The sequence below is a fragment of the Nicotiana tabacum genome, chromosome 4 (assembly GCF_000715075.1).
Source record: "Nicotiana tabacum cultivar K326 chromosome 4, ASM71507v2, whole genome shotgun sequence".
In the NCBI taxonomy this organism is placed as follows: Eukaryota; Viridiplantae; Streptophyta; class Magnoliopsida; order Solanales; family Solanaceae; genus Nicotiana; species Nicotiana tabacum.
Window position 1 is genome coordinate 129,563,137 of NC_134083.1, and position 72,089 is coordinate 129,635,225.

General features: G+C 38.2%; 2 protein-coding genes across 5 annotated transcripts; both read left to right on the forward strand.

Annotated features, from left to right (window-relative positions):
- Positions 1 to 5,589: 5,589 nt before the first annotated feature.
- On the forward strand, positions 5,590 to 49,986 carry LOC107805182 (protein PHOTOPERIOD-INDEPENDENT EARLY FLOWERING 1). Of its 4 annotated transcripts, XM_075252429.1 has the most exons (22): positions 5,590 to 5,758; positions 10,564 to 10,721; positions 13,110 to 13,203; positions 14,991 to 15,071; positions 15,161 to 15,268; positions 15,401 to 15,481; positions 15,582 to 15,670; positions 15,887 to 16,032; positions 16,122 to 16,183; positions 17,661 to 17,796; positions 18,008 to 18,079; positions 18,161 to 18,228; positions 18,317 to 18,451; positions 18,963 to 19,013; positions 19,216 to 19,284; positions 19,435 to 19,497; positions 19,572 to 22,914; positions 23,226 to 23,290; positions 23,410 to 23,474; positions 44,796 to 45,576; positions 46,853 to 47,370; positions 49,133 to 49,986. In XM_075252429.1, the coding sequence occupies exons 3-22, from the start codon at positions 13,144 to 13,146 to the stop codon at positions 49,551 to 49,553; spliced, it is 6,414 nt and encodes a 2,137-aa protein (XP_075108530.1). In that variant the 5' UTR covers positions 5,590 to 5,758; positions 10,564 to 10,721; positions 13,110 to 13,143; the 3' UTR covers positions 49,554 to 49,986. The 4 variants fall into 4 exon arrangements, with proteins under 4 accessions (XP_075108530.1, XP_075108529.1, XP_075108531.1 ...); XM_075252428.1 differs by lacking the exon at positions 10,564 to 10,721; XM_075252430.1 differs by lacking the exons at positions 5,590 to 5,758; positions 10,564 to 10,721; positions 13,110 to 13,203; ... (3 more) ...; positions 15,582 to 15,670; positions 15,887 to 16,032 and having other exon boundaries at positions 17,665 to 17,796.
- Positions 39,557 to 41,835, forward strand: LOC107815398 (uncharacterized). The gene is made up of 3 exons (XM_075252432.1): positions 39,557 to 40,273; positions 40,354 to 41,264; positions 41,350 to 41,835. Exons 1-2 carry the CDS (start codon positions 39,745 to 39,747, stop codon positions 41,064 to 41,066), a joined length of 1,242 nt encoding a protein of 413 aa, XP_075108533.1. The 5' UTR covers positions 39,557 to 39,744; the 3' UTR covers positions 41,067 to 41,264; positions 41,350 to 41,835.
- Positions 49,987 to 72,089: the final 22,103 nt, after the last annotated feature.

Below are 72,089 nucleotides of genomic sequence, written 5' to 3' on the forward strand. Positions count from 1 at the left end.
TTAACTGCATCTACACTAATGTTTAGTTGTAACTATATTTTTGTCTAATAATAATTATTTGATCGAAAGATAGAAAAATCGGTTTGCGGTTCACTTGAAATTTTTTAGGTTATTTTAAAGTCCTGATATTAGAATAGTAATTAAATTATATTCTTTCAATGTAATCTATTTTAAACCATAAAAAATCAACCAACATTTACGTATATTAAATTCTAAAATTTAGTTATTTCTTTAACCATTTTATTAGAGTGATAAGAATAATACAACGAAAAATAGAAAAACTTGAGTCACAATGTCAACATTTATATACGTTTGGAAAACTTTAATTGGAGTGTGATAATAATCCTAAATATTAGGACCTCTTACCTAATTTAATAAGAAAACATTTAATAACAAAATTTTTAATTGATTTTAAAGTTTTAAATATTAGGAAAGTAATGAAATTACAATTATATCTAATGTGAAATATATTTTTAAGGGGTAAAAAAGCCGAACGACATTTCGCTAAGGTGATTCGTACTTTTAATATAGTACTAGCTTAGTGTACGTGCGTTACACGTGTGACTCGCGTCAAGTAAATATATGTGCAAGAACAATGTGTTTGACTACATACGTTTCATCCCGATTTTTTTTGCAATAAATTATCCTTTTATTAAATACACAAGAACCTAAGATATTATATTTTCTCCCATTTGGCGAAAACCCCAATATCTCTTCTCATGGGTGGAGTTGGTCTCACTAATACCCAAAGATAAAACTCTTTTTCTAGTTAAGAACCTCCACCACTAATGTAGATTTATCAAGGATAATTTTCACATGGTACATTAAGCAGATTTTAATGACTCAAATAAATAGACCATTTTATGGATCCTACTTGTTAATCATAATGCTCAATCATTGGATAGACATAATTTCACATGTATAAATTTATTAAGAATTTTTTATGAGTTCAAATAAACAAACCACTTTAATGGTAACTATTTATTTCTCACAAAATTCTCAATTTATGAGTGAAGAAACATATAGCTCATAAAATTATTTTATGGCAGATCATGGACCACAACTTAAAAGCCATGCCAATAATATAAAACTCATACAAAATACCATCATATTTCACTTAATTACAACCTCCAACCAGAGAACAAAATTTTTCATCATTTTTCCTTATCAATTTAGCATTGATATATTTGTAATAATTTCCATATATACTAACATTAGCTTGTATTACATTTTCAATTGTTGTAATTTAAAGGGGACAAAAATTTAGAAAACAATCTGAAAATTTATAGTTTTTGAATAAGAAAAATGAACATAGGGGAAAAAAATTTAGGTTTATTCTCACCATTTTAATCCCATTTTATTCTCTTTTTTTGAGTCGTCATCTCAAAAAAGTTTATCCAACTAAAACTGGCATGAGAACAATATGTAAATAAATATCAAATATGTGAATAAAGTTACAGACGAACATAAAAAATACTAAGCAGCATGAAGTTTAAATCAATAATTAAAGCTTAGATCATAAATTAGGATTATGTCATCATGCCAATAAAAAATTTACAAGAGCTATGAAATACATGGCACGTTAAAAACAATCTACAACAACAATAACAAAAAACTCAGTATAATCCCACAAGTCTGCGAAGGGTAGTGTGTACGCAATTCTTACTCCTACCTAAAAAATAAAGAGCTTGTTTTCGATAGACCATCGACTCAAGAAATGATGAAAAGAAAGTAAAAAAAACAAATATATTCATGAGATAAATAAATATCAACTATAAAAATATAATAGAAGAAAATCGAACTTTTCTATAAAAACCTATCCGAAAGAGAAATGAATAACTTTCAAAAGCCTATCCAACAATTAATAACATGAAATCTTACGAACAAATAAAATATTATAAATAGCAATACATGTGTAGAAATAAAAATTTTAAACCCGAAAAAAGGAAAAAGAGATTTTTGAACATGAAATTAATAGGTAATTTGTCCCGGTGACTTTATATTGTTGTCCTATGGGCAGTCAAATATGTACTTATTGTATTTTTTTTCTCTAACTTTTCTGTAAAATAAAATTTACTACACTCGAATGTTAGAAATTACAATTACACCAACATATTTTCATAAGGAAATCAATTCAAATCATTAGATTTTGATAAATAGTGGATTGAATTTAAATTCAGTTTTCCTTCTTTGGCCATGAATTAGAGCTTTATGTAGTTGCTATTTATGTATTTCCGATAAGAATATCTTTTAAAAAGATTTACCACTTGAATTGTGAATGAATAGAAAAGAAAAAAAAGTAGACTTACCATGAATATTAAATATTTTTGTGAAAGGATAGCCGTTCAAATGCCTACCAGAAAGTGTTAAGGAGTTTATATCTAATGTATAAATCAAAACTTATTTTAAATTAATTTACATTAAAAAAGAATATATTAGTAAAATTTTAGTTGATTTTAAGTTTTTTAAATATTTAGAATTCGTAGATAGTTTAAATAAGGAAAGATTTATAGCCAAAAATTTAGTTGACTTTAAAGTCCTAAAATATTAGGGAAATAACTTAATTACAGTTTTGTTTAGTGTGAACTCTATTTCTAAAGGGTGAAAAAGACGAACGACATTTCGTTAAAGACCATCATGCTTTTAATATAGTAAATAGATATAGATTATATGTCCAAGGCACATTTATGACTGGAAATTAAAGTATTTAAGTTTTTATGTTCATGCATGAAAGGTTAGATTGTTGCAAAGCTACATCAAAGGTGAAAACCACTTCGTCCTGGTTCTTTTTTCTCTCGTACTTGAACTCATATTGAATGTTAAAATTCTCTCCCTCCCTCCTATTTATTTTCTTTTGCCAAACATCTTTGTTATTACAATAATTATGAGGACAAAGTTTGTGAATTTTAATTTAATAGAAACAAAGATTAAAAAGAAGAACAACAACAACATCAGTTTATCTACTATAGCTGTTGGTAATTACCTTTAAGCAAACATGATGAATATTATTTGGTTATTCCCGTTACACACTTACTTGAAGGTGTATAACTCTAAGACTCAAAATGAAGAAGATTGTTATTCTCCACTAAGATAGGCAACATTATTTCTGAAAGAAAATTTATGTAATCAATTAAACGAATTAAAATACTTCTAAAAAGACTGTTTATATTCTCGTGCGGCAATGATTGTGAAAGCTTATTATTAAATAATGCAATAATATCAGAGTATGAAGAAGGATAAATAATACAACAAAAGCAATAAGGCATACTAAATTTATCTCATAGTTTGTTCTTGATTGAAAAAGAAATATGCAGTTAATTTTTTAGAGCGAATTCATGTAATAAAGAAAATAAAATTACCAGTAGAACGTGATCCTTCATATAGAGAGCAAACATTATGGTCGCACTAAAATAAAAGAAGAAAGTACTGCTTAAAAAATATTAACATGATTAGAGAAAAATTACTATCTAAAATTCTAAATTAATCAACCTTCAGAAAAAATCTGCTATCAATTATTCTTTCATGAGATACTACTAACCTGTTGTGCCAAAACGTGAATATGCAACTTATTAACAATTGCGGCGTTAATCGGGAACTCATGGATATGTTTTATTTATAGTTTGTGAAATTATTAGAGTTGAGTAGGTTTCATTTATTACAGGGGAACAAAGACTCCTATAAACCTAAAAGGAAAGGAAGGAAGTCCTAAAAATTAGGTAAATAATTAAATGTATATTCTTATATATTAGAAGACTAACTTAAATTAGTTAAAAAGACGAACGATATTTCGCTAAAGATTTTCGTATTTTTAATATAATATATATATATAGAGAGAGATTAAATATAATTTTTAGTATTGAGTAGGATATTTAGTTTTCTAGAAAAATGAAAAATGGCTTCTTTAAATCGCAAATGGATTCTTGATTTAAAATCTTCTTTACACAAAATAATTTCAAAATTCATGTCATCATCTTCTTCAGACTTTACCATTTTTTTAAGACAAACAGTAATAGCAGTATGATACCTTCGTCTTAGTTACCGCCATATTCCTTATCTTTTAGAATCCACCATTTAAATTAACTTTATACCGAAAGTTCTATCCTATAGCAATTTTACTTTATAAGGGGTTTATGGTTTGATTTTGAGAATAGACGATGATGACAACAACAACAAAAAATTTAAGTGGGGTCTGGGAGGGTAGAGTGTACGCAGACTTTACCGTTATATTTAAAAAGACAGAGAGACTGTTTCCGGTAGATCCTTGGCTCATGAAGGAAAACGGGGAGGGAAAATAATAACCAAAACCAATCTGACAACCGAAGCGAAAATACAAACTAGCACTAAGTAATGCAATCAGAAAACCAAAACTAAGGCAGCAACAAGTAATAACAAAAATCTAAGGAGATGAAAATACACGAAAGACACTAAGTGATGTATCAAAACTATTGTTACAAACAACGACAACACTCAACTACCTAACCCTTTACCTTTAATCTCAACCTCCACACCTTCTTATCCATGGTCATGTACTCGGTCAGTTGGAGCAACGCCATATCCTGCCTAATCACCTCTCTCCAATACTTTTTCGACCTGCCTCTACCTCTTCGTAGGCACTTCAACGCCAGCCTTTCACACCTCCTCACCGGAGCATCAATGCCTCTCCTCTTCACATACCCGAACAATCTAAGTCTCACCTCCCGCACGTTGTCCTCCAGACAGGCCACACCCATATTATCCCGGATAACTTCATTTCTAATTCTATCTAACCTGGTATGTCCGCACATCCGTCTCAGCATCCTCATTTCAGCCACCTTCATCTTCTGTACATGGGAGTTCTTGGCTGGCCAATATCCCGCCCCATACAACATAGTCGGTCTCACCACAGCTCTATAGAACTTATCTTTAAGTTTTTGTAGCACATTCTTATCACACAGAACACCGTACGTGAGCCTCCATTTCATCCATCCCGCCCCAATACGGTGTGACATCCTCGTCGATCTCCCCATTCATTTGTATAACAGATCCAAAGTACTTGAAGCTTTCTCTTCTAGGGATGATTTGTGAATCAAGCTCCACGTATTCGTTCACTTCCTGAGTCACGCTGAACTTGCACTCCAAGTATTTTTTGAGAATAGATATAACCCTTATACAACCTCTCTACCTTCACCGGTAAGGGCAAGATCTGCGAACATATTACCCTCCTCAAATCTCACTTGCGGGAATATACTAGGTCTATGTCATTGTTGTTATCGTAGACATAACCCTTATATTTGGGGTAAGGTTTCAACTATCTAGGAAGTTTATTAACAAGAGATGTATTTATAACATATATAAATATTACAAGGGTACTTTAGGTGATTCACTTTGAAATTAATCCATATATTAGTATCATCGTTACTTTACTTTTTTAAAGATATAAATAAAAATAAAAGATGAGCAGTATTACTCTGTTATTCCGTACAGAAGCATCACGTTATACCGAACCATCTCATTAGTTCGGCTTTGTGAAAAGGGAGTCGGGGAGTCCACCTATAAACTTATCCAAATGACACTTTTGCCCCACATATAAATACCCTAAAAGGGGTAAATCTGGTTTCATCAGTCCCATTCCAAACTTTCCCTTTAATCGAAGCTCCGTCGCGAAATTTTCATCCTCCGCCACTGCTAGTACCGTCGCCGCCGTTGCTGCCGAGGTTTTTTCCGCCGGCGTTTTTCACTCGCCTTTCTCCGGCGGTTTCGTCTTCTTTTTCCGATAAAGGTTAGTCGGATAACTTCATTACCTCTTCTCCCCTAACCCTTCGCTCCCCGTCCGCCTGTAAAGTCTTATTTTTGCTATTTTTTCGTTTTATAAAATTTCTACTTTGCATGTACACGTTAGATTCGAAATTTCGGACTTTTATCTTTTTCTTTTTTCGCGATTATTTAATTTCTTACGCTTTTTTCTGGAACTTTTATCCTTGCATTTGAGCTCCTGTACGAAAAAGTCAAAGATCCTTCTTTCAAGTGTGAAGAAGGACTCTTATTTAGTGAAAACTTTGATATCCGCTGAGAGAAGGGGTAGTGGGTAAAGGTCATGCAAGTAAAATCTTTGAGTTGTCACAAGTTTTTGGCACTTTTTTTTTTTTTTTTGACAATGAGGGTGTCTGAGGCCAGCTTGAATGCACTGGTTGTGTGCTACCTCCAGCTAGCACAAGTACTCCCTCCGTCCCAGTTTAGAGTGGCAGTGTTTGACTGGTTACCGATTTTAAGAAATGCAGCTTGTGGTCTAAAAAAGTCATAAACATTTGTACGGCTTTAAATCATCTCATTAAGGGTAAAATATGAAGTTTAAAGTTAAACTATTTCTTAAAAAGTATGACATTCTTTTCGGAGCAGACTAAAAGAAAAATATGCCACAAAATTTGGACGGAGGGAGTACACTTTAATTCTCTAGTCAACAATGCTTAGGCATATGAGAAGAATTAACCTAGTGTAATCTCTGCTGTGATTGGAACCTTGATTCTCAAGTTGTTAGTTCAGCTATTCAATCACTAGGTCACCCCCGTTCGAGGTATTGGCACTCCTTTGTAGAAGGTCGCTTTGGGCAGAGTAGAATGCATAGTATCTTGGGCAATCCTAAGATAGGGTTTCCCCACAATGAAGCTGCCTAGGTATTAGGATTTCTTTTGAGCATGTAATATCCTGGAGTACCATAAGAAAGCTCCCCCACCCCAAGCTGACATAGAGTTTCTATTGGACAAATTAGAGGAATAGGGTCCGCTTATCAGCTGCATGAATCTCAAGATGAAGAACACTTGCCTTCTTCAAGAAAAAAATGATGGATGAGGCTATATATGGGCCCCTCCTCACTATGAAGAAGCAAGAAGGGTGTTGCTCTTTTACTTGGGGGCAGAAAGTAGTATAAAGGTCTAATCTTTTAATGCAACAAGAAGGCTTATCATGTAGTAAGATATATGGACATTCCTCTTGGTGGAAATAACTTCCAATCTGGAATTCTGAAGCTAAAATCAGTAGAAGAGCCGAACAACATAGCAGTCTACTTCTTCCTCTCAATCATGACTGATAAACAAATGTCTAGATGCACGCTGTTAAAGCATACCCTCTTCTGTTAAAAGCGCTAGTTGAATATTTGGATCTATGGTAAGCACCGCTCGATGTAAATTTCCCCACAGATCGAGCATGGGCATTTGGAACATCTGATCTATTAGATTCAGTAACAACCTGGGGATACTCAAGTTCCTTCCATGTCGAATTGCTTATCTCCATGCCATTTCAGTTATTCCCTTTATGCCATTTCCATATAGCTCCCATATTGTCTGTTACATCTTCAGGAAAAAGAGGAAAATAGGCCTACCAGGGCCACCTGAGATGAACTTATTGTAGCAGAGGGAAATAAGGACACATTTCAAACCAGTAAAAAACAGTGATATTGCTAGACCTGTAACAGTCTTTGGTGATTGATAGAGACCAGAAAGTCCTCTCCTTAGGCCTGCGTTCAATAACCCAACCTAGCAACAATGACCATATATCTCTAAGTCAAGCAGAATGTTCCTTTCAATTTGATGGGATTTGCTAAAACCAATCTGTTTTCATGGTCTGTAGACGGATTCCTTGTTCAAAGGTGCAAATTTGCAGATCTTTAAGCATAGATTTTTGATGTGTGCCCTTTTTATATTTACCTTTGGATGGTCAGAGCATCGCCCATAATTTGTTATGTGAGGTTAATTACTTGGTTTGGTCTCCTTTCTGATTTCAGACTAATTGTGCTACTTTGTGTGTTCATTTTATTTCCTGGTGGCTGTTATTTGGTGTATCAATTCACTTCTCAGAATAGCATAATGGCCATTAAATATTTCTTATTGTCACACTGAAAACATACAAGAATCAGAAATTTTTAAGGATACACATAAAAGACATGGTCATTTTTAGTATAAATTAGATCTATTGCGATCCAAATACTGATATTTTAACTTTAAGTGTCTAAAGAACGTCATAAAATCTGGCATTTGGTACCCTCTAAGTCGGGGGATTGTGATCATTCCGTCCGCTTCATTAATAAAATCACTTCTGAAGCAGTACTATCATTACAAATAAACCTAGAAACCACAATAGAAGGGAGGAAATCATGACCCTCTTGCATTTGACTCTGCTAAGCTTCTATCACTTGAGTTAAAAAAGAAATAACTTTTTAACTAAAAGTCTAAAACATAAGATATCCTTATCTTGAAAAAAAATGAACATAAATATTGCAATAAAAGAGTGATGTTATGAGTGGCCAACAATTTTAGAACTTAAAGATTTATGTACTTATTGATTTTTGATAGGTTTCAAGCTTAATAAGACACACATTGTATGACCGCATACGTATTTGGTTTTATGATCTTAAATATTACGGCTCCATAAACACCATATACTTCCAGGCTGATGGCTATCTGATTTACTATTTTAGTGTTTTGGCAGCTAGACATTTGTTTACACTGGATACTAATTCTACCAAGAAAAACAAAATAAATTTAATAATTTAAGCTGATCTTCCTATTTTTGATAGTTTAACTGATAAAAAAAGCAAGGCGCTTCATAAGCTCTATGTGTGCATGTTCTATAGCAGGCCCTGTACTCCCTCCATCGATTTAATGCCATGGTGGTTTACTAGACATGGGGTTTAAGATTTTAATTTGGCCTACTGTTTTTAGTAAAAGAAAGTATTAAAGTAGCTGGACCAAAAAACGTGTTAAAGTAGAAACTAATGCTCGGAAAGTAGATACGTAAGTTTAAAATTTAGATAATTAAATGAATTTGAATTCTTGAAAGTTGCAAGAACTATATAGAATAATATTATTATTGATATGGTGTCAAATATTTTGTAACATCCCACAATAGAAAGTGTCATGCAACTCGGAACAGAGAGTACAATTTGTTCTGCGTGAACTGGAGACTGGAGTTTACACGATTGAGATTCTTTTTCCTTCTTGGTTAGCTAGTGTTAGATAGTTATGTGTAAATAATCCTAGTCCCATATGTAGTAGGAGTAGAATATATCCTAATCCCTTATGTAGTAGGAGTAGAATATGTCCTGTCCCATATGTAGTAAGAGTAGAATATGTAATATATATGGGGCAAATTGTATCATTGTTAAAATAAAAAGATTTTTCTCCCGTGTATTCTCGCATGGTATCAGAGCTTCAGTGAGAAAATTATCGTTGTGCGTCATTCCAGTGACATCCGGGAAGAAAGATCTCATCGCAGTGCAATTTTCCGGCAACTTCGTCTTGTTCCCAGGGTTCATCACTGCTACAATGGTATTGTGCATATACCAATACATCCATCAGATCCGAAACCCTTGTGCGACCAAACCCCAGAAATCCAGACCCATCGGAACAGAAAAGTCGGTCACCGTGTGTCTTTCTGGTTGACGACTCAAGATTGATTTGCGTTATCTCCTCATCGGTAAATGTTGTGCAAAAACCAACAATACCATCTTGTTCGGAAAAGTTAGGCGACAAAACCCCAGTCAATCGCTCCGGCCGAAAGTCACTCGCTCCCCTCCACGCGCCGCCAGAACTAGGGTTCCGACGAGCTACAGTTCCTTTTCCGGTGTGTGTGAGCCATTCCGGCCACTTTTTGACAAAACGTCTTCTAGACAACTTACTCGTCCAGTGATTCTGAGCCTACCCATATAAATTACATCAAATTCTGACAACTTCTATTTTTTCCAGCGTGAACAATGCACTTTCTGTTTATCAGCAACCACCTGGTTTTGTTGCTCAGGGGGAATCTAGTGGCCTTGTATGTCGCTTGCTCCGGTCACTTTATTGTCTAGAGCAGTCTCCTCGAGTCTGGTTTGGTAAGTTCAACATAGTTATCCAGGAGTTTGGCATGACTCGTAGTGAAGTCGAATGATCAGCTTGCAGATATTTTCACCAAGTCCCTCGCTGGACGCTGGTCATCGCATTAGTTACATATGTAACAAGCTCGGTACATATGATTTGTATGAACTGGCTTGAGGGGAGTGTTAGATAGTTATGTGTAAATAATCCTAGTTCCATATGTAGTAGGAGTAGAATATTTCTTAGTCCTATATGTAGTAGGAGTAGAATATGTCCTAGTCCCATATGTAGTAAGAGTAGAATATGTAATATTTATAGGGCTCATTGTATCATTGTTAAAATAAAAGATTTTTCTCCCGTGTATTCTCACAGCTAGCGTAGGATAATAAAGATTGATTCACATCTTTATCTCTTCACATGTGTTTTCTGCTATTATTTGTTTAATTTTTGCTCCACCTCTTGAAATACTGGAACTGTAGACTGCTTCATGTGTATCTGAATGCTTAGGGACTTGATCTTACTTCCTAGTTCCTAAGTCTTTGGGTTTCGTGGCGCTGTGAGAATTCAGTGAAGGAAAATACTTCATCAATAAATTGTTTCTTGTAGGTTGAAGGAGCCATGTACTTTTCAAAATTTCTTTTGCTTTTTGTTTTTTCTTTCCATTTTAGCACATTCTATTTAGATGCAGGATGAGGGTGAAGTAAGTAAAATAAGTGTCTTTTTATTCACTGTACAGTCAAACACTACCATGAGATGCAGAGATATTGAGATTCATGCGGGAAGATTACCTGAACCAAAAAAAAGTAGGAGCATTGTACTGTAGCTAAATTACTGGCTTAGACACATAATATGGAGCTCTTGGAAGAGCTTGACGTTGGTATTCCGGTTGAGCAGGTGATTTAGTTATTTAAGAATATGATAGAGATTTTATTGAGATTTCCATTATCCATAGTTAACACAATGAATAATACTGCTGTCATAACACAAAGCATGGGGTCTTGACTTGCGTGTCGATTTGTTTCTTTGGGATTCTTTGGGCATACATATGTCATTTTTGAAGTTCTATACATTGTGTGTACAAGTTGGGTCTTTCTTGGTTGCTATCTCTTTGCTTATAAAATATACTCCCTCCATTTCAATTTATGTGAATCTATTTCCTTTTCGGTCAGTGCCAAAAAAAGACCCTTTTCCATATTTGGAAACAATTTACCTTTATGCAATGATTTAATGCTACACATAATATATGTGCTTCATTTTACACCATAAGTTCAAAAGTCTTCTCTCTTTTTTAAACTCCGTGCCCAATCAAATAGGTTCACATAAATTGAAACGGAGGGAGTATAAAGTAATGTAATAGCTTTCCTGTACATACTGCACAGCATACAATTATTGTTGGTAATTAATAAAAACTCTCTCTTACTGATACCAATATATAAAGTAATTTGTTAAGTGAGGTAGCTGTGGGAAAAGAGGAACCTAGAAGCACAGGTATTCAAGATTAGGGGTTTGTATGCATCCTGAGAGCGAGATATTTATAAGGAACCGTTAACAGAAGATGCAATACGGTAGCAGCTGGTTTTCTGTCTATCGGCATCATCCACCAGTACATTTCAATCAGTGCATTGGAAAAGTACAATATATAGAAGGTTGTTCAATTAATGATCTTCATTGTTTTATGTTGTAAAATGTTCTACTGGAGAGAACTTTTTTCTGTTTGTTTGTGTAAATAAACTTGCTGTGCTCAGTTGATAGTTCCTATATATGGTTCAGAAATGAATAACTTCTTAAAATGAGAAGAGTGATAGCATCCTTCTCACCTAGCTAGTTAGTTTTAAAAAGACCCAGAACATTCCCTAGTTTTCTTCCTTTTGATAGGCAAAGTAAGGGGTGTAAAATAGCATAAGGAGAACACTGATAAAGATACACACAAAATGTAAGGACATTATAAAATGTATAGTGAACTAAGAAAGTTAATCATGATTGGGCTCTAACAGATTTGCCACAGCCATGTTGCACGAAAAACTAAGCAAGGATATACAGTTGAATTTAAGTTGAACTACAATGTCTTTCTCGTCTTCAAAAACTCGTGCATTCCTTTCCTTCCAAATACCCGCCATACAGTTGCGACGATGGAATTCCATGTTTTAGAAGAGTCATTAGTCAAGCCTTTTTATGCAGGAGGAAGTCCAAAGTAGATCTTGGCATCCACCATAAGATTTCGAGAATAATAAAAACAAAATTCCAGATTTGGGAAGAAATCCTGCAGCGAAGGAATGAATAGTTATCTTCTTCCCCCTCCTCGCAAAGTGAGCACCTATTGCATAATATGAAGCCCCTCTTTTGTAGATTATCCAATGTGAGGCATTTGCCTTTTGCAACAATCCAAGAGACACATTTGACCTTGTAAGGGGCATTTTGCTCGAATTGTTTCCAAGGCCAGGGAACCAAACCAAAGGGTGAGATAGTGAGGGTGTTGTAGCAGCTTTTTACAGAGAAGTTTACTTTAGTGTGGGGTTTCCAGAAGATGTACTCAGAAGTTTTGTGGCAAGGAATTATTGAGGAGAAGGATCAACTGCATGTTGTCCTTGAATTCCGAATCGTTGAGATTTCTTCTGAGTGGTATGGACCATCCCTTTTCTTGTGTGCCAATCACTGCATTCTGAGAGATGGAACAACGGTAGAGAATAGGGGAAGTGTCTGGTATAGTGTCCGAGCCATGAATCATGCAAAACCTGTTTTTTCTTCTGTCGCCCACCACAATGGATAACGTGAAAGCATCCATGTAATCTTCCCTAGCTTTGCTCATCTGGAGAAAACAACTAGCCTCGCTTATCCTTGATAAGATCATAATCTGGTGCCTCCTGAAGGGTCCAAGTGAGGATTGCTTCATAAGCCTTGCAATGTCATTTACCATCTTACTGGCCAGGACTTGATCTATTAATTAGGATCTGAATGTGTTCCAGACAATTGACAGTCCCTTCACTTATGTTGAAAAATGCTTGGGATCTTTACTTCTCACTGGGGAAACAAAATAATGATAACAAATTCGTATGCAGTGGGTCCTTTTTGCGTATTTTTCGTTCTTGAACATTTGTTGTTGGGTAGATAGCGCTAGTTAGACATTCCTCTTTGGTAGTTGTTTATAAACTATACCTACATACTGTGTTTGATCTAGTTAAGCTTGGTGTTTCCATGTTCTTGAATTCATTTTCGTTTCCTATATTCTTCCTTGTTATGGAGATAAGTTTGTGCTTGTAGCTAATTTCCCTTTTACATGTGTAGAAGCCGGAATCATGGTGTACGTATCTTGAGATATATGGCTTCTAAAGGGTATAAGTCTAAGCCGGACCATGAAATACGTGTTCGACGTCCAAAGGTATGAATTGGATCTTAGTTGCAATCATTCTTATATTTAGAAGCTATCGTCTGAAGTCTGAATTTTTCAATTGTGTTAATCCTGTTTCTTATTGATCCAGTTTCTTTTATATCTGCATTCTCAAAGTGGATGGGGTTGTTTCTCTCTCTCTTTTTTTTTTTCCCCCTCTTTTTTGGGCAAGCAAGAAGACTCTTTTTGATTTGTGCACTATTCCTTTTTTGGTGCTTAGGCTGAGCAAGTATCCATGATGTTAGCAACTTAGCATAGCAGTATGCATATAATGTGAATGGATTGGACTGCTGAACCTAGGAAAATCTAAGCATTGTGGTTGGTGGGTGATAGTCCAAACCCTGGCAGTGGTTTTTCAGCCATGTAATTTGGAGTTTTCTTGGTTGAATGTGCCTATTTTAAAGGCATTCTAGTACAGCTGCAAATGGCACTTAGGCACTATAGTGAAATCATCTAGTGGGTGGAATACGCTATTGTGCAACAGTACGTTGACGAAATTCCACCATGTAAATCAGTCATGTGCAGAAGATGTTTTCAATTCTTTATTCCTGAAGGGTATCTTAATTTAAAGTTCACACAAGGGAATCAAGTATACTTTTAACTATTATCAATTTAGGCCAGAAGGTCTTATCCAGAATGGAGGCTGTTCATAATTTTGTTTGGACTGAGCCCTTGGAAGTATCAGCAGTCGATGTGAAAGAGTTAATAAGTAGAGCAATTAGCTGCTGCTATGATGTCTATTAATGTCTGGATGCTTCTTTGTTTGAAAGCAAACTGGATACCATCCTAGAAGATGCCCAAATGCTCTAATTATTGGAGAATGACAAAGATAACTGTGAAGAGCAGTATATTACCGTTCAGGTCCATGCATTTCATTAATGTTTTTTTTTGGACTTCTCACTTGATTGATCCAAGGGTGCAAATTGCTCCTTTTAGTGCATTAGTTCATTAAACTTAATATCACTTTTGTTTTCTCTTTTCTTGTTCTCTAATACTCTTGACTGGAACATGCTGATGTATTACACACTTGGACTCTGGCATCTTTTTAATGATTACAACTTGCCATATGGCCTATTAGTGTTGTGATTGATTGTTCTGCACATGCTTTTGTCACGTGACTAACCAATTGCGATTATTGCTATGCAATGTAATCTTAGTGATACTCGACAAAGAAATAGGCAAAAAAACACTCTTTGAAATAACGAGAACGAAAAAAAGAATAAAGAACTATCTAACCTTGCCTTCCTATGAGCTCCTAGGAAAGAGACCCTACACCCAAGAAAAGTAGCTTAAGAATATTCTATAAGAGAGGAGGTTCTTTCTTGACCTAGTTAATAAGGATGGGGGAATATGGAAAGATAAAATGTGAAACATAATACAAACCACTAGTTTTAGTGGAACATTTAAAAAAAATATGGGAAGATAAAATGTGGAACATAATACAAATCACTAGTGTTAGAATCTATTGAACCCAATTTTTTCCCCAAGCAATTGTGTGATATAGGTCATGTTCTTTCTTGCTCTTGAGAGATATAATTGAAACGGATCTACCTAATCAGTAAGTTAGATGTTCAGATATCCTCATAAAAGATCTACCGAGTTAGTAGGTTAGATGTATGGATGTACTGATGGAATTTGTTCAGTCATAAGTAGGTCATAATTGTCCTATCATAGTCTTATAGGATAAGCTCTGGTAGCTACATGAATGAATAATCAGGGGGTACCTTGTTACTTGTGTTCTACAGTTTCCGTTGCTTATTTTCTTGATTTGTATTTAGGGTCTTGAAGCACCTAAAGAACCTCGACGACCTAAAACACACTGGGATCATGTTCTGGAAGAGATGGTCTGGTTGTCAAAGGTATAGAAAGTCCCTAGTTCGGGAGCAATTGTCTAAGCTCTTAGATTAATTTCAATGAAGTTATTCTAAGGAACATATCTTATTTACAGGACTTTGAATCAGAGAGAAAGTGGAAGTTGGCTCAGGCAAAGAAGGTTGCTATACGAGCTAGCAAGGGAATGCTTGATCAGGCGACACGGGGAGAAAAGCGAGTTAAGGTTGATGTTTTATTCTCTTCTCCCTGCACGTGAATATTGTCATATTTAGTGACCAAAACTTCAGTATTTTTACATTCTTTGCTAATTACATTGCTAAATTTTACTTATTTCTCTTCTATAATATGCCACCAGGAAGAAGAGCAACGTTTGCGAAAAGTTGCACTCAATATCTCAAAGGACATCAAAAAGTTCTGGTTAAAAATAGAGAAGCTGGTAATTCATTATCTGCAGAATTTTCTGACGCAGTTGTTTTCTCCACTCCAAGTAATCTTGAGATTTGACAGAGATTGTTCCCATGTTTTTCATATTTCAGGTTCTTTACAAGCATCAATTGGAGCTGGATGAGAAGAAGAAGAAAGCACTTGACAAGCAGCTAGAGTTCCTTCTTGGACAAACAGAAAGGTTCAGTCCTTTTCCATTTTTCTATCCTGCTTTACTGACGCCATTTATATTGCTAGGAAGACCCTTTTATTTGCTAAGAAAAGATGTACTAATTGTATACACAATGAACAACATGATCATCCCTGATAGCTATGAATTGAGGTTTAGTTTGTTGATTGAGTGATCGATTGACCTAATGAATAACATGATTAGGCATTCTTCTTGTGTTTATCGCAGGTACTCAACAATGCTTGCAGAGAACCTTGTAAGTTCACCAACTACCAGCAAACGAATCAATTCTTTGTCTGCACCAGAAGCCTTGAGAACTCAATGTAAAGAAGGGAGTGAAGGGGATGTAAAGAATCGTGTTGGAGAAAATCTTCGTAAGTACATTCACTAGATTTCTGACCAATATTGACAAGCGTTTTGGCAATATTCTCCCCTCAGTTTCTTCCTTAAACTGAAATTTCAGAATCTCATTCGACTGGTAGTGATATTGATGACGATTTTGATGTGCAGTCTGAAGACGAAATGGTAAGCTTTCAAATAGCAATAGTGGAGTTTGATACTGTGCTTATTTATGATAGTAGGATCTTGAAGCCTTACAAGTCGCTCATTGTTATCATTTGAAAGGTGTTTGATTTGACATGTATTCATGAAATACTTGAATGCGAGGAGCAGAATGAAATATTTATACTTGAGCTAGAAACCAAAGTAGTGATCATAGCACTTTGTGTGGCTTGAATATTAAGCTAATTTTAGGAAACTAGCTTTGAGGCCAATTTTCTGATGATACAAGTTTTGGAGAATTTTCTTCCTCTCTGCCCCCTCTCTTTGTTCCGAAGGGTGGTGTTTGTACTGCGCAATTGATATCAAAGCCCTGAATAGAGCTTGATTTTGTTTGCAAATAAGACCAAATCAATATGTTGATCTTTATGGCGAATTAAAATGTACTTAGATGACCTTGCAGAGTATAACATTATTAATACATGTTAATGCAATCATCTAATCCAAATGGCAGGCAATAACTTTATGGGGGCGCCAGTCGTTTCAGACCTTTAATTTCTTGAAGCAGTTGTGTGGATTCTCATAACCAAGGTCATAACATATAATGTTGAATTTTTTGAGCACTCATTATTTTCATCATGGACGATCTTTTTTCGTGAAGAATGTCAAGGATGAAGCCTTCTTATACTAGAGTCGTCTTTTTGTTCCAGAACTCAAGTGTCAGGAACTTACCTCCAGCTACTTCAAATAGTGTGCAAAATTTAAATTTTAGCATCTTTTAGCCTTAAACATCCAAAGCAAGAAACAATAATTTGGTATTTAGAAAGTTCAAGTACCTTGTATAAAGGAATTCAAGGAGTATGAAAACATACAACGTCTGTGCACACATAACGGGGAGATGATTTGAAATTGACTGTTGTTTTCTATTTCTGTGTGGCTTCACTCTTGTTCTGGCATTTTTTAGGTTGAGAATCGAACAGGGATCTGACTGCAACCATTTTTTTGGGATAAAGATTTGACTGCAATCATCTGATTTCTATGAAAACATTGGTAGTCGTTGTTGGTAGGATATCATTCTGCTCTGGAGCTGATGTACCAGAGATTTTGTGTTATGGTATATTATCTATTGCATTGGTCAAGTCAAAAACCATGTTGGTTTGATTTCTGTACTTGCAAGTCGTCTGTAGACTATAGAAGTCTCTGATGAGTTACCGATCTTTGTAGTGATTAATCGAATTGAGTTCCCACGTCCTTTCTGGGTTGGGTTTGAGAAGGGCGCTCTTATCAACACCGTTTATTCATTTGATTAATCTGAAGTATTTATGTGGTCCTTTATCTGTTCCTATGGCTTAATTGATTGTTTTTTTCCTTATTAACTTCTCTGGTTTTGAGTTATAGCCATGTGAACCATTATTGTTAGAGGGGGGATATTACAAAGTCTGTTGCGGTTCTGCTAATTTTGTTCTACAAAACAATATTGTCATGTATGTCGATACTGCTTTAGGAAGATGACGAGCATACCATTGAAGAAGATGAGGCTGTTATAACTAAAGAAGAAAGGGAAGAAGAGTTAGCTGCTTTACAAAATGAAATGGATCTACCTCTTGAGGAGCTTCTTAAGCATTATGCAGTTGGGGAAGGTACAATATGGCTGATTGAGTTATGCTAAAGCATTTCACATTCATGCCTCTTCCATCTTTCTAATTTGACAAGTTTCTGTATCATCTGACTGTTGGGAGGAAAATGAGCTATCTTGTCTTATGTCTCCTTGTTTTAGGATAATCCCATGTTTTTTGTGAAGTATCATCAAAAGTATGTGTTTGATTTAGTTTAATCGATCTGAACTTTCAGCTAGCAGAGATTGTAGCCCAGAGAAGAGTGGTACAGATATTACAGTCAGTTCTGGCGAGGACAGTGATAAATGTGAGTGGATCTGCCACTTTGTGTATTGCTAATTATAAAGTCATGGAACTCTCCATGAATTCAAATAATGATGTTGTACAGGTAGAGATGATGATATTGCTATTGAAACCAACGGGGGCTGCTTGCCTGCAATTTCTGGTCGTCGTTCTGTAAGTTGTATGTGTTTATGGTTACTGCTTTGACTTCTATATCGAGGTAAGTGGTCAAGGTGATGTATATGCTTTCTGGTACTTGCAGGTTGAAAGTAATGGCGTCTTATCAGTACCAAATAACCAGTATCCTGACCTAGGGCAAAACAAGCTAAAAAATCCTCCGAAGAAGTATCAAGAGTTAGATAAAGTTAATTTGTTAGGTGTCTTTAATGAAGAACAGGTGAAGATGCTTATCTAATTCTTCTTAGTAAACCTCTCAGTATCAATTATCAATATTGCAACGCTGGTTCAAGAAGTACTCTGCAGAAATTTTTCTTTAGCTAACATCCAAGAAAACTTAGTTCAACTTAATTTACCGCTTGCATTACTTATCATTAAAAAACTATGCTTTGCAATATGGATGTTTGTGTATATTCGTTTTTGGAATTTTAATGTGATGCTTGACCATCAATTACGATTTATTGCTTTGTCATAGAGAAGCTGCACTTCTGTGGTCCTCCTTCAATGCGGGCTCAATTGATGATAGCATTGAGTATTGAATATCAAGATTTTTGAGGGAGCTTCGAGTGTGAATTACTTATGAAGAAAAAAATTAAAACTTTCATCTTGCATTTTCATGGAATGCAGTGTTTTTATATCAGAAGCTGGTTTGGTTGGTCTCCTTAGTATGCATCATGATGAGTATCTTCAGTTTTTCATACCCTTCTCCGATTTTTCTCCATTTTATGTAGGATGATGATGATTATGTCCTTGCTGTTGGTGAAGATAAAGAATATAATATGGTAAGGCAATAACTGCTATATTGTTCAGTTGGTTGGAGAGCTTCAACTTGTCTGAGACAAAGTTTCATCATTTTAATTTTTACAGTTCATTTTTTATAGTGTTCTCTAATTTCTGAGACGAATTTGTGGCTAATAGCTTCTGTTGCCTTATCTAGACTTTGAGATTGCTTAAATATTTAATTACTTTGCGTGGTATTGATAGGATGATGAAACAACTATGTCAGAGGAGGAAGAATTGGCAAAGGCAGAGCCAAATGATTCTGCAGATGAGGTAAAAACTCACTATTTTGACCTTCATAACTGAAATTCTGATGCATTCCATTAAACATAGACCTGGTCCAGTTTTCCCCTCACGTGTAATGGAGCTTCAAAATTGTTGAACATCTCGTTTGATTTCTTGCGCTAAATTCTCAATTTTCAGATTGCACTGTTGCAGAAGGAGAGCGAACTTCCTTTAGATGAGCTCCTTGCTAGGTATAAAGAGGTATGTGGTGCTCTCCTCTTCTGTAGGACTTGGTTTACATTTTATTCTTACCACTATCACCTTTCGCTTGTTAGGATTATGATACTGATGAAAATGTGGGGGACGATTCTGAATCATATGCGTCTGCTTCAACAGCACAAAATGAATCTGAACTGAGTCAAGTAAATGATGGACCGAGCGATGTACTGCCCACTACAGTCACTGAGACAGAAGAAAGGGAAGTTGAAAGCATGGATAAAACAGGGGAAGAAAGGCAGAGTGAGGATTTTTCGGGATCGCCAGCAAAAAATGAATCTGAACCCAATCAAGTAAATGATGGACCGAGCGATTTACTGCCCACTACAGTCACTGAGACAGAAGAAAGGGAAGTTGGAAGCATGGCTAAAACAGGGGAAGAAAGGAAGAGTGAGGATTTTTCAGAATCGCCAGCAAAAAATGAATCTGAACCCAGTCAAGTAAATGATGGACCAAGCGATGTACTGCCCACTACAGTCACTGAGATAGAAGAAAAGGAAGTTGGAAGCATGGATAAAACAGGGGAAGAAAGGCAGAGTGATGATATAATTGCTGATGCAGCAGCTGCTGCCAGATCAGCACAACCAACGGGTAACACCTTCTCAACAACCAAAGTGCGGACTAAGTTTCCCTTCCTTCTAAAATTTCCCCTTCGTGAGTATCAACATATTGGTTTGGACTGGCTTGTAACCATGTATGAGAAGAAACTTAATGGGATCCTAGCAGATGAAATGGGTTTGGGGAAGACTATCATGACAATTGCTCTTCTTGCTCACCTAGCATGTGAAAAAGGAATATGGGGCCCCCATCTTATTGTTGTCCCAACTAGTGTCATGCTAAACTGGGAGACTGAGTTTCTTAGATGGTGTCCTGCTTTCAAAATTTTGACATATTTTGGCAGTGCAAAAGAGCGAAAGATTAAAAGGCAAGGTTGGTTGAAGCCAAACTCGTTTCATATGTGTATCACAACTTACAGACTTGTTATACAGGACTCCAAAGTTTTCAAGCGTAAGAAGTGGAAGTACTTGATTTTAGATGAAGCTCATCTAATAAAGAATTGGAAATCGCAAAGATGGCAAACGCTTCTCAATTTTAACTCAAAACGGCGTATTCTTTTGACTGGTACACCATTGCAGAATGATCTCATGGAGCTGTGGTCTCTAATGCATTTCTTGATGCCACATATTTTTCAATCTCATCAGGAATTCAAAGATTGGTTCTGTAATCCTATATCTGGAATGGTTGAGGGACAAGAAAAGGTTAATAAGGAAGTTGTTGATCGCTTGCATAATGTCCTTCGTCCCTTTATTCTCCGCCGGTTGAAGAGGGATGTGGAGAAGCAGCTTCCTTCAAAACATGAGCACGTCATTTATTGTAAGCTATCAAGGAGGCAGCGTAACTTGTATGAAGATTTTATTGCCAGTTCGGAGACACAAGCTACTCTTGCTAGTACAAATTTTTTTGGCATGATAAGTGTTATAATGCAACTTCGCAAAGTGTGCAATCACCCTGATTTATTTGAAGGGCGTCCAATAGTGAGCTCCTTTGATATGAGTGGTATTGATATGCACTTGAGCTCTTCCATTTGCTCGATGCTGTCTCATGGTGTCTTTTCAACTGTCAACCTTGGGGCTTTGGGGTTGTTGTTTACACATCTTGATTTTTCAATGACCTCTTGGGAGAGTCATGATGTTCAATCCATTGCGACCCCTTCAAGCTTGATTGAGGGTCGTGTGTCTCAAATTTATGGTGAAGAAACTTCACTAGTACTTAGACGGAATAAGAAGTTTCATGGGACAAACATATTTGAAGAGATCCAAAAGGCACTTGCTGAGGAGAGGCTAAGAGAAGCAAAGGAGAGAGCGGCATCTATTGCATGGTGGAATTCCATCAAGTGTAAGCGGAAACCTGTATATTCAACAAGTCTTCGGGAGATTGTCACTGTGAAACATCCTGTTCACGGTATTTACTGTCAGAAAAGTAATCCCTTGTCATACCTGTACTCCTCTAGGCTTGCAGAATTGATACTGTCGCCAGTTGAGAGATTCCAAAAAATGGTTGATCAGGTTGAAACTTTCATGTTTGCAATCCCTGCTGCACGTTCCCCAGCACCTGCTTGCTGGTGCAGTAAACCAGGTACTTCCGTATTTTTCAGTCCAACCTTTAAGGAGAGATCTTCTAAGGTTCTCTCTCCGCTTCTCACTCCTTTTCGCCCAGCCATTGTTAGAAGGCAAGTCTACTTTCCAGATAGGCGGCTCATACAATTTGACTGTGGAAAGCTGCAGGAGCTTGCAGGTTTGTTGAGACGACTAAAATCAGAAGGTCACCGTGCACTAATTTTCACCCAAATGACAAAGATGCTTGATGTTTTAGAAGCTTTCATTAATTTGTATGGTTACACTTACATGCGTCTGGATGGTTCTACTCTGCCCGAACAGAGACAAACTTTGATGCAACGGTTCAACACAAATCCAAAGATTTTCCTTTTTATTTTATCAACCCGTAGTGGTGGAGTTGGCATCAACTTGGTGGGGGCAGACACAGTCATCTTTTATGATAGCGACTGGAATCCAGCTATGGATCAACAAGCTCAAGATCGCTGTCATAGAATAGGCCAGACTCGTGAAGTACATATTTATCGATTGATAAGTGAGAGCACCATTGAAGAGAATATTTTGAAAAAAGCAAACCAGAAGCGAGCTCTGGATGATTTGGTTATACAGGGTGGAAGTTACAACACTGAATTCTTCAAGAAACTGGATCCAATGGAATTGTTCTCGGGCCACAGAGCACTTTCCTTAAAGAACATTGAAGGACAGAAGAATAGCAATGATACTGAGGTTCAGCTCTCTAATGCTGATGTGGAGGCTGCTCTGCAAAATGTAGAAGATGAAGCGGATTACATGGCTCTGAAGAAAGTTGAACAGGAAGAGGCAGTAGACAATCAGGAGTTCACTGAAGAAGCAATTGGTAGGTTGGAAGATGATGAACTTGGTAATGATGATGAGATGAAGGCTGATGAGCCTGCTGATCATGAAGTCCCGGTTACAACATCAAGCAAAGAACTTGTGGTTATGTCAAATGCTAGTAATTTATTAAAAGAACAAGCAATTACTTTTGCTGGTAAAGACGATGACATTGACATGTTGGCCGATGTCAAACAGATGGCAGCAGCTGCTGCTGCTGCAGGACAAGCTATCTTGTCTTTTGAGAGTCAGTTATGTCCAATTGATTGGTATGCTGTACGTTTTCTGGAGTTATGGGACCCTATCATAGACAAGACAGCTATTGAGTCACAAGGTCATTTTGAAGAAACTGAATGGGAATTGGATAGAATTGAGAAATTGAAGGAAGATATGGAAGCAGAGATTGATGATGATGAAGAACCTTTAGTTTACGAAAGTAAGCTTATCTTAACCCCTTCATAACTGTTTGTCTTATTATTTGTTTCGAGAAAATATTTGACCTAGCAATCTATATAAGAAAATTTTCAGACCAAAATAGTTTGTAGTCTTACATGCGAGGAATATGATCAAATTTGGCCTTCGATGCTGGTCATTAATTGGATCAATACTATGATTTGAAACAAAAATGTTTTACTGGTAGTTATACCAAAAATTATCTTAGATATTTGAGGTTGCAAGCATTTTAATTTGCTGAATATATGCTTTTAAGAATGAACTTCAAATGAATAACGTTCCTGTTAATGTCAGGATGGGATGCTGATTTTGCAACTGAGGTATACAGACAGCAGGTTGAGGCTTTGGCTCAACATCAGGTCAGTAATTTTGTGATACTTTGGGTCATTTCTCCTGTCACCCTTCTCCTTTTGTCCTTTATAAAATCTGAAGGTTTCACATCTGTTCTTTTGGAATAACTTACCTTATAATACGACAGTTGATGGAGGAACTGGAAGCTGAAGCTAAAGAGAAGGAGCTTGCAGAATATGAGAACTTGATGGGGTAAGTGATTCCTGTAATAATAAGTAGTGTTTCCTATAGTTCTTTCATTTCTTTTGTGTTTTCTTTCTGAGATAATTAAGAGTCTGCACGTCTTTCTTCTTCTATTCTGAATCTTTACTATTCCTTATCTTTTCTTTTGGAATCTTGATTGTCAATTATCTTACTTGACTTTATCTAGCTTTTATCCCTTTGTTGTAGGATGTCATTTGTGCCTCCATGTATCAATATTTTTGTGTCATTAGTAGTTAAGGCATACATAGTGAGATTCGCTGTTTCTTCTTTCCTCGTGCTTTGCGAGATTTCTTCCGGAGCTTTTGTGTTATATATAGTGACTTAATTCAATGGATTATTGTGGTTTGATGGAGTGAACTTTGGATGAGGGCTTTGTCCTGTATATATCTGTTCCTTTATGTAATTTTCTGTACCATCTTGGTACTTTTATCAATAAAACTTTACCTTATCAAAAAAATTAGTGCTCCAATAACAGTGTTCTTTCCCATGATCATTACTCACTTTGCTGTTAAGCAAATGTTTTCCTCTTTGGAAATGTATTATTGTCTTCTTGTACGGTTTTGTACAATCCTCACCTTACAAGCTAGTATTTAAGGTTGAGTTATGCCCAAGATGATATTAGAGCTAAATCCATCCCTATTCTTGATTTATCCAACGTTAGGTCCGCATATTGTGTTGTCGAGACACATGATGCCTGGTCCTGAACTTACAGGCGGGTTTGGGGATTAAGTGTCTTACATTGGCCGAGGGAATGAGTTGTTTTTCTTATATACTCTTGGACAATCCTCACTTCATGAGTTAGTTTTTTGTGGTCGAGTTAGGCCCAGGGTCCATTTTAGCAGTACCATGCTACAATGATAGTGGTTGTACCCACCAGAGACAGAACAATCGAAGTTCTGGTGTATGTGCTTTCATACCCATTGTTGGTTGGTGGAAAAATGGCAAAAGGTCTAAAACTAAATCTGGAGTATCGGAATTGGTACACAAATGCCGTCCCTCCACCTATTTGAATAAATGCCCCCACCCTCATTTTTTGGCTCAGCCTTACCCTTACTACTAACGGCCCTTTCAGAAAAAAAAAACTTATTTCATATCCACGTGTCTTAAATCCATTGGTCTAACTTAAACCTCAACCCAAATATTCAAACCCGCTCGTAACCCGCCCACACCCCCAATTTTAAACCCTATTAATTCAAAATTTTAAACTCCATTCGATCACCTCACCTCCTCTAGAACATCGCTAGAACATCACCAGAAGAATCACATCCAACCAAAAAAAGATGAGAAAGAATAAAAGAGAACTTAAGAGAGGAGATTAGAACAAAAAAAGTTTCATTTATCAATTTTTCCGGGAAAATTACTTCAACATCTTTAACACCAATAAAATAGTGATCTAGGGTGGAACTCTAAAAAATCTGCACAAAAATATCAAATTATTGGATTCCAAATCATCAAAAATTTTCGCAGAACCAGAAAAAACTATTCCGAGAATGTGATTGTACTTAAATGGAAAAACCCAAATGATGATCCCATTGATTGATTATAACCGGAAAAAAGTACCTTCTCCAACTTTAAGGAGCTTCAATCTTTAAGAATGAAAAAATCATCATTGGACCCATTTGACAAAAATGAAATAATACCCATCTACAATGTTAGTTGAGAAATGAATCCCAACAATTAAAACTAAAAAACGGAAAAGAAGATGAGAGAGAGAGAGAGAGAGAGAAACAGTGAAAAGTAGGTAGACTTTTACATAGAAATGCTCTGAACATATGAAATTGACACGGTTTTTTTGGGGGGGGGGGGGTGACAGATGGAAATGGTGATTGGTGGGGTAGGGTGGATGGAGAAGACAAGGGTTTAAAATTGGGACGGGTCAATTATTGGGCGTGTTACAGGTGGGTTTGTATTTGGGTTGGGGTTTAAGTTAGGCCAATGGGTTTAGGACACATCGATATTAAATAAGTTTTTTTCCCTTCAAAAAGGACTAGTAGTAGCAAGTGTAAGGCCGACCCAAAAAACTAATGGTGGGGGCATTTTTATTCAAATAGGTGGACAAGGAAATTTTGTACCAATTCCGATACTCTAGGGTAGTTTTGGCCCTTTTTCGTTCATGATATTTGGGATCATATACAATTAATTTAATAAGTTTAATTATAAATAATTTAAGTAAAATTTTGGTTTTTTTTATCTTTTTTATTTTTCAGCTTTATACTTTTCCCTATCTATATAATTGAAGTAGATTCAGAATTAAGGTAAGGAATTAGAAATATGAAAATAAGAGCTTCTCTTCATAAAATTTGTGAGAAAAGTTGACTAATCCATAACCGTAGGTGAGCTGAAAGAGCTCTCACAAATAGAATTTTAGTACGGTGGAAAAAGCTAGCTGGCTCATGAAGTGGACGTGTAGGTGAGGCTGGATACACAAGTCATCCCCAAGAGAGGAAGTTATAGTTATCTTGGGTTAGTTATCCAAGGTAGTGGGGAGATTGACGAGGATGTTACCTATTGTTTTGGGGGGAGTGGATGAAATGGAGGCTCACATCCGGTATTTTGTGTGATAAGAATGTGCCACCTAAACTTAAGGGTAAATTCTATAGAGTGGTGGTTAGACCGACCATGATGTGATGTGGAGTGTTGGCTAGTCAACATGTCTAGAAAATAGGTCTTCTCTTTTTTCTTAAACTATAGGTTCACATAAATTGAAACAGAGGGAGTATATCAGTAGATAGATAAAATAAATATAGATATGTAATAACAAGGAAATATAGGCACCCAAAAATAGTAAGGAAATATATGTCTAACATAGCAAAACATATTGATTTCCTAATACCTAAATTACGAACCTAACTAACATTATTTGTACTAAAAATAACAAATAAATGGTAGAATGAAAGCTTATTATTACGTATAAAAAGAAATATATAGGAAGTTATAAAATATTAACAACCGATAATAAGGTCAAGAACAACAAAAAGGAACATACATCAATATCTCCTTGTAGAAAATCGTCTTACAGAGCAGTTAAAGCCTAAGTTAAAGCCTAAGTTGCTTGGACTCTTCACTTTGGGTGCCGCACCAGTGTTGACACGATGTGGGTGTGGGTTACATACCAGATCAGGTCAACCGATTTTGGGTACTTTGACCAAAATCGACGGAGGTATTCAGGACATACACAATGATTTTAGAAATCAAAACAAAAGTTAGGGTGAAATTAAAGAAAATTATTTTGCCAATATTTTGAAGTTTTTTAGCTTTTGAAATGCTCTCAGGCACTCTTTTCGAGACTCTTCTCTCTCCTCCCCTCTAGGAGGGAGAATCTCTCCTTCTCCGGTTTTCTCCCATCGGAGATACCTCTCTCTCTTTCTTCCCCTCCCTCTGTTATCTCTTTTCAAGGAATCACCTTCTGTGGTTGTTTTCTCCATTCTTATCCCTATCCAAGGTTTTGGAATGGGCGAGAACAGGATTTACTTTAATACTGGGTTCAAATCTTTTGATATTACCAGGTGGTCTGCTAGCAACTCAGAGTGTTACGAATGGGTTGAGAGAAGTCGCACGATGATGAGGAGATCGACCATGAGCAAAAAGATCGTGGAATGGATTTGCTTCTCACTTCAAGAGGCCTCAAAGGACCAAAATAGAGTGGTCACGAGATGGAAAATTTCAGAGCAGGACTCGGAGCACTTTTGCACCAGGAAATTTAACGAGCATGGGAGATACATGAGTATTCTGTCATTAAATGGTGGAGGGAGATCAGTACTTATTATTCCTGAACCAGTCTTTAATGCAGGTTGGAATGAGGTAGCATTTAAGATCAACAACTTCATTAAATACTCAAAAAAGTAGCAGTAGTTGCTCCCCCAAGATTAACTGAGGCCAACTATCCTTATAAGAAGGCTGTACAAGATAGTAAATGGCAGACTAGGAGTCTTCGAGAAGCAGAAGTGACTTGCAACAGTGGAAATATTGACATCTCTGAATCTGCTAATGAACAAGAGAATGGGCCTTTGAAGAGATGTTTAGTGGGGAGTTTTGGAGAAGAGGTGAAGGAAAAACCCACACTTGCTGACATAAGAAGGTGGTCAACTTCAACTTGGAAAAATGTTTTTGGGGTGAACATCTATGAGATGTACGGGGATTTGTTCTTATTCGAATTCCCTAATAGATACATGGTTGAGAGGACCATTCTAGGGCAATGGTTCTGGAAAAAGCTCAGGTTGCAATTAGAATGGTGGAACCCCATGGCAGGGTATATTTCAAATGCTATTGAAATCAAAGAAACCTGGATTAAAGTAGTAGGAATTCCACTTCATCTCTGGTCGCAGAGAAGTTTTCAAGAAATAGGCGAATTCTGTGGAGGATGGGTGGCTACTGAAGAAGAAACAGAGCTAAAAAATCATCTGAAGTGGGCCAAAATTTTGGTAAGGAACAATGGGAGGAATCTACCAAGAGAGGTATCCATAACTTGTAAAGGAATCACTCATCACATTCCAATCTGGCCGGAAAGCAAGACAAGATATGAAGTCTCACTGGAATTAGCAGAGGGAGGCATTAGAGAAGAAGATACAGTGCAAGAACCAGGTATTGCCTTTACCCAGAGGGAAAATAAGGTTACCAACTGTGCTATAGTACAAAAATACCCTTCTTACATGGATTTCGAAGACAGAAAACATGTGGGTGGTACTTCTTTGACAGCTGGAAGATATGTGAAAAAAAATGCATGTGAGAAGCAGGTGGCAGGGTTTAATGAAGCAACTAAAATGGGCCAGCAAGCTAAGCCCAATAAGGAGGCTGCTTTTAATAATTCTTTTGGGCCAGACTTTGCAGGCCAAGTCATTTTTAATGACTTAAAAAGTCCCACTTCACAAGATTTACCCAACAATCATAGCTATAGAAAATTGGGAAGTGGAAGAGGCTGAACCTCTTCTCATTCAGCAACAACAAGTCATTCAAGTCACAGCAAGGGAGACATCACTATGGGTCCAAAAGAATTTGATCAAGCCGGGCAAATTACTTGGGATAGATTTCCATGGGCATGAAGAGGAGGCCTTGGAATTGTTGTTACAAGTAGATAGTTGCAGACATGCTAGAAAGATGAAGTCTGACAGTGTATGTAAGAAGACAAGATTCAAAGGGGAACAAGAATTAAAAGGTCTAGTTAATTTCGATGTTAAATTCAAGAGCGAGGGGGAAAGGAGTAGGGGGAGGAAGATGCTTACCTTGGATCCATGCAGTTCAAAATAGTTTCATGGAATGTAAGGGGATTGAATGACAAGGATAAAAGGAGAATTGTGCAGAGTTTGGTAGTTGACTGAAGGCATATATCATATGCTTCCAAGAGACTAAACTAGAGGGGGACATTAGAGAGATTGTCAAAGAAGTGTGGGGAGGAAGATGGATCAGATTTGCTCACTTGGAGGCTAGTGGCACTAGAGAGGGTATCATGATGATGTGGGATTGTAGAAGCTGGGAGGGGGAAGTTCTGGAAACGGGTTGCTACACTTTGACTTGCAAGTTTGTGGCACATTTTCAGAATTTTTCATGTCATATAACTGGGGTATTTGCTCCAAATAACTACATTGAGAGAAGGATAGTGTGGGATGAGATAAGTGCAGTAAGGGGATTGATGGAAGGGCCTTGGGCTGTGTGTGGAGACTTTAATGTCACCAGATTCATTTCAGAAAAAAAGAATTGTAGGAGGAGAACAAGGGGTATGGTGGAATTTTCTGATTTCATTGAAGACATGAACTTAATTGATCTACGATTAGAAGATAGTAGCTTCACTTGGTTTAAAGGGGATAATCAAGACATGGCTTCCAGAATCGATAAGTTCCTGATTTTTGAGGAGTGGGATGATAGTTTTAGTAATATAAAACAGATTCCACTGCAAAGACTAACATCTGATCACATTCCAGTAGCTCTACAGGGGGGCACTTGGAACAGGAACAAAAACTATGTTAAATTTGAGAATTGGTGGCTAGGAACAGCTGGTTTCAAGGACAAAGTCAAAGAATGGTGGAGTTCTTTCAATTTTCAGGCAAGCCTGACTTTATATTGTCCTGTAAATTAAAAGCTCTCAAATCAAAACTCAAGGAGTGGAGCAGAAGTGAGACGAGGAATCTGGGATATCAAAGGAAGAAATTGTTAAGTCAAATGGCAGAACTGGATGAGGTGCTTGGAGACAGAATTTTAACAGAGGAAGAAACTATCAAGAAGACAGCATTATTCATGGAGTATGAAGAGTTGATAAAAAATGAGGAAATCTCATGGAGACAAAAAGAAGGTGACAAGAACACTAAGTTTTTTCACAAAGTAGCAAATGCACATAAAAGATTTAACAATATTGACCAACTGATGATACATGGAGAATTAACAGAGGAGCCATCTAGAATAGAAGAGGAAATTATTGATTATTATCAGTAGTTGTACAAAGAAACTACTCAATGGAGACATGCATGCCACTATGACAATTTCCCAGTTTTAACTGAGGAGGATAAGGAAGCTCTACAGGGTAACTTTGAAGATAATGAAGTGCTAAGTTGCTTGAAGCTATGTGCAATAGATAAAGTTCCTGGCCCAGATGGTTTTACTATGAGGTTCTTCATCAAATGCTGGGAGATAGTGAAGTATGACATCATGAATGCTTTTCAAAACTTATGACAAAGAAGTTTTTGACTAAGTTGCTCGGACACGGGTGTGGATCTAGAGGTCGGATCTTTCGAGATGTAAATTCTAAGATTCGGGGATACGGATCCTAGTACCAATACGGGTGCGGGGATCTGGCTAAAAATAATTCAAAAAAATAAAAATATAAAAATATCTCTAAATTATGAGAAATTTTGTGGAATACTTATGTATAGCTTGTAAAGTGTAGATTTCTTTTTTATTCTCAAGTTGTAGATAAGTAAATGATTGATTTCCTAGATAAGGTATGCTATTTTCTTCAAATTTACCCTAATTTTGGTTTAGATTTCGGGAATTAAATTGTATATTGTCTCGAATTTTTTCGTTCGTCCCAAAATTGTTTGACCAGATCCGGTACGGATCCCATACCCATACCCATACTAGTGTCGTGTCGACACGGGTACGGCATCTAAACTGCCATGTCAGAGCAACTTAGGTTTTTGAAAGAAGCTTCAATGCAACATTTATTGCTCTTATTCCAAAGAAGAAAGGTGCTAAGGAACTAAGGGATTTCAGGCCTATCAGCTTGATAGGTAGCATTTTACAAATTGTTTTCCAAAGTTTTGGCACAGAGACTAAAAAGGGTAATTTCACAATTGGTGGACTATCAACAAATGGCTTTCATTAAAGGTAGACAGATCATGGATGCTGTAATGGTAGCCAATGAAGCAATTGATTCTAGGTTGAAACAAAAGAAGCCTGGTATCTTGTGCAAACTTGATATTGAAAAGGCCATGTCAATTGGAATTTCCTCCTGAGCCTGCTAGAAAGAATGGGTTTTGGCCAGAAATGGATAAATTGGATTAAATTCTGCATGTCAACAGCCAGATTTTCAGTTCTTATAAATGGATCCCCAATAGGTTTTTTCAAAGCAGAAAGGGGACTAAGGCAAGGTGATCCTTTATCACCTTTTTTGTTTGTGATTGCTGTTGCGACCAAACACACTCACGCAAGTATACGCGGTCGTCAAGTAATAAAGTGACTAAAAGTCGGATGTCGAACCCACGAGGACTTATGATTAACTATTAACTAAATTAGACTATCCCAATTATCTAAACAAGAATTAAATCCAAAAATATTTTATTCTAAACTAATTAAATAAGAAAAATATAAATAATAAACTTTGAACAGAGAAAGAGCAGATTTTAATGATATCAATGTAATGAAAACGATCTAGGGTTATGGGCTATCTAACAATCCTATTGTATTCTTCAATTGAATTGACCGACTAATTTATCTAGCTTATTGGTTGACAGGGTTAATGCTCATAAGAATCTGTCGAGTTCTTACTCGCCTATTCAAGCTAACCTAACGCCTATATGTCTATGGAGTTAGAATCAACAAGAACGCATTTATAATTCCTGTAAATCAACCAAGCAAGGCAATTAGGTATATGTCTATCCTAACTACGAATCCGTTCCCCGATGCCCGAGTTCAAGAACTTGCCCTACTCAATCCTGTATGCAATTTAGGATTCCCACTTTCGCGTTCAATTCTAGATTCGTAGATAATATTCAATTGGTGATCAAGCAATTAAATAATTAAGTGCAAGATTGAATAAATAAACTAATATGATAAATCAAGAAGTCAAAATCAATATCCGAATAACAATATTCATGAAAGAACCACAACCTTAGAACGTGAAGTTTAGCTCCACATAGACATGGTAGCCAAACAACAAATCATATAAAGAAACATAAAAATTACTAAGTTTGGTGGGAGAAAGAAGAAACTTGATGAATTCCGGCCTCCACAGCTTTGTCGTGGCTTTTTCCCTCTTCCCAATATGTTAGATGACCTAAAAGAGGCGTTTTTGGCTTATATATTGCGTACCAAAGTCGTGGGCCAAAGTTCTCCTATTTCTAATCCAAATCAGCTTCAGGGATTGATGCTAGGGTGGATGCGTCGCATCCACCTCGTCCTCCACTTCTCAGCTTCGGATGCTACGGTGGATGCTTCGCATCCACCTCGTCCTCCACTTCTCAGCTTCGGATGCTACGGTGGACGCTATGGGCCGACTTCACTGCTAAGGGTGCACGAAATCTGATCTTTTTCTAGATTGGATGCGACGCATCCAATCTCTCTTCCTCTACCTAGAGCACCTTTTATTCATATTTTTGCACTCCAAACACCCTAATTCACCACACACAACTCAATTAGTCATAAAACCAATAATTAAACCATGTTGGGCATTTTAAAGATCAAATAACATCAAGAAGCGGTTAAAACATGGGTAAAGTAACATCAACACATATCGAAATATGCCAAACATCACTACCCCACACTTAAACCTTTGTTCGTCCTCGAACAAACCATCATATAGTAGACGAAACAAAATTAAGCTCTTATCATTCAAAGCACACTGCACCTATGACCATGGTTATTTGCAACAATTAGGCTCTAGACTATGCATCACATACACTTCCCTTTACTTATGCCCTTCTTTAAACATATTCGAACAAAGACAACATGCTCACAACAACCCTAACCTCAAAAACCGACTCAATGTCACTATGTACTCATGGCTTGAACACCCAACATCATAGAGAAGTCTAATAACGTTACCTATCCCTCGTGAAACCATGTGCCCTCACAACAAGAACAAGAGAGCGAGTTCAATCCACACATTCGAATCTCATGATCAAATATATTTTAATGACTCACATATATCAAAGAAAATCGCTCACTCTCACAGAGAAGTCACATGCATGCAATTGGTACCATAGGCTTGCCCTTAATGTAAATCTCTACTAATGTAAGCTCGCTCGATCTAAAATCAATTAGGACTTTTTCATGGTTGTAATGTGGGCTAAGGTACGGGTAGGATATATTTAAGGAATAGTGACTCACCCTCCTAAGCACTTTAATACATCACAAAATTACTTTAAGCATTTTTTTTTTCAACCCCACTTCAATTTCACAAACAATATCACCCCCAAAACAGTCCCTTTTTCTTTAAGCACTACTTTAGTTCATACCCACTAGCAAGAACAAGATAACAATTTATTCATTTATATTTTTCTTTCTTTTTTTTTTCCAGATTTTTCTCTTTTTTTTTTTCTTTCAATTTCCGCTAGTGGTGTATTATTTTACAAAATAAGTGCATCCTTCTTTCTTTCATTGGTTCCACTCAAAAGTCACCCCACACTTAGTCCCTTCTTACTTCTTTTAGCGCTCATCTAACAATTAAAGTGCTTTAAGAGGTAAAAGGATCAAAACAATGTCAATTAAGAATAAAAAGGGTATAGACTTGTAATGTGGGTACCAAATAAAAGGTCTACAGGCTCAAAAGGGTTAACTAGGGATAGATTTTATTTGTGATAAGCAATAAGCTCAAAAAGATCAAAGAAAGCCTAAAATCATTTTTCAAACCGAGCATCACCTAAAATTTCGCTTCAACTCACATACCGGGCAAGTTCTAGACACAAGTACAATACATGGACTACACAAAAACCTCACCACACATGGCACATGACTCATTAAGGACGGTTACATTCCGACTCTCAAGTAATGCAAGTATTCACGGAGCCACGAGATATTAAGCATTAAGCGCAAAGTGAACACAAGTCAAGAAAATGAGAAATAGGCGCCACAAAACATGCTATCCATTTTAACAAGGCATCATCAATAATTTCAAATCATACAGAAGATACTACACATGCGAAAGTATAAATATGTTACTATCAAACAAGTCAAGGGCGCCTAGGTTCATCATTCTTGCTCCTTTTATTCCCTAAATTCCTAATCTACTCGGAAAGAAAAAAACTACCCGGTTCAAACTACATCCCATGGAAAAGAACCGAGGCACAAAGAAAAACCACAGGGGATTATTACTACCTAAAGAAAGCTAAAAGATATATTTTGGATTTTTGTTTAGACTTTAATCCCTCAAGAAAACTGTCTAGGAGATCAATCGTCGGGAAAAGTCCAATTTTTCTAATTTTTCATTTTTTTTTCCTTCACAAAAGCTACTACACTTAAGAATGAGTACTACAACTAAGCTAAAATAGCACAGAAACTTATCCAAACGATCTCCTCACCCCACACTTAAAATTTTGCAATGTCCTCAATGCACATTATAAATAATAAGAGGGTAAACGAGACTCCCTGGTAGGCCAAAGGCCGAAGCAATAGCGGCTCACGAGGTACTCAGACTTCCCCCAGGCATCGTCCTTTGTGTGGGCACCCCACACTTAGTCCTCACCATCTAGCTCGCTTTTGCACTCTTCTAATGGCTTTGTTTCCTATGCTCATAATCCTACAAAACAAAAATAAATACTACAAAATAATAAAAATAAAATAAAATAAAAAGTAAACAAAAATAAAAGAAAGCAGTAACGCTGGGTTGCCTCCCAACAAGCGCCTGATTTAACGTAGCGGCACGACGTGAACCACTTTTTGCCTCCACCTCGAACTTATGAATTGAGCCCCTAACATGGCATCCAGTTTGCGGCTATGCTCCAGTGGTGGGGCTACAAAGATAACCGGGCCAAGTAATAAATTTTTCACTCTACACTTCTCGGCCTTTAGATGAGGAATGTATTTTTTGCTTTTTGGCATGACAAATTCAAAAATATAGGCATCATGTTCCTCTTCCATTGACTCCTCCAAAGGCTTAGATGACTCGATTTCCATGTCATCATCCAAATACAATGTCGAAAAATGTTTAGAATGAGGACCAACACGCCCCAACTTTAGAATTGTATTACTATTTATATCCTCATATGTGCACACATTAGAGTCTTCAAATATAACATTATCTGCTACCTCGCATGGCTCTAGTGTACTTTTCTCAACATGGGCATCATCAACAGAAATATGCTCGAATGATTGGCTCTCCACTTTTAGCTCCTCAATTTGGCGTATAAGCTCCTTTTCAGCTTCTGACAACTCATTACTATTTTGTTGGGCGATAGACGCAACAACCTTTGCATTTAATTTATCTTGCAAGTCGTGAATAGTAGTGACAAATTTATAGATCCCTTGTCCCAGTTTAGATCTTCCCTCTATAAAGTGTCTCATCCCATCAGTAAGTTCCTCATGTTGAGCTTCATATATTTCTAACTTTTCAGCCTGTTCTGCCAGCCAAGTTTGGCTCAAAATCTCCTCTTTTTCAAAAATTTTCTCTTGCTGGTACTCGCTCTCTTCATTCAATTCTTCCATATTGGCCTTCATTCTTGTGATTGCTGCCCTCATTCTTTTCATATCTTTTTTGAGTTCATCCTGTTGCTCTGCTACTTGCCTCAGAATATCCCTAATATATGCATCAGGCTCCATATCCTGCACTTCATTGCCCCTATCAAACTCAGAAATATCATTAGAAAGATCATAATAAGGGCTCAGAGAAGGATGAACAAAATTAGGACAACCATCCCAATGGCCATCTTGACCACCACACATATTACAAATATTCCACTCAAAGGATTGAGATTGTGCGCACAACTCGCTCCTGGGAACATTCTGACAATTTTTCCACCAGTGGGGTCCTCCACAATATGGACAAGGATCATCAAAATAAGAATAACCATCGTTCGAATAATTTTTATTCCAAGATGCCATGCTAAAATAAATAAAAAATACTAACTAAAATAAAATAATAAAAAACATGAATAGATAAAAAAATGTCTAATCTAGAAAAATAGCAAATTTCTAAGTCCCCGGCAACGGCGCCAAAAACTTGTTGCGACCAAACACACTCACGCAAGTATACGCGGTCGTCAAGTAATAAAGTGACTAAAAGTCGGATGTCGAACCCACGAGGACTTATGATTAACTATTAACTAAATTAGACTATCCCAATTATCTAAACAAGAATTAAATCCAAAAATATTTTATTCTAAACTAATTAAATAAGAAAAATATAAATAATAAACTTTGAACAGAGAAAGAGCAGATTTTAATGATATCAATGTAATGAAAACGATCTAGGGTTATGGGCTATCTAACAATCCTATTGTATTCTTCAATTGAATTGACCGACTAATTTATCTAGCTTATTGGTTGACAGGGTTAATGCTCATAAGAATCTGTCGAGTTCTTACTCGCCTATTCAAGCTAACCTAACGCCTATATGTCTATGGAGTTAGAATCAACAAGAACGCATTTATAATTCCTGTAAATCAACCAAGCAAGGCAATTAGGTATATGTCTATCCTAACTACGAATCCGTTCCCCGATGCCCGAGTTCAAGAACTTGCCCTACTCAATCCTGTATGCAATTTAGGATTCCCACTTTCGCGTTCAATTCTAGATTCGTAGATAATATTCAATTGGTGATCAAGCAATTAAATAATTAAGTGCAAGATTGAATAAATAAACTAATATGATAAATCAAGAAGTCAAAATCAATATCCGAATAACAATATTCATGAAAGAACCACAACCCTAGAACGTGAAGTTTAGCTCCACATAGACATGGTAGCCAAACAACAAATCATATAAAGAAACATAAAAATTACTAAGTTTGGTGGGAGAAAGAAGAAACTTGATGAATTCCGGCCTCCACAGCTTTGTCGTGGCTTTTTCCCTCTTCCCAATATGTTAGATGACCTAAAAGAGGCGTGTTTGGCTTATATATTGCGTACCAAAGTCGTGGGCCAAAGTTCTCCTATTTCTAATCCAAATCAACTTCAGGGATTGATGCTACGGTGGATGCGTCGCATCCACCTCGTCCTCCACTTCTCAGCTTCGGATGCTACGGTGGATGCTTCGCATCCACCTCGTCCTCCACTTCTCAGCTTCGGATGCTACGGTGGATGCTTCGCATCCACCTCGTCCTCCACTTCTCAGCTTCGGATGCTACGGTGGACGCTATGGGCCGACTTCACTGCTAAGGGTGCACGAAATCTGATCTTTTTCTAGATTGGATGCGACGCATCCAATCTCTCTTCCTCTACCTAGAGCACCTTTTATTCATATTTTTGCACTCCAAACACCCTAATTCACCACACACAACTCAATTAGTTATAAAACCAATAATTAAACCATGTTGGACATTTTAAAGATCAAATAACATCAAGAAGCGGTTAAAACATGGGTAAAGTAACATCAACACATATCGAAATATGCCAAACATCACTTGCTATGGAAGGTCTTAACAATATGATTAAAACAACCAATCAGTATGGGTGGATTAAAGGTTTTGATGTAGCTAGAAGGGGCAATGATAGTTTAGAAGTGACTCATTTACAATATGCTGATTATACCCTCATATTCTGTGATGCTGAAGAAGATCAACTGAAATATCTCAGGGTGATTTTTGTTCTTTTCGAAGGAATCTCTGGTTTGCATATCAACCGGAGGAAGAGTTTTCTTTACCCTATCAATGAAGTCACAAACATGGATATGTTAGTTGTTGTTCTGGGTGGTGAAGTAGGGGCTTTACCAACAATATATCTTGGAATGCCTTTGGGAGTTAAATCTAAGTCAATAGGGATTTGGAACAATGTTATAGAGAAGTGTGAAAAGAAATTGGCCAGGTGGAAAACCCAGTATCTATCTCTAGGTGGCAGAGTGACTCTTATCAACTTAGTTCTTAATGCACTTCCAACATATATGATGTCCTTGTTCCCCATTCCAGCAGGGGTCATCAATAGGTTGGATAGCATCAGGAGGAATTTTTTATGGAGTGGGAATAAAGAAAGGAAGGGCTACCACTTGGTGAAATGGGAAGCACTCACGTTTGGCAAGAACCTCGGAGGGTTAGGGATCAAGAACTTGAAGATTCATAGTAAAACTCTTAGAATGAAATGGTTGTGGAGGCTCAACAAGGAAAATCAACTCCTTTGGGGAAACATTATTAAAGTAAAATATGGACAGGAAGACAAATGGATGACTAAGGAGGTCACTACACCATATGGGGTTAGTCTATGGAGATCCATTAGATCACTGTGGAGTAAGTTGAGGGATTCCGAGATCAAAGTGTATAATGGGAATAAGACTAGCTTTTGGAAGGACAATTGGCATGAAGTTGGCAGATTGGATGTGGCTTTTCCAGAAGTCTTCAGTTTAGCTCTACATTAGCATAGGACTATAACAGAGATGTGGACACCTCAAGGATGGAACATCATTTTTAGAAGACATATCAACGATTGGGAAGCACCAGTGTTATAAATAGCGCTCGCCTCAGCGCTAATAGCGTGAGGCGAGACAGTGTCGCCACCGAGCCTCTGTTGCGTTGCGTTTCGAAATAGCGCTCGCCTCTGCCTGCGTGGCGAGAGGCGACAGTGTCGCGAGAAGCGACCATAGCGTCGCCTTTTGTTTTTTTTAAAAAAAAAGAAGAAAAAAAGCAAAGACTCAACAAAAAGGGTCGTGATTAGGGCTTGACAACATATCTTCTTCAACTTGAACAAAACAACAGAGCTTCTTTGAGACTTTGACGTTCTGAACTCGCGAGCCATCGTCTTCTTCTTTCAGAAGCTTGAGGTTCCAGCCATTGAAAGTCCAGGTATGCTTCTTCTCCTTTCTTCTTTTTTCTTTCTTCTTTCTTCTTCTTCTTCTTCTTTCTATTTTTTTTCCTCTGTTTTTTGTCGAAAAGAACAGAAACAGAGGTCTGTTTTCTGCTCTATTTTTCGAGCAAAATACAGAGGTTTCTTCTTCTCCTTTCTTCTTTCTTCTTTTTTCTTTCTTCTTTCTTCTTTCTCCTTTCTCTTTCTTCTTCTTCTTCTTCTTCCTTCTTCTTCTTCTTCTTTCTATTTTTTTTCCTGTGTTTTTTGTCGAAAAGAACAGAAACAGAGTTCTGTTTTCTGCTCTATTTTTCGAGCAAAATACAGAGGTTTTTTCTTCTCTTAACAGAAAGAGAGGTCTGTTTTTGTGCTCTATTTTTTTTGGTTCTGTTTTGGCAAAATAACAGAGGTTTTGAAGCTCTGTTTTTGCAAAATTACAGAGGTTGTTTCGAAGCCCTGTTTTTGCAAAATAACAGAGGTTGCTTCTTCTCTTAACAAACTTTCTGTTTCTTTCAGGCCCCGTTTTTTTTTTCAATTATTGACTTATAGTCTCTTATAGAGTAGAATTAATTGCATATTGACTTGATAATTTTTTTTTCAATAAAACAGCGTTGAAATGTCATCCGATAGTAATAAACGAAATGATATAGCTTGGAATTATGCTATACAAGGCTCATCAAGATCCGCAATTAAATGTGTGTTTTGTGAAAAAACATATAATGGTGGGATAACTCGTCACAAGCAACATTTGATAGGTGGATTTAAAAATGTAGTACAATGTCCCCTTTGTCCGCCCGAGGTTAGGGAGGAAGTAAAAGCGTTTGTTGATAAGAAAAATGTGACAAGAACTCAAATGAATTTTGAAGCATCGGTGAATCTAATTGATGAAGATGATGAAATGGATGAAGATGGTGAAATGAGACCTCCCCCCCCCCCAAAAAAAAAAAACTCATAAGATATCTTCAAATAGTTCTAGTGGGTCATCCACGACGGCACGTACAGTGACAAAAGGTCCTCTCAATCTTTATTTCTCGACAAAACAACAAGAAAAGGGAAAAGGTGAAGAAGGTCTAGGTTTAGAAGCCAAGAAGATTTTGAGAGACCGCGCCGTAAGTGCCTTTGCAGCATGGATGTATGATGCAGGGCTTCCTTTCAACTGTGTTAACTACAAAAATTTTGATAAATTCATTGAAGCTGTAGGACAATATGGCCAAGGAATGAAGCCTCCTAGCTATCATGAAGTTAGAGTAACTCATCTTAAAAAAGAGGTGAAGAAGATAGACCAAATTATTGAGGAGCATAAAGTGGAATGGAACAAGTTTGGATGTTCCATTATGATGGATAAATGGACAGCACGGAATGGAAAAATGATCATAAATGTGTTGGTGAACTCTCCAAGAGGGAGTGTTTTTCTTGAATCTCACGATGCTAGCAACTCTTCTACGGATGGAAGCAAAATGTACAGCTTGTTTAGAAAGACTATTGATAAAATTGGAAAGGAAAATGTTGTACAAATTGTTACAGATAATGCTAGTGAGAATGTTAGTGCGGGTAGGATGATGGAAGCTATGTATCCACACATTTATTGGACTCCATGTGCTGCCCATTGTATCAACTTGATGTTTGGTGACATATTCAAGGAAAACCCATATGCTTCAGGTAACTTTAATATAGTTATTTATACTTATGTCCTATCCTATTAAGTATTAACTATAAAATTGTTATTGTTACTTTTACAGTTTTCACTAAGGCCGTCAGGGTATATTCTTACATCAGTCAGAGGCCGTTGTTGTTGAATTTGATGAGGAAATTCACAAATGAAAGAAATTTGGTGAGACCGGCCAAGACTAGATTTGCAACGGCTTTCTTAACTTTGCATAGTTTTTACTTGCAAAAGAAAAAATTGAGAAAGCTAGTTCTTTCAAATGAATGGAAAGATAATAGATATGCTAAGGAAGTTGCGGGAAAAGAAACTGCCAAAGTTCTTATTTCTCCATCATTCTGGAATGACGTCGTTCGGGCTCTTAAAGTTGGTGGTCCTTTGATTAAGGTACTTCGTATGGTGGATGGGGAGAGAAAACCACCAATGGGCTATCTTTATGAGGCTATGGATAGAGCCAAAGAGACTATTGCAGCGTCATTTGAGGGAGATGTTAGAAAATATGAGAAAGTTTTTGAGATAATGGATATCAGGTGGGAGAATCAACTCCATCGACCTTTGCATGCAGCAGGCCATCTTCTGAACCCGGGATTATTTTGCAAGAACACTAGAGATGAAACTTTGGCTTCAGAGGTGTGGATTGGATACCATGCATGTCTTGAGAAGTTGGTCCCTAATTCAGCGACGATAGATCAAATAGGGGAGGAGTTTGGTAGGTACTCACAAGCAGAGGGCCTATTTGGTTTACAAGCGGCCATTAGAGCCAGAGACATAAGGTCGCTAGGTAGCTAACTTTAATATAGATATCCTTATAACTTTAAATTAATTTATTTGATTTATACTTATTAACTTTTAAAATATTTTTCTATAGTTGAATGGTGGAAGCAATTTGGACATCAAACTCCAAACTTGCAAAAGTTTGCCATCAAAGTACTAAGCCTAACTTGTAGTGCATCTGGATGCGAGAGAAATTGGAGCGTATTTGAGCATGTAAGAAGTAGATTTATTATATTAATATATTTTAGATTGTATTATTATGAGTATCGATTAATTAATCTAAACAACTTATGCGCAGATTCACTCCAAGAAAAGGAATAGGCTTGAGCTATCGCGTCTCAATGATCTAGTGTATATTAAATACAATAGAACATTGAGGCGACGTTATGAAGCTCGCGATACCATTGATCCAATTTTGTTGGACAACATTGACGAGGCAAATGAATGGTTAACTGGAGCCCCCAAAATCATGAAGATGAACAAGTGTATGAAGGAGATGATCTTGATTGGGGTACTGTTTCTATGGCGGTTGGAGTTGAGGAGAATATCTATGGTCTTAGAGGGAGTTCTTCAAGTTACAAGGGAAAGGGAGTAGCAAGTTCAAGCCGGTCCCTAATTGATGAAAACTCCGAGGATGAAGAAGATGATAGCCAATATAATGCTAACATTCATGAAGTTGTAGAATTTGAAAATCTTGAAGAAGAATAGACGTTGCTTGTTTTAGACTATTAGACTTTAGTTTATGAATCTACTATGAGTCTATGACTATCTATTGAGTCTTTAATTTTTGAATGATATATTTATTAATATATTATTGTTATTGAGTTTTTAGTTATATGTATATAATATTTTATGTTTTTGTATAAATTGTCGCTTCACATCAAAAAGGCGAGCGCTTCGCTGCGCGCCTCTCGCCTCAGTGAAACGGGCCCTCGTCGCTATTTGTCGCCGCACGCTATCCAAAACACTGGGAAGCACAAAGAGTGGTTGAATTCTTGTGTGCACTAGAGCAGTTTAGTGGATTACAAGCAGGTGAAGATGCACTATGGTGACAAGGCAGCGGTAAGGGTTTATTCAGAGTTAATGCAGCTTACAAGAGGATGAATTACTCCAATCAGCAGATAGCCAATTGGCCTTGGAAACACATCTGGAAAACAAAAATTCCTCACAAAGTTGCTTGTTTTGTGTGGCTACTGGCTAAGGAAGCAGTCCTTACACAAGATAATTTGATGAAAAGGGGTTTCAGTTTATGTTCTAGATGCTTTTTGTGTGGGAAAACAACAGAGACAATTAACCCTCTCTTCCTTCACTGTATGATAACATCTCATCTATGGAGAATTATTCTTAACCTCAAAGGCATTTCCTGGACCATGCCTGGGAAGGTTATAGATACTCTTAAAAGTTGGGAGGAAACATGACTACATGCAAAGGACAGGACCAGATGGAGAATTATGCATGCTTGCATTTGGTGGACAATTTGGAAAGAGAGAAACTCCAGATGTTTTGAGAACGTGGAGAATGGGGTGCAGAAGATCAAGTTAAACTTTATTTTGCTGTTGTGTTTTTGGTGTAATCAGATCTACACAAATGATACTGACACCATTATTGATGTTTTAGAGTCAATATAGAGAATGGTAGTGATAGTTAGACTCTTGTATATATGGTTTCAGTACTACCTACGTACTGTTTTGCTACATATGAAATTTAATATGTCAGACGTTTTTCGTTTATCTCAAAAAAATTAAAGAAAATTTAATATGAAATTTCTATGTCAGACGTTTTTCGTTTATCTCATTCTCGGATTCTCCTCTTGATCAATATTCTCTCCTTGGTTTGTAAGTTTTCCACCTAATGTCTCATAATTTAGACATATTTTTATAACTTTACTTTTAGATATTTGAATTATTTTTAGGTGAATTCTCGCATCGTACATACCTGGATCCATACTCCCGAATCTTAAAATTTAGATCATAAAGGAAATTTAGATCATAAAGGATTCGACCTCTAGATCCGCACCCGTATCTCACACCCACACCGAGTCCTAGGAACTATGGTTATAATAACATACCTAGTATAATCCCACAAGTGGGGTCTGGGGAGGGTAATGTGTACGCAGACCTTACCCCTATCTGGAGAGGTAGAAAGGCTATTTCCGATAGACCCGCGGCTCAAGATAAGGTGTTAAGGAAAAAGGAATAAAAAGGAATATGCACCAAGAACATCGTCTACAAAGAGAAGTCAACTTACCATATCGTTATCTCGTACAATAAACTATCTATTGTTCCAAATACTATCTAACTCTCCTAATATCTTCGACATTGCAGGTTTCGAAGATATACAATTACTTTAAATTCAACAATTGTGTCAATGTAATAATATTTATTCTCCCGTTTAAATTAATTTTGCATCTATCTCGACGTCAATTGTTATTACCCATAATTCATTCTTATTCTATATTCTATCCTCTCTTTTATTGATAGGCGCATAATGCATGTGCATTGCACGTACTAAAACTAGTATATCAAGATGGACAACCGAACCTATTTCTCAATTCCTAAGTTGCTCCGACATGACAGTTTAGGTGCCGTACCCGTGTCGACACGACACTAGTATGGGTGTGGGTATGGGATCCGTACCGGATCTGGTCAAACGATTTTGGATACTTTGAGCACGACAGACGAAAAAATTCGAGACGATATACAATTTACTTCCCGAAATCAAAACCAAAATTAGGATAAATTTGAATAAAATAGCATACTTTATCTAGGAAAATTAATCATTTTCTTATCTACAACTTGAGAATAAAAGAGAAATTCACACTTTACAAGCTATACATAAGTATTTTCCAAAATTTATCATAATTTAGAAATATTTTTTATATTTTTATTTTTTTAATTATTTTTAGCCGGATCCTTGCACCCGTATCCGTACTAAGATCCGTATCCACGGATCATAGAATTTGCATCTCGAAGGATCCGACCTCTAGATCCGCACCCATGTCGTACACCTGCACCCTAGTCCGAGCAACTTAGCTCAATTCACTCTAAGATGTGAACATGGTCCCAATAGAGATGCAAAAAGTAGGCGATCACGTGTATTCCCAGTCCTAAATGAAGCAGAGCACCTGGGGGAAGTTTTTTTTTTTAATAACTGATAAATCCCCGAGTTGATACTCGGTGGATAATGGGCTCGCTCGTCTACCTGGAAAAACTCTTAAGGGAATTTTCATCTGAGGATTGGATTCTTTTACTGCAAACTTGTGAAAAGTTGCATGAGATATGTCGAAGTTTCTTAAAGTTGGAACAACATTAAATACTCCTAAAATGGTGTAGATGTGATTAAGTAGATTACTGATGGTCCTTATTCTCTGTTGTACAGCTACCTTCAAATTGAAAATGGCTGCTTTAGGTTATTGTGCTGTTGGTGACACCATTGATGCCAGTTAGCCCTGCCTGGGTTATATGTGATTGTGTTTCCATGTGCTGGGATTGTTACGCTTTGTGCCAAAACAAGTTTTCTAGTTGGTTGCTGTCACTTAATTAAAATATGAGTAAATGGTATATATTTGGAGGTGCTGTCTATCACTCCACCTCAACTGCTTTTCCATTCTTTTTTTAATCCTTTGTTGTGTTGGAATGGTGGTTAAAACCTTCCGTTCCATTTCAGTTGTTTTACTCCTTTGGAAGTAAGCTATCTAACTTTGGCTTCTTTTTTGCTGATTTTCAATGGCTATATGCTTTGCAGGCATGCTACAGCTTCTGTTCCAAAATCCAAGTCAAAGAAGAAGGCAAAGAAAACAAAGTTCAAATCTTTGAAGAAAGGAGGTCTAGCTTCTGAACCTCAAGCTTTAAAGGACGGGTCTTCAATAGAGTTGATGACCATAGATGATGATGTTCTATCTAGTGATCCAGTTACAACGCCTGATTCTGCTCAAGAGAGAAAGCGTAAACTAGCAACGGGTGATGAGGATGTGAAAAGCGCGAAGAAGTCTAAAAAATTGAAGAGGTCCTCTGAGGTATCTTCTCTGGTAATGCATTCATCTTATCATGGCAAGCATTCATCTTATCATGGCAAGCGGCCGGTTGAATCTAAAGAATTGAAGCGGTATGATGGTGGCACCGTGGATGTCGAACTCAGACCAATAAGCAGAAGCAGGATGGGAGGGAAAATCTCAATCAGTTCAATGCCTGTAAAGCGAGTTCTTACTATTAAATCAGAAAAGCCGATTAGGAAAGGTAAACTATGGTATAAAGATTATTTTCCATCCGCTGATTCATGGTTGCCACAAGAGGATGCTGTACTTTGTGCTTCTGTTCATGAGTATGGTCCTCACTGGAGCTTGGTGAGTGATATCTTGTATGGAATGACTGCTGGCGGAGTTTATAGAGGAAGATATCGTCACCCTGTTCTTTGTTGTGAAAGGTACAGGGAACTTATACAGAGATATGTGTTATCTGCGACAGACATTGTAAACGATAGATCCAACAATGCTGGCTCTATAAAAGGTCTTCTCAAAGTGACTGAGGTAAGCTAGATTTCTATTTCATCTCCCTTGCTTTTGAAGGAAACTATTAAATTAAAAAAAGAACAAAAAAGAAAGAAAGAATCATCATTAGTTAAAGAGTAGAACAAAAGGTTTAAGGAACTTAAGAAGAAAATTCTTCAGTGCTTCCCTTTATTCTTGTATTAAGGGTAGGGACCTTGGCGAGAATGAAACAAAAGGAGATTAAATGGATTTTACGGTTGAGAAACTATGTTGGATCGTAGTTTTAGGTCCCGCTCAAAGTTGTGTAAGTTATCTTTAAGTTGAAGACAGTTGTTTCTTATTGCTCATTTGGGGAAATTGATGTATGTGTTTGGAGATGCATAATTGACAAATGGTCAATGTTGCAGGTAGAGTTATAAAGAACATGACATATTGTTTTACCTTGTGATAGAGGAGAACATACTGCATTATAAGACTGTTTCTTCCACTCCACCTCAATTAGTCTTTGCTTATTCCCATTTGGAAGATGATTAGATGCTCTTCTTTATCATAGATGGCCTTTTCCAACTTAATTTTTCCAAGCTGGCCCTGACACCACCGCCATTAAAAAAAAAAAAGAGGCTAACTTTTGGTGGAAAGAACTGCTCTTGATGGGCTTTTAAGTCAGTTTGCCAGTTGGCTCTCCGTTTAGTATCAGTTTGCTAGTTGGCTCTCCATTTAGTCATATTTTTTTTTTCCTCTGCATGGTTGCTTTTGTTGTGCATGTTCCTTCTTTTCTCTCTCAGTTTTTTTTTAATCGTTTGTAATATATATGAGATAGTAAGTCATTTTCCATCGTGTCTCCTCTGTACACATTGGCTATAGACCAGATATATGTGTGGAAGTCTTGTATGCTTAGTGTAATGATTTTAGTCTTTATTCCAAATATGTCTTTTGACGTCTGCAGATGTGCTCTTAGTTGTAAAACTTTACTTGCATCAAATTGGCAAATTGTGGTGTTTGGGGCTGGGGTGGTTTTGGGATACAAAGGGAAGGGGGAAAAGTTTAAGTCATGCTTCTATTTGGTGGTTGAATGGTGAATTGGTTGAGGGAAAGGGTTATAATCAACTGAAATTTCTACATCAAGGTTTCTATAGCTGGCGAAGTCAATCAGCTGCTTTAAAAGATTTTCCTGAAGTTGAAAAAATTAAGTTATACCGTAGCAGTGTAATGCTCAACCAAAACCCCCCCTCCAGGAGAAGAAAAGGGTCCCCCCCTCCAGGAGAAGAAAAGGGTCATGTTTGTATTTGGCTAACTTTTCTGTTCCTCTTTTCAGGAAAATGTCCGACTGGTGTTAGATATTGCATCAGAGGTTCCAGATCATGAGCCCCTTGTTCAAAAGCATTTCTTTGCCCTTCTTTCCTCTGTGTGGAAAATGTCATGCCGGAAAAGCCAGACAAATGCGTTCTCATCTTCCCAGAATGGCTTCTATCATTCTGGAAGTTTGTTTACACCAACTTTGAACCTTGTTTCTACGAAGGGACCACTGGAAAAGAGATTTTCTAATATAAGTATATGTGCCAAGTTAGTAGCAGCTGCTCTCTCTGACCAGCAGAGTGCACAAAGTGATGAGAGAGTCTCCATTTGTGACCAGAGAGAAGAAGCTTCTTTTCCTGCTGAGCAGTTGGATGTTACACTGGAATTTGGGGCAGAGAAAGATGATAAGACAATTCCCTTGCCATCGCCTGTAACTGTTAAAATACGTGGTCCTGAATCCCCATTGCCTCCAAGAATGATGATAGCTGAGCATCATCATTTCAAGTCTTCCCTGAATGTGGCTGAAAACCGGTTCTGGTATGTGATCTTGCAACTCTACTTTATTTTATGCTTTCAGTTAAGTGAACGGAGTTGACAAGAGTGGGTTGCTCTAGTGGTGAGCACCCTCCACTTCCAACTAAGAGGTTGTGAGTTCGAGTCACCCCAAGAGCAAGGTGGGGAGTTCTTGGAGGGAGGGAGCCGAGGGTCTATCGGAAACAGCCTCTCTATCCCAGGGTAGGGGTAAGGTCTGCGTACACACTACCCTCCACAGACCCCACTAGTGGGATTATACTGGGTTGTTATTGTTGTTGTAGTTAAGTGAACGGAGTCAAATGATAACCTAGTTAAGTGGTTTCAATCTATCAAGTAAATTACACTAATCTCTTTCCTAGGTTAAATTATCTAAGACATCCATTCTAGTTTCTAAAAGTATAAGCAATCCTTAAGTGTTTGAGGCATTATAATGACATTGTGGTGTTAATTTTTTTCTATAGCACGGTGTTAGACTTGATCGCATCTAAGTTTACATGATCATAAAATTAAGAATAAAAATATCATATTAATTGGAAATGTAAGAGCTAGAAAAGATTCTGGTGTCTCCTTATTCTCCATCATTTAGAACCACCATGGGTGTGTTTGGTAGGAAAGGAAAATGTTTTCCATGGAAAATGAGTGGGTTTATATTTTCCCTTGTTTGGTTGGTGAGTGGAAAACTTTTTCCGGAAAATAGTTTCTAGTGTTTGGTTAGAGAGTTAAAAATAACTTTTTAGGAAAATATTTTTTTATGTACTCTCCTCACCCCCCCTTCCCCCTAGTCCACATGTTTTCTTGCTCCTCACCCCCCGGGCCTATCAAATACCCAACGTTTTCAAGACTCTATTTTCTTCAAGAATTTAATTGTTCTTCTAAAAATTCACACAAACTCAAAGGAACTAATGTGATACTTTAAAGGAAAATACTTTTTCTACATCATGAAAAGAAAATACTCATTTTGAAAATAACTTTTTAGGAAAATATTTTTTTATGTACTCTCCTCACCCCCCTTCCCCCAATACTTTTACTTATTTATTTTGTTGAAATGAAAGGAAATACTTTTTCTACATCATGAAGAGGAAGTAACTTTTTTGTTAAAATAAAAAAAAAAAAAATTCTATCTATAACATAAAAAAGAAAGTACTATTAATAATATTTTTATTTAGGGTGGGGTGGAGTGGGGACGGGTGTGGGGTCGGTAGCTAGGGGGTGTGGGGTGGGTTGGTGGAGGTTGGTAGGGATGAGGAATAGCGTGGGAAAGGTTGAAAAAGAGTTTTGGAAAATGTTTTCCCTTCTCTTGATAGGGAAAACATTGTCCTCTAATTTGAGGAAAATGAGTTCATGAATAAAATGTTTTCCAAAACATTTAAGCCGATCAAACATGGGAAAATTGGAAAACATTTTCCGGAATATGTTTTCCTTCGTACCAAACACATCCTATGTCATTCACATTTTCTTTCTAAGATCCAAGTGAGGCAGGAAGCTGTCCTGAAAGCAAATGTAACGGTCATCCATACTATTTCGAGCTTGATACTCTATGGTTATGCTCTTAAATACTTGAATTTGAAAATATAAATTCAAATGGACCATTCTCCTCGAATGTAATTTTGGAAGCACTATCGAAGTTGGTAGGCATTCAAATTTAATGGGTACAAATGACCAAATTAATCAATCTTCTCATCTAATTTCATATTTATGCAGGGGTTAGGATTTACATGTTAATTTTCTGCTTTTAGGATTTACATGTTAATTTTCTGCTTTTCAGGGCTGCATCAAGTACTGAAGGTTGTTTGGATTGGGCTTCTCTTGCTTTTCCTGTTGGGGATGCCAAGTCACAAACTCCATTGAAATCACAATTTTTGGGGAAGCACAAGCTCTCTGATTCTGTGAAAGTTTCCAAATCAAAGTCCAGAAAGATTCCAATGGAATCTAGTGATGTTGGTCAGACCAAGGATCTAGTTATCCTGCCAATGCCATCTGCATCTAATGATTCCTGTGCAAGAGCTGATGTGGGATTATCGTTCCTCACAGAACGTGGACATGATTTTGAAGACAGGACCTTGTTTGACCTAAATTCAGAATTTAACTTGGGGAGCGAGGATGTATTCCAACATGAATATGTTCCTGACTTCATATCGGGACTTGACGATTGGTCAGTGTTTCCAGAATTCACGGATATCGGGTAGATACCAAAATGTGAACTATGATATCACCTGGGAGTAGTGGCAATTTGCTCTAATCTTGGAGGCAAGAAACCTCTCGGGCACCAAGGCTTGGGATCATGAAGGTGCTCTCAGGGTTCGATAAGGCAGGAAAAATCTCGTTTGTTGGATGCCGATGAAGAGACAATTGGTTTGCCGTGGCAGCAGTTTACATGCCTGGACATTGATGGCCAGAGGTATTTGGTGGACATGAAAGACGTAGGAAAATGTAAAAATAGCAATTGATGTAAGTAGGGTGTAGGCTGCTTAATTTTTTCATTTAGTGGGAAATTTGTGCTCGCAAAATTTTGGAGGATGCAGTCAAATTCATTTGTGTAGGCACACAATTTCCCTCTTAGCTTTCGGAAAAGTTAGCTGTTTAGTGATCTAGTCATTGAAAGGAAAGGTTATTTCTACACTTTCTGTCTCTCCTTTTCTCTCTCAACTCACTCATTGGATTCCCGCACCCGCTCCAACCTCCAAGGGGATAATTTAGAGTCAAGTGGCCACAATTAAATCACAGTTGGATGATCTTCTAGTCGTGCTTGTGCATGCGTGAACTGGTCTCTGCACAGTAATTGAGCACCGATAAAATAAATGAAATTGTGAAAATGGGATCTTACAACAATCTTAGAACCTTGAAATATACAGTATCTTGTTAAATTGATTTACAACAATTAGTAACTCTTCACTACGAGTTATTTGCATATTAAGTTGGTCTATTACAATTTATAACACTTCACAGCGAGTTGTTTGCATTTAAGATGTATGTATCATTTTATGATTTGCTATTTATCATCTAAAGTAAATTGATTTTAACCTTAACTTAATAATATTTCCATATAAACTCATAAGAAAGGTATCTTGCAAATGCAAGGGCAAAAAAGGAATGCAATATTTTCTCTCTTTTAAACAAAGAGGCTTAGATAGAGGCAGAACCAGGGTGAAAAGGAGGCGCACTTTGCTGCTTTCCATTTTTTGTGGCAAGATCTAGCTAGTTGCTTAATGATTTTATTAGCAGAGATTGCCTCCTTCTAATGTTATTTGTATAACAATAATTCATTATAAAAGTTAAGTTTTTTTTCTAAATCGATTTTATATTATATTTTACCTTACTATAATAATTTTTTATCTATAACAATATCCATCTTTATAACAGTATTTTTTTTTTGTTAAAATTATCCCCCTCCATAACAGCCATATAAAATCTCTAAGATTATCAAAAGTAAGTCTAAAGATTTTGACCAAATATTTTAAAACTTTAATACACCACGTATGATAAAGAATATTATGTTACTTCCATAGTTAAAGATTTCATTCAATTTCTTTAAAATATATCTATATTTTCATTTCATTGCACAAAAGTTTAAATCTTTGCACAATAAATAATAAATTTATTAATAATGTATTAGTTTTTTTTAATATTTATTTAATAAAATATGCATATGTTTGAGATTAATTTAAATTATTTTCTTATGTTTTATATGTAACATTAAAAAAAGAAAAAATTAACTTTTGGATAGTTTTTATCTATAACGACCAATTAATATGTAAACTTCAAATGTTGTGTTGTAAGTATATAACAATTATTTACTATAAAAGCCAAAAAAATCAGAACAAACAATTAGAGAGACTTAACTGTAACTTACCATAACAAGTTATATTAAACTGGTGTTAAAAGTATTAACACTGTATATGGTCGAAATAGATTTCGGCCTTCGTACGATTGATCGAGATCGAAACATAACAGATCGAAGAAAGACTTCGTAATATCGAGATGAGTTCCAAAGATGGCATAAACAAGTTTCAGATTTCAGGTATAAGTCCGAGTTCGAAGTCATTATCGAGCTCGAGTCCGAACCGAACTATGATGAGATGATTTCGAGCTTAAGGGGCGGAGGCCAACCGGGACCGAGTCCGAATCATCACCTGATCCTGAGCCCATATCGAGCTCTAGAAGTAATACCGACCAGCACCGAGGCCGATCGAGCTCGAGCTCACAGACAAGAGCTGTTGCAAACACACTAAGGGAGAGAATCTCGGCGAAAATTAGGGAAAAATTGATTTATCATGGGTTCTCCACTATATATTTTTAATTATATCTAAAGTAGGATCCTTCACTATAAAGAGGATGATTACATTTCTTTAGAGGACAGTTTTTGTTTACATTGTAATTCAAGCACTATATTCTCCTATATTCGAGAGTTATTCTTTAAAGCTTCATTAACTGATTCAACTTGCTTATTTTTGGAAATTATCTTCTTTCCAACCTTGCTTATTTTGCATTCTTGGCAATCCATATTTTATATTTCTATTTGTCCTTACGATTTGTATTAAGCTATACCACATATCCTTAGAACTACGTACAAATTCAACTCTATCCGTTTTTCGGGTAAATAGTTTGGCACCGTCCGTGGGGCTATTTTTATTTCGAGTTCGAGCAAGCACTCACTCGACCATTATGCCTACGAGCTACATTACTTCGAGTTCGAATTATTCACTCGACTACTAAGCCTACGAGCTATTTTTATTTCGAGTTCGAGCAAGCACTCACTCGACTATTACGCCTACGAGTTATATTACTTCGAGTTCAAAACATTCACTCGACTAATAAGCCTACGGGCTATTCTTATTCCGAGTCCGAGCAAGCACTCACTCGACCATTACGCCTACGGGCTATATTAATTCGAGTTCGAATCACTCACTCAACTAATAAGCCTAAGGGCTACATCATACTTCAAGTTCAAACAATCACTCAACTCAACTACTAAGCCTATGGGCTACCTTATTTCAAGTTTGAGTAAGCTCTCACTCGGTTATAAAGGCTATGAAGTCCAAATTCGATCAAATTGCCTAAATCCTTATGAAAACATTCATAAGGCATGAATAAAATCTTCACAAGGCAGGAAACAAAACAGAAGCAAGTCGGTAAAACAAAAAGATATTTATATATATATACAAGATTGTTTACATGATTGATTGCAACATAGAAACTAAGGGCTAAGTTTCTTGGCTATCTCCGGGAGCGGTCTCTTCTCCACGGGCACCCCCCATTCTATATATATATATATATATATAAGATCGTTTACATGGTTGATTGCAACATAGAAACTAATGGGCTAAGTTTCTTGGCTATCTCCGGGAGCGGTCTCTTCTCCATCGGGATCCCCCCGTTCTCGAACCCGCTCTTACTCCCATCATCATCATCGTTATCATCACCGTCATCATCGGAAGCCAAGGCTTCAGCATCGGCTTCGAGTTCTTTAGCCCTTTTTATCTCTTCAGCGAGATCGAAACCTCGAGCATGGATCTTCTCGAGGGTCTTCCTCCGAGATCGGCACTTAGCAAGTTCAACGACCTAATATGCTCGAGTATCGGCGGTCTCGGCTGCTTCTCTTGCTTGGACCTAGGCAGCTTTAGCATCGGCCCGATAGACGGCCACGAGTGCATCCGCATCGGCCTTTGCCTTTTCGGCATTAGATTCGGCCTTGGCAAGTTCAGAGGCCAACCGAGCCTCGAGCTCTTCTATTCTTCTTACTTGAACCAAGCCTTTCTCCTTCATTTTTTGAAGTTGGTTTTCGGCCGATGATAATTGGGCTCGAGCAGCTTCTTTCTCTGCAGTAAAGCGGTCCATACCTTCTTTCCACTTCAAAGACTTCACTTTTATCACATCGACTTCTTCACGGAGTTTTCCGATCATCTCAATTTTCTGCTGCAGCTGTGAGATCAAAAATTTAGCCAGCATTCTAGTATCGAGCCCATAGGCTTTTAAAAGTATTATTACCTGCTCGGACAGATCAGTCTGATCTTGGTGAGCCTTCGCCAACTCAGCTCGGAGGTCTTTTATTTCCTCTCCCCTTTTCCCTAAGAGGAGTTTTAGGAAGTTCCTCTCCTCCGTAACCCGTTGAAGGTCGGCTTCATATCGACGCAGCTCGGTTCGGGACCGAGAACATGCTTCTCGATGAACTGCCGCAGCCTGCAAAGAAAGAAGAAACAAAGTTAGAAAAGAAAGGCAAACATAAAGGTAATACCAATAAAATAATTTAAGGCTTACCTGATTCAAAGCCTGCTGCACCCTGTGAAAAAGATTTGATGCATCACTAGTACCGGTAATGTCCTCGACACCGGTAAACAGGTCACGGAAAGGATCCTCTCCATCATGAGGCCTGTCTAGTTCGAGGGCCCCCAAAGCTTGGGATTCCCAAATCGCCCCTACAGAAAAAGCAGGGAAGGTGGGCGAGTCTTCGATTGCTACTGCCCCAAGTGAATTACTTGGAGCATTCTCTTCGGTTCGGAGAGATTCGAGCAGAGTCCCTTCAGACATATCCCCCATCCGTTGGCTTAGATGGGAAGTATCTTCGATCTCCAATAACTCGGGTACTCCGCCCGAATCTTTCTCCGATATATCCTCAGTTCGAGGCGGAGCCTTATGAACCACCATCGATCCAGCTGCCTGTGGAATGTCGGTAGTCTTCTTCATTCGGGCCGCCAGCGTAGACCCATCATTTTCTTCTTCTTCTTCTTCTTCTTCTTCATCTTCATCTCTTAGATGTAGAACTGATTCTATGGTCAAAGGAATGGTATTTTTGTTCGGCTTACGAGCCGTCCTCTTCTTCGATTTTGGATCTTCGGGAACAGAGACTCTTTTTCTTTTATTATTTTTCACCTGCTTTGGAACAGAGGCCGAAGCCTCTTCCTCGACAGACGAGGGCCTCAAAATCGCATCTTTGCCCACATCTATATATGGGAAATTTTATTAAAGTATATGGAAAAGTATCTCGTTCGAACCACCAAAAAGTACGAGGGCCTTACCGTGATTTTTGGCCTCCCATCGGCCCTTTGACAAATCATGCCATGAGCGCTCGGCGTATGTGGAGGTCGAAGCTAGAGCTCGTACCCAGTTCTTGAGATCGGGAACTGCTCCGGGCATCCAGTGAACCGCTGCATCACAAAAAGAGGAATATCGATGAGAAAAGAAGTGAAAGGGCAAAATAGAAGGAAGTAATAGCAGAATTACACTTACGTTTCATATTCCACTCCTCGGAAAAAGGCATCTTTTCAGTCGGAATCAGGTCCGAAGTCCTTACTCGAATGAACCTGCCCATCCAGCCTCGATCCCTATCCTCGTCAATGCTCGAGAGCAGAGCCTTGGTGGTCCGACGCTGAAGTTTTATTAACCCTCATCGAAAAAGGAGAGGATGGTACAATCGGATGAGATGGTCGAGGGTGAACGGCATCCCCTCGATTTTGTTCACAAAGTATCAAACCAAAATAACGATCTGCCAAAAAGAAGGATGGACCTGGCCTAGGATTATTTGGTATTGACGGCAGAAGTCAATAATAACAGAGTCGAGGGGACCTAACGTAAAAGGGTAAGTATACACACTTAAAAATCCTTTCACGTAAGTGGTGATATCTACGTCGGAAAAAAGGATTATTATTTCTTTGTTCTCCCAATTGCAATCTTTCTTTAGCTGTTCGAGGTGCCTCTCGGTTATCGAACACATGTACCTCGATACTGGCTCACATCGGCCGGGAACCGAGGAGCCTTTAATGACCTTAAAATCAGAGGTAAGAACACACGCCCCAGGAACGCACTCCTCAGGCCGTGGCTCTACCGGTGTTTCGTCGGCGGCAGACTGTGAAGATGAAGCTTTCTCTTTCTGAGGAATGGTTTGTGATGTTTTCGTCATTTTCAAATTTAAAGGTTGAGAATAGAAGAAAGTGACAAAGATTTGGTAATTTTGAAGAAGGGCTTTTGCAAAGAGGAATCATAGATGTGAGAATAAACTCAGAGGGTACGAAAAAGAACTTGGGAAATTTGGAAGATTGAAGAAGTAAAAATGGTAAATGGTAAAAGGAAGGGCTATTTATAGATTAAAGCAATAGGGGTTCAATATCAACGGTGGCCGACCACCATCTGACATGCATTAAATGCCTTGAAAAACTAAATCGACGGGACAACTATCACGTGCGTCATGATCGAGCCCGATGTGAACGTCAGCTTATAATGCTAATCGAGCCATTGAGAAATCATATCGTTTCTCACCACATCTTTCCCGAGAAATGAGGGGACTATCTGTATACGGTCGAAATAGATTTCGGCTTTCGTACGATTGATCGAGATCGAAACATAACGGATCGAAGAAAGACTTCGTAATATCGAGATGAGTTCTGAAGATGGCACAAACAAGTTTCAGATTTCAGGTATAGGTCAAACACCAAGTCGAAGTCATTATCGAGCTCGGGTCCGAACCGAACTATAATGAGATGATTTCGAGCTTAAGGGGCAGAGGCCAACCGGGACCGAGTCCGAATCATCACCTGATCCCGAGTCCATATCGAGCTCTAGAAGCAATACCGACCAGCACCGAGCACGATCCAGCTCGAGCTCACGGACAAGAGCCGTTGCAAACACACTAAGGGAGAGAATCTCGACGGAAATTAGGGAAAAACTAATTTATCATGGGTTCTCCACTATGTATTTTTAATTATATCTAAAGTAGGATCCTCCACTATAAAGAGGATGGCTACATTTCTGTAGAGGATAATTTTTGCCTACATTGTAATTCAAGCACCATATTCTTCTATATTCGAGAGTTATTCTTTAAAACTTCATTAACTGATTCAACTTGCTTATTTTTAGAAATTATTTTTTTTCCAACCTTGCTTATTTTGCATTCTTGGCAATCTATATTTTATATTTCTATTTGTCCTTACGATTTGTATTAAGCTATACCACATATCCTTAGAACTACGTATAAATTCAACTCTATCCGTTTTTCGGGTAAACAAACACTACCGGTGCATATAACTTAAATATTTTTAGACGAAGAGTTTAAGGTCAGAAAACTCGGTCCGAAAAATCGTACCATATTCTTAGGTAAATTACTCTGGACATCATCGCCATATGACTTAATTTTAAATAAATGACTTTTGTTTCACGATCAAACACTTGAACCTATTAAAAGATAAAAATCCTAGAACAGTATTCTGACAGTTATCCCGTCAGGTGATACTCCCTCCGTTCCAATTTAGGTGAACCCATTTAATTGAGTACAGAGTTTAAGAAAAGAGAGAAGATTTTTGAACTTGTGGTGTAAAATGAGGCATATATATTTTGTGTAGCTATAAATCATTGCATAAAGGTAAATTATTTCCAAATAAGAAAAGAGGTTATTCTTTTTGACACAGATTAAAAAGAAAATAAATACACATAAATTGAAACGGAGGGAGTATAACTCTTATTAGTTTAATAGCTTATCGAAGTGATACATACCATTATTGTCACTTACCTACTAAAAAGGTTGACCATCTCCCTCAGTCACATGGAGTAGCTCCCTATGGATGGAAGGTACGGAAACACATCAATGTTCAGTCCATAATATAATTGTCAAATTACAATAGCCTCTAAGCGGACATTTCTATACACAAAAATATTAGATGATATTCGGTGAAAGATAATCATAATAATTTGACGAATTTTGCCTCATATTTTGAATGTTGTGCGGTGATTCATTTCATTATTGGTGTATTTGGCGCACATTACGTGTTTTTATTTGCGCAGGAGTGATAATAAATGGAAACGAGATCGAAACGAACTATTCGGTGCTAGTTGGAGTTGGAAACACAAGAAGAACTGGAGTTAGGGAAAGGAAGTTTTGCCTTACTCTCGTTGAGTCCCTGCTGAACGAGGGCAAGGTGTATAAGAGCTAAAAAAGGGATGTTTTCTCGTCCTCGTATCGCGTCCCCTTGGACGAGAACTGCAGGTATATTCCCAGCCAACATAGAGTTGGCTAGTGCTGTATCCTACACACTCCATCCAATATCTTTTGGAGGGGGATACGCTATTTTGGAGGCAAGGAACATACGACGAGCGAAGTCTAACGAAATTAGAAACGAATTTCCAATTTTCTTCCTTCCTACTTGTTCGTTTATGAATTTTGAATATCGGTTTGAGATGAATGCTATGCGTGGCTAGATTCTTTTGTTCTAGGTATATGGGTAACGATGAATATTGATGCTTGATAATAATTACTTCATTAATAAGAGTTAATGCTTTATTGTGTATAATTGCTTAATATTTGCTCATTAATTAGGTTTTGTTTACTATCTAAGTGTATGCACAGGAGCGACGTTATTAGATTACATAAGAATTAAAAAAAGCTTGATCTTAGCCATAAGCCTTAGGGTGCGTGCGATTTGTAATTAAGATAGGAATATACTTAATCACCCTACTTAATTACAAGCCGCAATCTCTATACTTTCTTGAAAAAGTTGATTCCATAGGAATATGAGCATTGAATTATCTTGAATAGGCTAGTAGTATTCAGGAGGATCCTAAAACTAATTCTAATACGGCTAATTAGCAACCATAGGTAATTCAGATTAAAGGGATGTAATCAGAACTCAATAGAATTAGCGTCACGACCCAATTTCTACTATAGACCATGACGGCACCCAACGCCGCCGCTAGGCAAGCCAACGGTGAACTACCCATTTAATTGCTCATTTTAATATTTTTAAAATCATTGATTTTTATTTAATAAGGAAACAAATAGTAAGTGAGTATAGTAATGTAAAGCACAAGCTAAGCGTGAAAGTAAGATAGTGAATTAAATAATCAAAACCTATGAGTGTCTAGTGAAATTTTCAAAATCCGGTGTCACAAGTGCGCGAACATCTAGTAGAATTACAAGACTCTCTAAGAACTACTTTCTGAAACAAAATAGACAGAAATGATGAAATATAACAAGAGAAGGCTCCGGGTGCTGCAGAACGGAGCATGAGAAGCAGCTCACCACTAGGACTCCGGGCAATGCGGATGCGCGACCACACAAACTCCAGATGCACCTGCCTCAGAATCTGCACAATATTGCAGAAGTGTAGCGTGAGTACGTAAACAACGTATACCCAGCAAGTATCTAGTCTAACCTCGAAGAAGTAGTGACGATGGGTCGATATCGACACTTACTAGTGAGCAATATACATAATGTACAAGAATATTTAATAGGCATGAAAAACAACATCAATAGTAGAATAAGAGGCAATAATTAAATGATCCTTTAATAAAATAACAATTAAAAGTCTTCAAATATCATATGCTAATCTCAACAAGTAAGGGGCCAACATGTATTTATAAATTTTCAAGTCATGAAAGACATATCAAGTATAATCGGACTCCGAGTGACAACACGCACGAGTTATGTCGAGGTCGTACGGCCCAATCTATAATAGTTGTGTACAACACTACCGAGGTTGTACTACTCGATCCATGGATGCATCCCATAATATATATAAATATTGTCGAGGCGTTCATCTAGATCCACAGGAATAAGGAAACTCTTCGGATTACGAATTATGTATTTACACCTCCAAGGTAAGCCCATAAAAAGAATATAAATTTCCATAAATAATTGAAAATTATGCCGAATCTCTAAGTAATGAAGCTTGATCTAACATAATCTTTAACCAAAATTTACTTATTAATTCAAGCAATTAAACTAGCAAGTTGATTTCAAATAGTGTAAGTAATAGCTTACTAAAGGACTATGTCTACCCGGACATAACATGAATTTTAGCTATGCATGGACTCTCATCATTTCGTACGTACGTAGCACCCACAATTAGTAGCAAATAATAATTTAAACACATATGGAGTTAATTCCCTCTTACAAGATTAGGCAAGAGACTTACCCATTCCCAGGTCTACTTTCCGGTCCAGAAATCACTCTAACAGCCTCAAGTCGGTGCCGAACAATCCAAAATTAGCCAAAGATTGTACAAACTAATCAATAATTGCTCAAAAATTTATAATTTAACTATTAGAGTGATTACCCAACCCAATTTGGAAGGTTCCTAAAATTTACCCCGGTTAAACCAGACCAAGCATCGCGAATGCAACCCACCCATCGCGAACGCGAAGAGCAATGACCCACAGACCCCTGACCTATAACCATTCTTTGCAAATGCGACCAGGCCATCGCGAACTTGAAGGCCACAGGTCTTGAAGCTTCGCGAATGCGGCCTATTCTTCGCGAACGTGAAGAGCAAAAGCACCCAGTCCAAAAATTCTTCATCGCAAACGCGAGGGTCCTTCCGCATTCGCAAATAAGGAAACCAGAACCAGTACACCAAAAGTTTTGGACTTAGCTCCGGGCGGTCCGAAATACACCCAAGCCCCACGGGACCCCGTTCAAATACACAATAAGTCCATAACCATAATATGGACCTGATCAAACCCTCGAAACATATAAAATAATAATGAAACTAAGAATCGAACCCAAAACCAAATTGAATCAGCTTATGAATTTCAAGCTTCACAACTAGCTCAAAATGCGCCGAATCATACTTAGACTACTTGGAATAACCCTAAAGTTTGCATACAAGTCATAAATCACCATACAGAACTATTTTCGGGCTAGAAATTCCAAACGAATCTCGATAACACTAAAGTCTACTCCAAACCAAATTTAAAGAACTAGAAAGCCTTCAATGAACCAACTTTTAACATTAAGTGCCGAAATACTCCCGGATCACCCGAAACTTGATTCGAAAATATGCCCAAGTCCAAAATCATTATATGAACCTATTGAAACTATCAAATCCTAGTTTCAAGGCCGTTTACTCAAAATGTTGACTCAAGTCAAACTTGGCCGTCATAGGCCACTAACAAGGAACTATGTGTTCCGATTTCAATCTGAACCTTTCCAAACCTAAACCAACTATCCTCGCAAGTCATAAAATAGTAAAATTATATACGGGGAGTCTTAATTAGGGGAACAGAGATATAAAAAGCAAAACAACCGGTCGGGTCATTACATTCTCCACCTCTTAAACAAACATTCGTCCTCGAACATGTCTAGAACTATACCTGGAGTGCTAAATAAATGTGGATATCTTCTCCTTATGTCTTCATCAACCTCCCAAGTCACTTCCTCAACTGGTTGACCCCTCCACTGGACCTTTATCGCATAAATCTTCTTGGACCTCAACTAGCGAACCTGCCTGTCAACAATAGCAATTGGCTCCTCCTTATAACCCAAACTCTTATCTAGCTGAACCGTACTATAATCTAACACATGCGACCTGTCAGCATGGTACTTTCGGAGCATAGGCACATGAAAGATCAGATGAACTCCCGATAGACTGGGAGGCAAAGCAAGCTTATAAGCAACCTCCCCAACTCGTCTCAACACCTCAAATGTGCCAATAAACCTTGGGCTCAACTTTCCTTTCTTCCCGAACCTCATGATACCCTTTATCGGCAAGACTTTCAAGAGAACCTTCTCAGCCACCATAAATGATAAATCACGCGCCTTCTGATCCACGTAACTCTTATGTCTAGACTGTGCTGTGCGAAGCCGCTCCTGAATCAACTTTACCTTCTCTAAGGCATCCTTCACTAAATTAGTGCCATATAACTTAGCCTCGCCTGGCTCAAACCATCCGATGGGCGAACGACATCGCCGACCATATAAAGCCTCAAATGGAGCCATCTCAATGCTGGGCTGATAATTGTTGTTATAACCAAACTCGGCCAAAGGAAAGAATCGATCCCACTGCCCTCCGAAGTCAATCACATACGCTCTGAGCATATCCTCCAGAATATGAACTGTCCTTTCTGACTACCCGTCGGTCTGTAGATGAAAGGCTGTGCTGAGCTTTACTCGGGTTCCCAACTTGCTCTGTACTGCTTTATAGAAATGCGAAGTGAACTGAGGGCCTCTGTCTGAAATGATGGAGACAGGCACACCATGCAACCAAATAATCTCCTGAATGTAAATCTGGGCCAACCAGAATAAAGTGTGCTGACTTGGTCAGCCTGTTGACAATGACCTGAACAACATCAAACTTTCTCAAAATCCACGGCAATCCAACTACAAAGTCCATAGTGATCCGCTCCCATTTCCACTCTGTATAACCATCTGCTGGAGTAGTCCACCTGGCCTCTGGTGCTCATACTTAACCTTCTGAAAACTTAGACACCTCGCTACATACTCAACTATGTCCTTCTTCATCTGCCGCCACCAATAATGCTGCCTCAGGTCGCGATACATCTTCGTAGCACCTAGATGAATAAAATATCGAGAACCGTGTGCCTCCTCTAGAATCTTCTCCCTTAAGCCATCAACATTAGGATCACATAGGCGACCCTGGAGTTGTAGAAAACCATCCTCGCTGATAATAACCTCCTTGGTACCATACTGTAGTACCTTTTCTCAAAGAACCACCAAGTGAAGATCATCGTACTGACGAGCCTTAATCCTTTGAAATAATGAAGACTGAGCCATAACACATGAAAGAACTTGACTGGGCTCCGAAATATCCAACCTCACAAGTTTATTAGCTAAGGACTGAACGTCTAAGGCGAATGGCCTCTTCTCTACTGAAATAAATGCCAAACTACCCATACTCTCGGCCTTTCTGCTTAAGGCATCCGCAACTACATTCGCCTTTACTAAATGGTAAAGGATGGTAATATCATAATCCTTCAGTAACTCAAGCCACCTGGCTGCCTCAAATTAAGATCCCTCTGCTTAAACAAATGCTGCAAGCTATGATGATTGGTGAACTTCACAGGACACCCCATAAAGATAATGCCTCCAGGTCTTGAGAGCATGAACTATCGTGACCAACTCCAAATCATATACGAGGTAATTCTTCTCGTGGGGCTTTAGCTGACATGAAGCATATGAAATAACTCCCCCCTCCTGCATTAATACACAACCTAGGCCAACGCGTGAATCATCACAATACACAATATACATCCCTAAACCGGAAGGCAACACTAACACCAGTGTTGAAGTCAATGATGCCTTGAGTTTATGAAAGCTTGCCTCGTAATCGTCGGACCATCGGAACGGAGCACCCTTCTAGGTTAATCTAGTCAATGGTGCTGCAATAGATGAGAAGCCCTCCATAAACCGATGATAATAGCCTGCTAACCCCAAAACACTCCTGATCTCGGTCGCTATGGTAGGACGATGCCAAATCTAGACTGCCTCGATCTTCCTAGGATCTACCTTATTACCCTCACCTGACACAACATGTCCCAAGAATGCCACATAATCTAACCAGAACTCACACTTGGAGAACTTAACATATAGCTTCTGTTCTCGTAAGGTCTGAAGCACAACTCTCAAATGCTGCTCGTGCTCCTCCATACTACACCAGTAGATCAATATGTCATCAATGAAGAAAATGAAAAATGAGTCAAGACATGGACAGGACAATCGATTCATCAAATCCATAAATGCCACCGGAGCGTTGTTCAAGCCGAAAAACATCACTTGAAACTCATAGTGGCCATATCTAGTCCAAAAAGCCTTCTTCGGAACATTCGAAGCACGGATCTTCAGATGATGATACCCATATCTCCAGTCGATCTTAGAGAACACCCTAGCACCCTGCAACTAGTTAGACAAATCATCAATATGCTGCAACAGATACTTGTTCTTCATGGTAGCTTTATTAACCTGGCGGTAATCAATACACATCCGCATACTCCCATCCTTTTTTTTCACAAATAACACCGGTGCATCCTAAGGCGACACTCTCGGCCTGACGAACCCATTCGCTAACAACTCCTCAAGCTGTTCTTTCAACTCCTTCAACTCTTTAGGATCCATGCAGTATGGTGGAATAGAGATAAGCTAGGTACCTGGTGCCAAATCAATACTAAAATCGATATCACGATCTGGTGGAGTGCCTGGTAAATCAGAAGGAAACACATCGGAGAACTCCCGCAGCATGGGCACTGAATCAATCGTAGGAGTCTCTGCAGCAGTATCCCGAACATAAGCCAGATAAGCTAAACAACCCTTCTCGACCATGTGTCGAGACTTCAAGAAAGAGATGACCCAACTAGATGCAATGATAGATGAAACCATCCACTCCCATATAGGGAACTCTAGCATCGCCAAGGTAACAGTCTTGACACGGCAATCAAGAATGGCATAATACGGAGACAACCAAGCCATGCCTAGGATGACCTCACAGTCGTTCATGTAGAGCAACAGAAGATCCCGCTATGGTCTCATAACCATAGAAAGTCATAATATAGGACTGGTAAACCCGATCCACAATAAGAGAATCTCCTACTGGCATGGACACATATACAAAGCACCCAAGGACTCACGAGAGACATCCGGATAATGACAAAATAGAGAAAAAACATATGAATATGTAGATCCTGGATTAAATAGTACTGAAGCATCCCTACCACAAATAGAAATAATACCTGTGATCATGGCATCTGAGGCTACTGCATCTGCTCTGGATGGAAAGGCATAGAACCTAGCTGGAGTGCCACCTAACTGGCCTCTACCTCTAGGGTGAACCCTACCCACCTGCCCTCCACCTTTGGTAGGCCAGACGACCGGTGCGTCAATCATGGGCTGATGGTCCTGCTGGCGTCGCTGCTCTACCTTACATCGAAACCTGGGGCAAGATATTTTCATATGACCAAGCTCCCCGCACTGATAGCAACCTCTCAGCGCGGAAGATAACTTACTCTGAGTCTGACCCTAGGGACCTGAATACCCGCTGGAAGAACACTAAATAGTCGGTGGACGGTAGGAGATCTCAGGAATAGACTGAAATAGGGCTACAGTGGTGCACCTCGAGAAGGAAATGGTGCTGAATAAGTGGGTCTGCTGGACTGACCCCTCATAAATTGACCTCTGTCCCCAAACCGGCCGCCGCTGCATCCTCCAGAATGTCGAGGCCTCTTCTCCCCCTTCTCATACAATCGGCCCTGATTGCTGATACCCTGAATCCACCAAGCTATCTCCACAACCTGCTCGTAAGGAGTCCCCATCTCCATCTCTCGGGCGATAGTAACCTGAATATCATAATGCAAGCCTGCAATAAACCACCACACCTCTCTGCATCGGTGTGGAGTATCATAAGTGCATGGTCGGAAAATTCAGAAAATCTCACCTCATAATCGGTCACAAACATATGACCTTGCTGGAGCCGCTCGAACTGACCCCGTAGCTCTTCCATCTGAGAGGGTGGAATATATCTCACCAGAAAGAGATGTGTGAACTTATCCTAAGTCAAGGGAGGCGAACCCGTTGGTCTTCTAAGAAGATAGGAATGCCACCATCTATGGGCCCTGCCCTCCAATTGAAATGCAGTGAAGTCCACCCCGTTGGACTCCAATACTCTCATGTTGTGCAGCCTGTCTATGCAATGGTCTATAAAATCCTGGGGGTCCTCATGTTGCTCACCACCAAAGGCAGGAGGATGTGGTCTGGTCCTTCTTTCCAGTAGCTTATGCGGCTCAACAATTGTATCTGGTCTGGGATCCGGTACAGTCACTGCAACTGGCTAGGCTCCACCCACAGGTAATGCACCTGGGTTCTGATATACGGTAGCAGCATGCCCTGGAGCCTGAGCGGTAAGGCTATGTGCTCCCCTTCCAGCCTGAGATGTGGTTAGGTCCGCTGGAAATAAACCAGCCTACGTCATAGAATCCATGAACCATGACATACGACCCATGACCTCCTGAAATCCCGGTGCGGACATTAAATCTGCTAGGGCCGGCTCAGCTACAGGCACCTCACTCTGCTTCTCAATGACAGGAACCTCCATTTGATCCGCTGGTAGTACGATGGGAGCAACTCTAGGATGCCCTCATCCTCTAGTAGGAGCTGGAGCCCTCCCCTGGCCTCTACGGCCTCTAGCAACAGGGGGAGCAGCTCCTCCACCACCGGGTACATCTGCCGTGCGCTCTCTCACCATCTATGAGAGAATTAGAGAAAGATACCAGTATAACATTAACTGCACGATAGGAGATGAAGAAAGAGAAATTTCCTAACACCCTATAGCCTCTCGAAGATAAGTATGGACGTCTTCACACCAATCCGCAAGACTCTATAAGGACCGCTTATGACTTGTAAAACCTACGTGAACCTAGTGCTCTGATACCAAGCTATCACGACCCAATTTCTACTATAGGCCATGATGTCGCCGCTAGGCAAGCCAATAATGAACTACACATTTAATTGCTCATTTTAATATTTTTAAACTCATTGATTTTTATTTTATAAGAAAACAAATAGTAAGTGAGCGTAGTAATGTAAAGCACAAACTAAATGTGAAAGTAAGCTAGCGAACTAAATAATAAAAACCCATGTGTGTCTACTAAAATTTCCAAAATCCGGTGTCACAAGTGCACGAGTATCTAGTAGAATATACAAGATTCTCTAAGAACTACTATCTAAAACAAAATAGACAGAAACGATGAAATATAACAAGAGAAGGCTCTGGGTGCTGCAGAACGGAGCATGAGAAGCAGTTCACCACTAGGCCTCTGGGTAATATGGATGCGTGACCAGACGAACTCCAGATGCACCTGCCTCAGAACCTACACAATATGTGCAAAAGTGTGGCGTGAGTATGTAAACAACGTGTACCCAACTAGTATCTAGTCTAACCTCGAAGAAGTAGTGACGATGGGTCGACATCGACACTTACTAGTGGGCAATATACATAATGTACAAGAATATTTAACAGGCATGAAAAACAACATCAATAGTTGAATATCATGTATAATTGGACTCCGAGTGACAATATGCACGAGTTATGCCGAGATCGTACGGCTCGATCCATAATAATCGTGTACATATACTACCGAGGTCGTACTACCCGATCCATGGATGCATCCCATAATATATATATAAATATTGCCGAGGTGTTCAACTGGATCCACAGGAATCAGGAAACCCTTCGGATTACGAATTATGTATGTACACATCCAAGGTAAGCCCATATAAAGAATACAAATTTCCATAAATAATTGAAAATTCCACCGAATCTTTAAGTAAAGAAGCTTGATCTAACATAATATTTAACCAAATTTTACTTATTAAATCAAGCAATTAAACTAGCAAGATGAGTTAAAATAGTGCAACTAATAGCTTAATTAAGGCCTATGTCAATCGGGACATAACATGAATTTTAGCTACGCATGGACTCTCGTTAGGCAAGGTTAGGCAAGAGACTTAGCTCCTTCCCAAGTCCACTTTCCGGTTCAAAAATCACTCTAAAATCCTCAAGTCGGAGTCGAACAATCCAAAACTAGCCAAAGGTTGTACAAACTAATCAATAATTGCTCATAAGCTCATAATTTAACTATTAGAGTGATTACCCAACCCAATTTGGAAGGTTCCTAAAATTCACCCTCGGGCTCATATGCCTGGATTCCGGAATTTTTTGTAAATAATTGTTACCCACAACCTCACAAACACAAATATATAATTTTAACTCAATTTCATAATCATTTTCGTGGTCGAATCTCATATTTATCAAAATCTTTGTTTTTCAACAAGCTTCTAAAAGTTCTACATTTTTCATGTTAAAATCTACCCATAATCTATGTATTTAATTCACATTGTATATAAATTAATTACCTTTAATAGCTAAGTGAAAACCCCTCTCCAAGAATGTCACGACCCAAAAATCCAACTAGTAGTGATGGCACGTATCCCAACCCGCTAGGTAAGCCAACTAATAACAATCTAATTCAAATGAGATTTACTGAGAGAAATATGATAATATACTGAACTTTTATACAAAGAATTTCCAAGGACTGATAGTACAAATCATGAGCTTCTAAGATTTAGAGTTTACAAAGCTGGTATGAAATAAATACATCATCTGTTTGAAATATACATGAACAAATTAACAATTCTAAAGCTACCTATAATAAGAGGCATCTATGACCGGAACACAGGTATACCTTCAACGCCAGCTCCCGCCATACACCACAACATTAGCATCCAAAATCTGCGGGCAAGGTGCAGAAGTGTAGTATGAGTACAATCGACACCATGTACTCAATAAGTAACAAACCTAACCTTAGGTTGAAAGTAGTGATGAGCTGGGACAAAGGTCAGAGTCCAACACCAATAGACAACAACATCTCATAAAAATATAATAAAAGTAGTACAAGAAATAACTCAATGATATGATGCTCAGATATTTCACAGTTACGGAAAATAGTTATGCTTTTCAAGTATAACAGTAAAACCCAAATCCTCCACCGAAATCACCAAAATATGAGTAAGTCAGAAACCTTTGATTCTTCCAAAAAACGTTCAACAACAGATAAGATGATTCAATTCATATAGCAAGAGGAAAGTACATCTCTATGCCTACACGTCAATGTGCATGTGAAGTCATAAATGTCGCAAAACTATGTAACATGAGGAAATGCATCTCTATGCCTGTATGTCAAGTATGCATGTCAGATACAATGTGCCACAGTGATGAACTCATGTACTCACACTCTCAGAGTACTTAATATCACAGTCTCGCACTCCCACTCATCATGCTCAAACCGTCAGCATACTCAGTCACTCAGCACTGTGCGGTACCTGCTGCGGCGTGCAGGCCAATCTCATCATGAATCAACAGTAACTTCGCTAACTGTGGGTGTGCAGACTTCGAAGGGGAGGATCCTGCCCAAGCACTATCATAACCTGCTGCGGCGTGCAACCCGATCCCATCATGAATCAATAATACCAGCTACAACGTGCAACTCAATCCCATCATGAGCTAATAATACCTGCTACGGTGTTCAGCCCAATCCAATCATGAATAAATAACATTTGTTGCAGCGTGCAACCCGATCCCATCAATATCACTCACAATCCGGCCCTCAGGCCCCAACTCAGTCATCAATCTTCCAGTCTCTCAGGCTCACAAATCTCATGCCAAACAACCCAAAAGAAATGATAACAACATGATGTGACAATAAATGATAACACAGACTGAGATATGATATGTAAATGAATGAATATGACTAGGTATGTAAATACAATTTAAGCAAATAACTCAACAATAGAAATGACCTCACTGAGGGTGTGCAGACTCCGAAGGGGCGGATCCTGCCCAAGCGCTAACATAACCTGCTGTGGCATGCAACCTCATCCTATCATGAATCAATAATGCATGCTGTGGCGTGCATCCTGATCCAATCATGAACCAATAATACCTGTTATGGCGTGCAACCCGATCCCATCTTGAATCAATAACACTTGTTGCGGCGTGAAACTCAATCCCATCAATATCACTCACAATATGGCCCTCAGGCCCCAAGTTAGTCATCAATCTCTCCAGTCTCTCGGGCTCAAAAATCTCATGCCAAACAACCCAAAAAATGATAACAACATGATATGACAACAAATGATAACAGAGACTGAGATATGATGTGTAAATGAATAAATATGACTATGTATGTAAATGTAATTTAAGCAAATAACTCAACAATAGAAATGACCTCAGTGGGTCCCAACAGAATAAGCATATAGCCTAAATATGATTTCTAACATGGATCACAGCTCAATTACGCTAGCACGTAGAAATTTCATGGATAAAGATAAGATTAGGTAGCTATACAGTATCACAGAATCAACCGAGTCATACTTCACACAGTGCACGCCCACACGCCCGTCACCTAGCATGCGCGTCACCTCAACATCGAACACATAACACGTATTTTCAAGGGTTCATACCCTCATCACCAAGTTTAGAAATGTTACTTACCTCGAACAAGCTAGATCCAATACCGAGCAAGCCAAACGATGCTCTAAAAATGCCATCCTGCCCGTACCGACCTCCAAACAGCTCAAAACTAGCCAAAAGCATTTCAAGAACATCTAATAATGCCAAAGAAAACAAACCCAATCGATAAAGGTGGAATATTTAATTAAAAGCCCAAAGTCAACCAAAAAGTCAAACCCAAGCCCGCACCTCAGAACCCGACAAAACTTATAAAATCCGACAACCCATTCAATTACGTGTCCAACCATACTAGTTTCAACGAATCGATGTTCAAAACTCAAAATTTCACTCTATGAAACTTTAGACAATAACCCCCAATTTCTCTTTTGAATTCATCCACCAAATGCCAAAAACGAGAATAGATTCATGAAATATAATCAAAATCGAGTAGAGAACACTTACCCCAATCCATATGGTGAAAATTGCTTAAACAATCGTCTAAATCTGAGGTTTATAGCTCCAAATATGAATAAAATGCCCAAACACTCGATTTAAAGCTTCTGCCCAGCCATTTTTGCTTTTGTGAACAAATGAGTCGCTTCTGCGATAATACATCCGCTTCTGTGGAACCAGCTGAAAACTCGATCCTCGCACTTGCGGACAAAATATGCGCTTATGTGACATCGCAGGTGCGAGCCATCATCCGCTCCTGTGCAAGACCTCGCTTCTTCGCTCCAGCCAACCGCACCTGTGCATCCGCACATGCGCTCAAAACTCCGCTTCTGTGATCTTTCCTCACCCAGGATTTTCTCGCTTCTGCGATGCCACTGCCGCTTTTACGGCTCCGTACCTGCGCCCATAGCTCCACAGGTGCAGTCAGTCCAGAACCCCTGCCAAACCATCCATAGCCAAAATAATTCAAAATGATCCGAACCTCGTCTGAAACTTATCCGAGCCACTCAGGACCCCGTCCGAATATACCAACAAGTCCCATAACATAATACGGATCTGCTAGAGGCCTCAAATCACGCATAACAATATCAAAACGATGAATCATACCTCAAATCAAATATAATGAACTTTGAACTTTCAACTTCCAAAACTCGTGCCGAAATATAATCAGATCAACTCAGAATGAACTCAAATTTTGTGCACGTCCCAAATGACATAGCGAAGCTATTCTAATTCCTAGAACCACAATCCGAATCCGATATCCTCAAAGTCAACTCTCGGTCAAACTTATGAACTTTCTAAACCTTCAAATTTCTAACTTTTACCAATTAGTACCGAAACCATCTAGAAATATCCAAATGCGAATCCGGGAATACGCCCATGTCCAAAATCACTATTCGGACCTAATAGAACCATCAAAACTCCAATCCGAGGTCAAATACTAAAAAGTCAAACTTGGTCAACTTCCAACTTTAAAGCTTCAATCATGAAATTCATTGTTCCAAATTAATTCCGAATAACCTGAAAATCAAGACCGACGATTCACACAAGTCATAATACATCATATGATGCTGCTCAAGATTTCATATAGCTGAACGGAATGCAATTCCTCAAATAAACGGCTGGGTCGTTACATTCTCCCCTGCTTAAATATATGTTCATCCTCAAACGTGCCAAGAGTCGTTCCAAAGCCATCAAATTGCCGTGTTACCTTACCATGCACATACCCGGGGGTGATCCCATGTCACCCTAATTCATATAAGCCTGACGACACAACCTAACTAAAGATCCTTAATTCAACCTTAGCCCATAAACTTTGGAATCCAATTCCCAACATCCGGAATTCCTTACAAGACCCAAATCTCGCATATACATACTGTACCAGTATGATAAAGCTGTATCAAGCCATAACCAAAGCCAAGATGACTTCACATGATGTATCACATAACTCAGATGCTCACAACAATAACTTCTGACAACAGTAGTTGCTAAAAACAAACCTAATACCGGTAATAGACCTCATCTCAAATAAAACCTCGTTCCAAAACCTTCGAACACTGCCAATGATGAAAGAAACACGCAGAAACGTATAACCATCCCTCAGGTTAACAAGTCATAGAGCTGTCTCTCATCCGATAAAAACCAAAGCCAAATCCTAAGCCGACTTCCAATATTGTTCTTCCAAACATACCGTAATCAAATCCGATAGCACCCATTCTAGGTCCAACGACCTCATCCTATCAAATACAGCCACTCTACTAACATGCCATACCAATACAACCTTAAGCCTCAAACCGTGCGATCCATGCACCAATACGCAAAAATTCGATGCACCCAAAAATGGAAAATGACTCAAATGAGAGAACCGCCCCGCAAGCTCAACAAGCACCACACAACCGCAATGCTATGAACCCATCATACATAGTAGAACCAAGACACACGAATCTAACACAAAGGATCATATCCCAACATAGCTCCGCTGTATTGCGTAACCCATCCAAACACTGGTCAAGATGAAGTACCTCAAGCCACAATTCTCAAAATCAACAACTACATGCAATTCGACATCAAATACATGAAGTGCATGACCATAACCATAGAGAAGCAAATAACACAATATGCCACAGAGAGAACATAACCAAGGTGCAATCAACCATTCAACACCCCAACAACCACCTCACTCAAATTCCGCTACAAGGCCCAAACAGAACCACATCGGGTGTGCATATAACCAACAAATCACAACTCCTCGTATCATAGAAGAATAACACTTAGAACATATCAGAACACGAATGAGCTCAACTCTAACCGAATGACACACATTTCAACACTAACAGTTCTGAGTCAACAAGTCCGACCCGATGTAGAATGCACACCCTCTCAGGCATACTAATAGGCCCCAAATCAACTCCGGTCATCCCCAAATGGATAGATAGCCCTCTAACAGTCCACAAGGATTTAACCATAATACGTACCACCGTCTAGCTAACCTTGGCCACATCTTCACAGTCCGCAACCTCGAAACAATATGCTTATGAGAACTCCCAGTCTCCA

Excerpts from the sequence above, each read along its gene's own strand:
- LOC107805182 (XM_075252429.1), top strand. The coding sequence starts at position 13,144 with ATGGCTTCTAAAGGGTATAAGTCTAAGCCGGACCATGAAATACGTGTT. Across the intron at positions 15,269-15,400 it reads GGGGAGAAAAGCGAGTTAAG|GAAGAAGAGCAACGTTTGCG; the intron begins GTTGATGTTTTA and ends ATATGCCACCAG. Across the intron at positions 17,797-18,007 it reads GCATTATGCAGTTGGGGAAG|CTAGCAGAGATTGTAGCCCA; the intron begins GTACAATATGGC and ends CTGAACTTTCAG.
- LOC107815398 (XM_075252432.1), top strand. The coding sequence starts at position 39,745 with ATGTATGATGCAGGGCTTCCTTTCAACTGTGTTAACTACAAAAATTTT. Across the intron at positions 40,274-40,353 it reads GGAAAACCCATATGCTTCAG|TTTTCACTAAGGCCGTCAGG; the intron begins GTAACTTTAATA and ends TTACTTTTACAG.